At 34.4% G+C, this 70,055-nt stretch overlaps 6 protein-coding genes, 1 long non-coding RNA gene and 1 pseudogene across 17 annotated transcripts; 2 read left to right on the top strand and 6 right to left on the bottom strand.

Annotated features, from left to right (window-relative positions):
* The first annotated feature begins 1,062 nt into the window (after positions 1 to 1,062).
* LOC110659908 (riboflavin biosynthesis protein PYRR, chloroplastic) lies at positions 1,063 to 5,170 on the top strand. Of its 2 annotated transcripts, none has more exons than XM_021817991.2 (9): positions 1,063 to 1,579; positions 1,674 to 1,808; positions 2,101 to 2,200; positions 2,356 to 2,481; positions 2,592 to 2,905; positions 3,204 to 3,323; positions 3,583 to 3,828; positions 3,904 to 4,029; positions 4,699 to 5,170. In XM_021817991.2, the coding sequence occupies exons 1-9, from the start codon at positions 1,235 to 1,237 to the stop codon at positions 5,059 to 5,061; spliced, it is 1,875 nt and encodes a 624-aa protein (XP_021673683.2). In that variant the 5' UTR covers positions 1,063 to 1,234; the 3' UTR covers positions 5,062 to 5,170. The 2 variants fall into 2 exon arrangements, with proteins under 2 accessions (XP_021673683.2, XP_021673682.2); XM_021817990.2 differs by having other exon boundaries at positions 1,065 to 1,579; positions 4,798 to 5,170.
* A 12,726-nt stretch (positions 5,171 to 17,896) lies between these two features.
* On the top strand, positions 17,897 to 24,921 carry LOC110659909 (probable protein phosphatase 2C 33). Of its 8 annotated transcripts, none has more exons than XR_002495817.2 (8): positions 17,897 to 18,402; positions 18,939 to 19,373; positions 20,338 to 20,727; positions 20,818 to 20,935; positions 22,172 to 22,395; positions 22,500 to 23,007; positions 23,431 to 23,525; positions 24,702 to 24,921. XR_002495817.2 is itself a non-coding variant. In XM_021817996.2 (7 exons), exons 2-6 carry the CDS (start codon positions 19,119 to 19,121, stop codon positions 22,995 to 22,997), a joined length of 1,485 nt encoding a protein of 494 aa, XP_021673688.2. In that variant the 5' UTR covers positions 17,897 to 18,402; positions 18,939 to 19,118; the 3' UTR covers positions 22,998 to 23,007; positions 23,431 to 23,646. The 8 variants fall into 8 exon arrangements, 6 of the variants coding, with proteins under 6 accessions (XP_021673688.2, XP_021673689.2, XP_021673684.2 ...); XR_002495816.2 differs by having other exon boundaries at positions 24,683 to 24,921; XM_021817996.2 differs by lacking the exon at positions 24,702 to 24,921 and having other exon boundaries at positions 23,431 to 23,646.
* On the bottom strand, positions 24,909 to 30,195 carry LOC110659910 (serine carboxypeptidase 1). Of its 2 annotated transcripts, XM_058149560.1 has the most exons (16): positions 30,096 to 30,195; positions 29,874 to 30,016; positions 29,470 to 29,643; positions 29,231 to 29,367; positions 27,534 to 27,610; positions 27,326 to 27,448; positions 27,087 to 27,189; positions 26,946 to 26,983; positions 26,746 to 26,850; positions 26,586 to 26,663; positions 26,187 to 26,429; positions 26,031 to 26,096; positions 25,822 to 25,943; positions 25,621 to 25,734; positions 25,370 to 25,415; positions 24,909 to 25,118 (listed from the first exon to the last, which is right to left on the bottom strand). In XM_058149560.1, the coding sequence occupies exons 3-16, from the start codon at positions 29,604 to 29,606 to the stop codon at positions 25,035 to 25,037; spliced, it is 1,473 nt and encodes a 490-aa protein (XP_058005543.1). In that variant the 5' UTR covers positions 29,607 to 29,643; positions 29,874 to 30,016; positions 30,096 to 30,195; the 3' UTR covers positions 24,909 to 25,034. The 2 variants fall into 2 exon arrangements, with proteins under 2 accessions (XP_058005543.1, XP_058005544.1); XM_058149561.1 differs by having other exon boundaries at positions 29,874 to 30,111.
* Positions 30,196 to 32,268: 2,073 nt separating this feature from the next.
* Positions 32,269 to 36,545, bottom strand: LOC110659912 (serine carboxypeptidase-like 20). The gene is made up of 14 exons (XM_058149559.1): positions 35,346 to 36,545; positions 35,119 to 35,255; positions 34,944 to 35,020; positions 34,602 to 34,724; positions 34,402 to 34,504; positions 34,229 to 34,266; positions 34,030 to 34,137; positions 33,877 to 33,948; positions 33,541 to 33,777; positions 33,373 to 33,438; positions 33,165 to 33,289; positions 32,950 to 33,063; positions 32,647 to 32,692; positions 32,269 to 32,541 (listed from the first exon to the last, which is right to left on the bottom strand). The coding sequence occupies exons 1-14, from the start codon at positions 35,498 to 35,500 to the stop codon at positions 32,458 to 32,460; spliced, it is 1,485 nt and encodes a 494-aa protein (XP_058005542.1). The 5' UTR covers positions 35,501 to 36,545; the 3' UTR covers positions 32,269 to 32,457.
* A 1,102-nt stretch (positions 36,546 to 37,647) lies between these two features.
* LOC110659913 (pentatricopeptide repeat-containing protein At3g22470, mitochondrial-like) lies at positions 37,648 to 42,610 on the bottom strand (annotated as a pseudogene).
* On the bottom strand, positions 37,648 to 42,938 carry LOC110659914 (uncharacterized). Its single transcript, XR_009149950.1, has 2 exons — positions 42,607 to 42,938; positions 37,648 to 38,424 (listed from the first exon to the last, which is right to left on the bottom strand). It is a non-coding gene; the product is annotated as an uncharacterized LOC110659914 (long non-coding RNA).
* Positions 42,939 to 43,359: 421 nt separating this feature from the next.
* Positions 43,360 to 46,832, bottom strand: LOC110659915 (serine carboxypeptidase 1). Its single transcript, XM_021818001.2, has 14 exons — positions 46,602 to 46,832; positions 46,264 to 46,400; positions 45,852 to 45,928; positions 45,633 to 45,755; positions 45,445 to 45,547; positions 45,044 to 45,081; positions 44,850 to 44,954; positions 44,654 to 44,731; positions 44,318 to 44,551; positions 44,169 to 44,234; positions 43,967 to 44,088; positions 43,753 to 43,866; positions 43,604 to 43,649; positions 43,360 to 43,516 (listed from the first exon to the last, which is right to left on the bottom strand). The coding sequence occupies exons 1-14, from the start codon at positions 46,760 to 46,762 to the stop codon at positions 43,433 to 43,435; spliced, it is 1,488 nt and encodes a 495-aa protein (XP_021673693.2). The 5' UTR covers positions 46,763 to 46,832; the 3' UTR covers positions 43,360 to 43,432.
* Positions 46,833 to 48,071: 1,239 nt separating this feature from the next.
* On the bottom strand, positions 48,072 to 51,347 carry LOC110659872 (serine carboxypeptidase-like 20). 2 transcript variants are annotated; one of them, XM_021817943.2, is made up of 14 exons: positions 51,205 to 51,347; positions 50,924 to 51,075; positions 50,751 to 50,827; positions 50,530 to 50,652; positions 50,265 to 50,367; positions 49,776 to 49,813; positions 49,576 to 49,677; positions 49,424 to 49,504; positions 49,075 to 49,332; positions 48,899 to 48,964; positions 48,686 to 48,807; positions 48,484 to 48,600; positions 48,348 to 48,393; positions 48,072 to 48,242 (listed from the first exon to the last, which is right to left on the bottom strand). In XM_021817943.2, exons 1-14 carry the CDS (start codon positions 51,339 to 51,341, stop codon positions 48,159 to 48,161), a joined length of 1,506 nt encoding a protein of 501 aa, XP_021673635.2. In that variant the 5' UTR covers positions 51,342 to 51,347; the 3' UTR covers positions 48,072 to 48,158. The 2 variants fall into 2 exon arrangements, with proteins under 2 accessions (XP_021673635.2, XP_058005545.1); XM_058149562.1 differs by having other exon boundaries at positions 49,424 to 49,494; positions 49,542 to 49,677; positions 51,205 to 51,341.
* Between the last annotated feature and the right edge of the window lie 18,708 nt (positions 51,348 to 70,055).

Here is a 70,055-nt window from a genome sequence, read left to right as displayed (position 1 = left end):
ATAAAAAATATTTTTTATTATTTAATATTAATATTAAATTAATAATATGTTTTTATATTGTGTATATAAAAAAAGTTATTTTTTTAAATAATTCAATTTTTCTTTGATGAGTAAATATTTTTTTATTAATTCCTTACTTTTAGAGTTTGTTTGGATGGGGTGAGGGAAGGATAATTAATAGGAGAGCAAGGGAGGGTAAGGAGGGAGAAGGGTAAGGAGTGTTACAATAAAAAAATTCTCATGTTTGGAAAGAGGTGAATTAATGAAAAAGTAAGTAGAGGTAATACTTATTCTTTATGTTTGGAAAGAAGTGAAAGAAGGGTAAATAATTATTAAAATTATAAAAATATCATTTTCTATTAGATAAAATTTATTGTTTATTTTTTTAATATGCAAATTAAGGCATTTTATTTTTAGTTTAATGACTTATAATTTATATTTTTTATTGTCTTTTTATATTAGATCATGATATATACTATTTCAACATTCAACTTAGATATATATATAAAGTAATACAAATGTCATTTTGCATCTTTTAAAATATTTTATTTTTTTAAAAGGTAGGTAAAATATTATTGTTATAAAATAAACTTTTGTAATTTTTTATTTATTAAATAAAAAAATAAAATTAACATTTTTTCTATAAGAGTTCAAAATCCACGAGAAAGAGCGAAGAGATTAGATACGGCCACAAAGAGAAGACATTTATTTATAGTGCTAAATTAGGTTTATTTTTAATAGGTATAATTGGATTTTTAATAAAAAAAATTAAAGATATAATAGAAAAATAAAAAATAAAATAATTTTTATCTCTCATCTCCCTCTGCTTACACCCTAATTTAAGGTGTAAGAAAAATTGAGATTTGAGGGATAAAGGAGGATAAACCTTACCCTTACCCTTCACCAGCTCATCTCTTTCTAAATAGGGGTATAATAATTACTTATCCCTCGTTACTCTTATTTATCATTTCCTCACTCTACCCAAACAGACCCTTAATGTTCTAACCAGAAAATACAGAAAACTATTTTATAAGCTTGGCCCATTTTATAAGAAAAATTTTTATAGCTCGGCCCATTTCTCTCTGAGGCTCAAGCCTTCGTCTTCTCCCATATTCCGCCTCCAAATGTAACGAAACCGAACAGAAAGAGTAGGGAGGGTGATTCGGTGGATAGATAAGTTGTAGAAAGATCAATTCAGTGGGAAACACATCTTCAATTAATCACACTCACACTAATGGCTTTCTCTTTAGGAATCAACTCCTTCCGCTTCTCACCTATTATTTGTTATGCGAATCCCAATCACTTTCACTCCAATGATGCCGCCTTTATCAAACGCGCTGCCGAGTTAGCCGACAAGTCCGCCGGCTTCACCTCCCCGCACCCGAATTTCGGCTGCGTCATAGCCACTCCATCGGGAAATGTTGCCGGGGAGGGCTATTTATACGCGCAGGGGACAAAGCCTGCTGAGATTCAAGCGGTGGAGGTTGCCGCCGGGTCGAGCAAAGGCGCTACTGCTTATCTGAATATGGAGCCTGGGGATTGCCATGGAGATCACACTGCTGTCTCTGCTCTTGTTGAGGTAAAAGCTTCTCAATTTTCTCTTCCTTTCTTCTGCTAAGTAAAACAAATAATAATTAGCGTGCTTAGGAGATAATTGACATTTTTTAGATTAGGCAGGGATTGCAAGAGTTGTGGTTGGGATTAGGCATCCGTTGAGGCATCTTCAAGGCAATGCTGTGCGTGCGCTAAGAAGTCAAGGTATACAGGTTGATGTTCTTGGAGAAGATCTCCAAAGTAAGATTGTCGAGGTAAAATGCACATTTGCTTGCCTTTGATACTGGGGCTATCGTTCTTGTTCTTTCCCTTGTGTAATATAAGAAAATTTGTTTCCTGCAATTCTTGTTGCCATGAGAAATGAATGGAGAAGATGGCTTAAAGGAAAAACCATTCTGAACATTTTTGTTTCTATCAGCGTTACCTAAATAATTTGTCTTTATGATCACAAGTGTAAATTTTACTCTCTTTCTTTTTCCTCTTTTTTCGCCTTTTTTCATTTATGTACCTGTCAAAGTTGGTGATGCATGTTACATTGCATTGCAGGATGCTCGAAAATCATGCCTCCTTGTCAATGCCCCTTTGATTCATAGAGCCACTTCTCGAGTTCCATTCTCCATCCTCAAGTATGCTATGACTCTTGATGGTGAGAATTATGTTTCAAATAATTTCTTTTTAAAATTAATCTTTAGCCTTTTTAAATTCGCTTAATAGTGAAGTAAATTAATTATCCAGTTACTCAAAAACAGATGTCGAGTCTTTGAAAAAAGTCTAGTAATACTTTTCCTCGTATGCTAACAGGAAAAATAGCTGCCAGTACTGGACACGCAGCATGGATAAGTAGCAGAAAGTCAAGGAATCGAGTTTTTGAACTGCGAGGCAGAAGTGATGCCATTATTGTTGGAGGAAATACTGTACGCAGGGACAGTAAGTATGATCAGTACTTCTGATTTTGTAATTGGTTTTATGATGTGAAGATGTCTAGTTCTGTTTTGATTTCTGCCACTAATTTTTTTTATCTATTTATTTTGAATCAGATCCTCGATTGACAGCTAGACATGGTGGTGGGCATATGCCTATGAGAATTGTAATGTCACAGACACTTGATCTTCCTGAGGAAGCAATTCTTTGGGATGTTTCTGATGTTTCTACCATAGTTGTAACACAAAGAGGTGCCAGGAGGAGTTTCCAGAAGCTACTTGCATCCAAAGGAGTTGAAGTGGTGGAGTTTGATGTCTTAAATCCTAGAGAAGTTATGGAATATTTTCATGATCGTGGATATCTGTCCATTTTGTGGGAGTGCGGAGGGACACTTGCTGCCTCTGCTATTTCAGCCGGTGTTATACACAAGGTTTATCCTTTTTTTTTTTTTTGATCTTTTAATTTTTAACTTCTTCGGGACTCAATCAGACATTTCTATGGAGGTGGCTTTCCTTTGAGGATATTTCCTTGTTAACTGGAAAAGTTTTATGCAGATGGTGTCTTTTCTCTTATGTAAAGAAAATTTCAAAGTTAGATTTACTTGAAAATATACTTAAATGTTTGAAGTTTGTAGTTCATGTTGGACAATGTTCATCTTATGCTTATAATTCAATGATGGCTTTGATTTCAGCTAATGCTTTTCTTTTATCATGACTTCTCTGTTGCAGGTTTTTGCATTTGTTGCCCCAAAGATTATTGGTGGAAAGAGTGCACCTACTCCTGTGGGTGAACTAGGGATGGTTGAAATGTCACAAGCCTTGGATTTAATTGATGTTTGCTATGAACAGGTTGGGGATATTGATATATATATATATATATATATATATATATATATATATATATATATATATATATATATCAATTTTCTCTCCATGAATAAATTGTTTTCATCAACTATCTCTCTGAGTTGGAATTAAATATTGCACTCGAACAAGTTGGAATTGAATTTAATTCAAACTATGGTTGTTGGAAATAATTTAATCCATATTCATTTTGCGTAATTTGTTTCTGCCTCTTCATTGTGTTTCTGTTGCGGCACTTGAATAGGTTGGACCAGATATGCTAATTAGCGGATTTCTTCAGCCTATCCCGGAACTGACTCCAGTTATCCCATCAGAGGATGAGACTTTTGCAATTGATCCTACTGTCACTCCTTATGAATCAAGCATCATATTCTTCTATAAGACTTGGGATCCTTATGGGGCTTTTTCAAATTTTTCTCCTCATCCAATTCAAATGTTTGATAGCAATGGTGATTATGCCACATGGTCAAGTGTAGAGCATTATTACCAGGTATTTGCCTTTTAAGCATAATATTTGTTTTCTCACGCATATTGTAGAATTCTATCACAATTTTCTGAATTTTAGGCACACAAGTTTTTGGGGGTGAATGATCCTGTAGCAAAAGATTGCATTGAGAAGATTAAGTCAGCAAAAAGTCCAGAGGAAGCAGCACGAATGGGAAGGTCAATGCAGAGGCAGTGCCCCAATCTGGTGTGTTCTTCTACTTTTTGATAGAGATTCAGATTGGACTCTTTACTTATCCAAGAATAAGGGCATAATGTTCATTCTATGATGTTAGCATTCTATGCTTCAGTTTCCATTAATATAATAGCTTTCCTAATTTAAAACCCAAAAAGGCTTGAAAGTAGCACAACTCAAGCACTTTCCCTGTACATGAAGAAATGGCCTACTTATCAGCAATGAAGCACAACATAGGTAAAAATGGAGTTGTACTGGCAGATGGTAGCCTAGCTTAGGATACAGAAGTCCATGGTAAATGATTGGTATGGTAGGGAGTATTGGCACTCGCCAACTTACGAATTTTAGGCATCAATTCATTGTTGTTAGGATGGTCAAAGTGCAATGCATCAGTGCATGGCATTAATTTTTTCATATGAATAGAATCTGTCATTTTTATAATGATTGGCTACTTTTGTGAAAATTTCAAATACCTTGGCTCATAGTATGTTAATGAAATCTAGGGTTATAATGTTAATAATACAGAAAAGTAAGGGCCTTAAGTTCTTACATAATCGATATTGTGTTTTCATTTTCATGTGATTTTGCACGTCTCTCTTCCTTAATAGTAATTATGTACTGAGTAGAATTTAGATTGACTATATTGGTCCTTGCTAACGATCAACTGGTATCTTATTGGAGGATATGGATCTTGGCCTCTTGGGAACGTCAATTGCTCACTTTGAATCCCTTATACTCCTGGCAATTTGTTGGAAGCTTATCAGTCCATGTGATGTGCAGGTGAGATCTGACTGGGATAATGTCAAGATTGATGTCATGTACAAGGCATTAAAACGCAAGTTCTCTATTTATCCTCATTTGAATTCTATGCTGCTCTCAACTGCTGGCTCTGTTCTTGTTGAAGCTTCCCCACATGATCTTTTTTGGGGTGGAGGCCGGGAAGGTGAAGGCCTAAATTATCTGGGCAGGCTGCTTATGCAGTTGAGATCAGAGTTTCTTGGTGAGTCCTCTTCATCAAGTGGAACCACTTGCTTAGCTCTATAATTTATGGATGAAAGATTCAATGTCAATGCTGAATATATGCTATTTGTTGTAACATTACTGTGGGGAACAAGTGATTCGTTCAGAATAAAATCTTCATAATATTACAGCAGTTTGATCTTAATTTACCTTGATAGGACTGATTTAACAAATGACGGATTTTGTTGGTATTGATGTGGTGGTGAATACTAGGTCTGGCCATTGGTTAGATCTGGGCTGGTTCCGGTTCAATGGTTGAAGGAGCCTGGGACTGGAGTCAGGCCTTCCAGTCCTGGTTCAGGTTTGGTCTGGTTTGATCAATTCTAATAGTTGTTTTTTTTTTCTAACAAAAGGAAAAAAAAATCTGGTTTTTGAGTTTTGGTTTGCTTCAAGATCAATTTTAATCAAATCGATTTCAGTTCAATTTCAATTTGAAATTAGATCAATCTGATTTCAAGCCTGAATCAGACCATGACTAGGCTTAGTGTATACTTCATTAATGTCATCAATAGAATCTCTTTGGAAGAAAAGCTGAAAAAGTGGGGTCCACGTCCAAACGTGCAGAAACATAAAATTAGTAAGGAATACATATGAACCGAACCAAAGGAGAAAATTACATAGTAAATGTGTACCAAAATTTTCATAATCTGGAGGCTACTAGTTCCTAAACGTGGCAAAATATCTACCAATTGAATTAAATCTTGATAATCGCCAAAAAGAAAAACAACTGTTTGGTGACATGGACCACAACACTAGGAATATGGGCTAATGACCTTTTCTGTTCAAAATAGGTGAAACCAAAGAAGTTGTCAATGGGATTTATAGATTCCATTCATTATGTATGTCATTGATGATGTTTGTTAGTGTTGATTTTTCATTGTTAGGCCATTTACTTTTTTGGGTTTAGCTACATGACAAAGCAAATTATGAATACTTTTAGAAAGTGTAAAATGACAAGAACTCTAAACCTGTTCCAACATGAAACTTATAATGATATTAACAGAGGTTGAAGAGAAATGAAAATTTTATGTAATTTAATTTTAAATATCTGCTTTATTTAATATTTTAAATAATTACCATAGATTTCTTTTTAACTTCGCCACTTCGTCTAAGTAGCTTATGTTTAGTCGGTCCCAAGCCCGAATAAAGAAAGAGGGTTGCGGTAGGTGATAATCAGCATAAAAATTTCATCACACCTTATGATATGGATTTAAATGATATAAACGTTGGGCCGTCCTCTACTTACGATGCGCTATATCGGAGCCCAGGTATAGTGAGAAATATGCAAGGGTGTAGGGCTTTCACCGAAAGCACGCGCCATGCTGGCGCTCAGGTGTGGTGTTAAGTGAGCAAGTGTTCCCACATCATGGACGAGTGTGGGTAAAGAAGTTAGTCCATAGGACAGATAGTAAAACAGATAGTGGAAGAGAACACAAGATAGACATAGAAAATAATAGAAGATATCATAGAAGGAGACCAATTAGAAAGAAATAGGATAGGAGAAGGATCATGGTTGGTACTTGGAATGTTGGATCACTTACATAAAAATTAATGGAGCTTGTGGATACCTTGGAAAGGAGAAGGGTGAATATTGCTTGCATTCAGGAGACTAAATGGGTAGGAGAGAAAAGTAAGGAAGTGGGTAATTCATGGTACAAACTGTGGTTTACCGAAAAGGAGAGAAATAAGAACGGAGTGGGCATAATCATAGACAGGACATTGAAAGACGCAGTAATAGCTGTGAAAAGAGTAGGAGATAGAATTATACTAGTAAAGCTAGTACTAGAAGGAGAAACAATAAATGTAGTTAGTACTTATGCCCCACAAATAGGACTAACAGTGAGAGTAAACAAAAGTTTTGGGAAGATATGGATAATTTAATGCAAAGCATACCGAATGAAGAAAATGTTTTCATTGGTGGAGATTTGAATGGACATGTAGAAAGTGATAGACAAGGTTATGAGAATATTCATGGAGGTTTTGGTTTTGGCAGTCGAAATGAGGAAGGAAAAAGCATCCTGGATTTTGCTATGGCATACGACCTAATACTAGCAAATACCTACTTTATAAAAAGAGAATCACATTTAGTGACTTTCAAAAGTGGGCAATATAGAAGCCAAATCGATTTTCTCTTAATCGGGAAGACAAATAGAGCTCTATGCAAGGATTGCAAGGTCATTCCAGGAGAGACTTTAACAAGTCAACATTGGTTGGTGGTCTTGGATGTCAAATTTATGAACAATTCAAGTAAGGTCAGAAGAAACAGTGTAGCTCGAATAAAGTGGTGGGAATTCAAAGGAGTAAAGCAAATGAAGTTCAAAAATGAGCTTCTTGAGTCTGAAGTATGGAAGCTGGATATGAAGGCCAATGATATGTGGATACAGATGACATCAAACATTAGAAAAGTAGTTAGAAAAGTACTTGGAGAATCTAAAGGACATGGACCACCCTCAAAAGAGAGATGGTGGTGGAATGAGGAAGTACAAAAGGCAGTGAAGAGAAAAAGAGAATGGTATAAGAAATTATCTAAATGTGATAATAATGAGGCATATGAATAGTATAAGATAGCAAAGAAATAGGTAAAAAAAGGCAGTTAGTCAAGCAAGAGTACAGGCTTTTGAAAAGTTATATGAGAAATTTTGAACTAAAGCAGGGGAGAAAGATATTTATAGATTAGCAAGGAGGAGAGAAAGGAAATGTCAAGATCTCAATCAAGTTAGGTGCATTAAGGATAAAGAAGGAAAAATATTGATGAAAGATGAGGACATTAAAGAAAGATAGAGAATTTATTTTAATGATCTCTTTAATAATAGTCAAAATGGTAATAGCGTGAATATAGACTATAAAACAATAGAAAAGAATGTGAATTATACTAGAAGGATTAAATCTTTAGAAGTAAAGGAAGCACTTAAGAGAATGAAAAATGGGTAAAGCCTGTAGACCCGATGAAATACCAATTGAAGTGTGGAAGTGTTTGGAAGATATGGGAGTGGCATGGTTAACTAAATTATTTAATAAGATTCTAAATTCAAAGAAAATGTCTGATGAATGGAGGAAGAGTATTTTAGTACCTATTTTTTAAAATAAGGGAGACATACAGAGTTGCTCAAACTATAGGAGAATTAAACTCATGAGCCATACTATGAAATTATGGGAGAGAGTTGTGGAGTATCGACTACGTCATGATTCTTCTATCTCTCTCAATCAATTTGGTTTCATGCCCAGTCGTTCAACTATGAAAGCGATCTTTATCATTAGAAGCTTGATAGAGAAATATAGAGATGTGAAAAAAGATCTACACATGGTTTTTATTGATTTGGAGAAGGCTTATGATAGTGTTCCAAGAGATGTCTTATGGAATGTGTTAGAATAAAAAAAGATATCTATTAGGTGCATACAAGTGTTGAAAGATATGTATGAAGGAGCAACTACTATTGTGCACATAGTGGGAGGGGACACAAGAGATTTTTCGATCTCAATTGGATTGCACCAAGGAACAGCCATAAGCCTTTACCTTTTTACATTAGTTTTAGATGAATTGATGAAACACATACAAGAGAGTATTCCTTGGTGCATGATGTTTGCGGAAGATATTATTCTAATAGATGAAATACGAGAAGGAGTCAATAGAAAGCTAGAGCTTTGGAGAAGTACTCTAGAGTCAAAGGGTTTTAAGTTAAGTAAAACGAAGACAGAATACATACATTGCAAGTTCAGTGAAGGCCAAACTGATGATAGGGAAAGAGTTAATTTGAATGGAGTGGTACTGTCTCAAAGTAATCACTGGAGTGGTACTGTCTCAAAGTAATCACTTTAAATATCTAGGCTCTGTCCTTCAAGTAGATGGGGGATGTGAGGAGGATGTTAGTTATAGGATTAAAGCCGAATGGTTGAAGTGGAGACGTGCTACGGGAGTTTTATGTGATCGCAAGATTCCCAACAAGTTGAAAAGAAAATTTTATCTTACAGTCATACGACCGGCTATGTTATATGGTAGTGAGTATTGGGCATTGAAAGAGTCGTATGCGTTTAAGATAAGAGTTGCAGAGATGAGAATGTTAAGGTGAACGAGTGGCCATACTAGACTAGATAAAGTCCGTAATGAGAGTATTAGAGAAAAGGTAAGAGTAGTGCCAATTGATGATAAGTTGAGAGAAGGGAGATTGAGGTAGTTTGGTCCTGTGAAACGTAGACATACAGAGGCTCCAGTTAGACAAGTAGAGCACATTAGGTTAGATGATAGAAAAAAAAAATGGGTAGACCTAAATTGACTTGGAGGGGAGTAGTACAACATGACCTAGAAGCATTACACATTTATGAGGATTTAACCCAAAATCGTTTAGAGTGGAGAAAGCGAATCCATATAGTCGATCTCAAATTTTTTTGATAAAGGATTAATTAAGTTGAGTTGAGTTAATTTGCCATAGATTTCTTTTCATCCACATGTTAAATGTTGTTCTAGTCATTATCAGACATTGATATTATGTACAGTTTATAACTTTGAAATTATTATATGCTATGGGCCAATTGTCTAGCTATTATCATTATTAATTTAATTATTTAATATTTGTCTAATAGTGCCACTCTAATTACTTGTTGATTGAAGATTTAAACTTCTACTTTGCATGTTGTAATGGCACAAAATTAATTATGTTAATGGCTTTGGGAGTGACCGCACAGTGCATACTATTTAAAACAAAGGGAAAGATAAGGTTCACACCAGCTTGTGAAGGTGCTTTACTTTCCCTGGTTTCACACCTCACCTCAGGTAAGTTATCTTTTGATAGCAAAAAAAGGTGGCAACATTTATAAAGTTTGGTAGCCAAAAACAACATTGGTCCACTTGCTTTAATGTTTATGGCAAACCGTTCCTTCTTCTTTAATAGATATTCATGAACACAGATTAGCTGTTTACGGTTGAAATTTTAGCTGCTAGGGTATGGCTCAGTTCAAAGTTCAAAAAGCATATTTCTGAGATAATTTGTTTAGTTATTTTAGAATTAAGTTTAATTTTAAATTAATTATTAATATCTTCTAATTAAGTGCTAGTGAGAGTGCAATGATTTCCTATCTTTTTCTGAAGAAGAATAATTATTGTGAAGAAACGGTACAAATTTTGTCATAAATAGTGTATTTAGGTGTTGCCGAGATAGCTATTTAACAAATACAAACTAGAAAACAGAGCAGAGCCGACCACTATGAATAATATCAATTTGACATCTGAAATTGGAAGAATGTGCATGGATACATCTGTGGGACCAATCTACCTTCCACCAGGATGACTATGACCCACATAGGACTGACCTGGACCTTCCATTTCTAGGGAACAAGATGATCTGTTACCATGTGGGAAATGCAAGACTGGTATATGATTATATATGGTTAAAAGCCTTAGACCTAACTATTATTATTATCATTATTATTATTATTATTATTATTATTATTATTATTATTATTATTATTATGAGGTTAGCAAGAAGAATGGTAAAATTTTTTTGTCTAATTTAAATAATTTAATTTTTGAAATTTTACATTATAATTATAATAGTTTAAATCAAAAAATTATTTTATTTAAAATATAAAACCTTACGATTTAAATTATTTCGATTAAAAAATAAAATTAAGGATATTTTGATTTTTTTTATAACTAACTGTCAGTTAAATAAAAAATTAGATAAAATGATTAAATTATAAATTTTTTATAAAATTTTAGAGAATAAATTATAATTTATTTTTTATAATTTTATTTACATTTTTACATACGTGGGCATAATTAAAAAAGAATAAAAAATAATTATTGTTTGAGACATCCACATTAAATTCAATTGATGGTAATGCATATTATGGATTATGATGATGGAATGGTTTTGTTAGATCTGAGCTGTGATGATTGAATAAAAAATTAGGGACATTAATTGCTCTAGTAAAGCTAAAGTTGTCTTTGAAAGTATTGTTTTAAAAAATAAATAAATAAAAAATCTCCATTATTCACTGCTGAAATAAAGTTAAAAAATAAAAAATAAAAAATCTCCATTATAATAAAATTATTTTATTACATCACTAATAATTATAACTTCACTTTGATAATAAAAACTACAAAATTTAAAAAAAAAGAGAAAATAGTTTATGATAATTAAATTTTTATTTAAAAAAAAAAAAAAAAAAAAAAAAGGAGAAAGGAGGTCGGCTATAGCAATTCAAACCTGATGATGACAAAAACGACAATGGTCGTCAAATGAATTCTCGTGTTCTTTATGAATGATCCAATAAACATTTCCTTTGGTTTTCAACTTCAACTTTGATATGCTGGTCAATGGAATTTATATATATATATATATATATATATATATATATATATATATATATATATATATATATATAAAGGGTTTAATTTTTGTTTTTTTTTTAATTTTATTAGCACAACAGACCGATCAGTAGACTAAAATCTCCACCAAACCTTTCATTCACTCAACTAAGGTTGATAGTGAAGGTCAGACAACCCCAATCACTCAAGCTGAAGAAGTTTTATTCGAAGAAAAAAAAAATCAGATAGATATTTTATTTATAGAAAAAAAGAACACTCTTCAAAAGAATACCCTCAAAATTTATGAAAAAAAAATCATCTGAAATTTTATATTATATAAATATTAAATATAATTAATTATTTTATTAATTATCTTTATGAATTTATTTTTAATTAATTTTTTTTTACATTTTAATAAATATAAAAATAAAATTAAAGTACTTTTTATCAAAAAAATTTTGATAGAAATATAAGCTACAATTTATGTATTTAGCCTTTACATCATTGCATGAGAAATGGGGAAATTGATAGATTGGTTATAGCGTTGTAGATATTTTTCTTATGTTGTGTCACACCATACCAATGGAGCCATTCAAATTTACATAATTAATATTCTCATTTATCATCACAAGGATTAATGGAAGGTCTAATGCCAAGAGCTTAATCAACACTTTCTTGGAGGATTGAGACTACTTGATTTTGACTTTGAGCAGGTTTTCATTGCTTACATTGATCTGCAAATAAAAGCAATGAAAACCTGCTCTAAGTGAAAATCAAGTAGTCTCAAACCTCCAAGAAAGTGTTGATTAAGCTCTTGGTAAATAAAGCTCAGTTCCTTCTAGTATTAATGGTGATTTACTTACTCTTATATATATAATAGAGTAAGAAATGGCTAACAATACAGTAGGAGACAAAAGTATTGCCATCCTTCTTATGCTTTCACAATTTTAATTTATAGAGGGATAGTCCAACCAATTGGCTGCCTACCCATTTAAATAATTGTTTTCAAGTATCCTGAAATGTTGAGATGTGACTTTGAAAATAAGTGGGGAAAAAAAATTAAAGAGTTTTTAAATTACATTTGATAATGGTATTGGAATTCTTTCTAAAATTATAAAATTTTAAATTTATAATTATTTTAAAATATTATAAAATATTAATATGAAAAATTTGAAAATGATAAGAACAATAATTAAAAGAGCTTTAATGATGAGTATAGTCTGATTTAAAATATATATATATATACTATAAAATTAATGTATGAATAATAGAGTTTTATTTTAACTATTAATTGTGATGAGTTTTGTATGAGTATGACCATGATTAATTATTATGATAAAATTATTGTATGTATATTAATTTTATTAAATAAAAATTCCCATTTTACTTTTAAGGATTGGAATTCAATGTTTGGTTTTCATTTGAATTCAATTTCATTGATCAAATTTAATGATTAATTTTTTTAAAAAAATAAAAAATATATTTTATTTAAAATCAAATTAAATTTACTAAAATTAATTTATTTTAATTAAACTTAAATCTAATTAATAATTCAATTTCAAAGTAATTTTGAGTAAATTGAAATTGAGTCGTATGTAATTAAATTTAATCTATTTATTTTAATAAAACTAATCACTTAATTATTTTATTTCGAAAATATAATAGTTAGTATTTTATATTTTTATTTTATTTATTCTTTACTCTCACTTGTCATTTTGGACATTACTTTAAATTTTATTAAGTTTATATGATTTGAAAAACACAATAATCTCTCTATTGTTTAAATTTTTAAACTGTTTAGTCCCATAACAATAATTTCTTTCCTTTAAGTAAATTGATTGATTAAAAAAAAATTTTGATTTAAATTAGATAAAAGACTAAATAATAAGTAGAATAAAAATACAAAAATTAATTAATAAATTTTTAAAATAAGAGAAAAAACTAATTAATTTTATTAAAAAATTAAATAATATTGTCACGACCCAACCTATAGGCCTGACCGGCACTAGGACCTGGGCCAGCATAAAGCCCCCGAGACCCATAGTAAGCCTTACTGTTCTCAAACCCATGAATAGGCCCACAATTTAGGCCCAATATACATATAAAATAATTTAAATTAAACTGTTATAATTATATTTTGAACCAACTTAACCCAGTAATTATCATAAACTAAAATTAGGGGAGCCCAGCTCAACCCTGTTACCTCATTTACAACCATTTAAAACTCATAAAAAAAAATTCATTTATTAATACGAAAATTTAAATTCATGCAGTTCCTGACAGGCTTGATGCTACTACTAACACATGCATAGTCCTAAATTACAAATTTGGAGAATAATAATACAATTAAGTAATCTTTTCATAACCTAAGAGGAAAGCGACAGGTTATTCTGAAAAAGGTTTCCTCTTGTAGCCTGAAAAAATATGGGGAACAGGAGTGAGCGTTCGACTCAGAGAGTAAAATATCAAATTTAACCATAATCTCTATAGCTATCTAAAACTAATGCATCTTGTAGAGTGAAATACAACATGCATCTTGTAGAGTGAAATACAACATCGTCATCAATTTCATACAAATCACATCAAAAAGGCAATTTGGAGTACTCACACACCCGATAATGTCAAACAAAATATGTATGGGAGCTGATCCCCTATACAACCCTTTTAATCCAACCTATGCCAGCGAAGAACTAAAGCCGGACTTTCGCTTAATAAACCAAATCGGGATCTCAACGAAGAACTCAAGCCGTGTCTACCCCGAAGGACCGGATCCCAGCGAAGATCTCAAGCCGTGTCTACCCGTCCTGTCCATAGCCAACACCATACCACACGCACGTCAACTCACGCACACTGCTCCAAATTACAATAACAACATTTATGGCACTTTAACAGTTGTGAATGCAACATAATAAGTGTTTAAAGTTTAACTACATAGATACATATTTATAAGTGATGCATGGGCATGCTTGAACATATAATAATATCGAAATTATAATTAAAATTAATATTTTATTCACAGTACATCGATGACTATTGTGGCTGCTGGATGCAGAAAAATAGCTGATCTCGATCACCGAATAATTAAATTATAAATTTATTAGTACTAAGTTAAGATAAAACTCTAAAGAGGCAACAGACAGCCTAATTCATGCCGGAAATCCGGTAGAGTTTCCCTATACCTGGAACCTACCCAACCTGCAAAAAGGCTCAAATAACACTTCTAAATTCAACTCATATCTCATCATCATTATATGGCTCCTCCTGGGCCTTCCAAACCAAGCAATACTCAAAATCTTTAAAATTACGTTTTAGTCCCTATAATTGACATTTTGTAAAAATCCATTCAAACAAGCTCTAAAATTCTAAAATTTTACCCCGCGGTCCTTAATAATATTATAAAGCTATTACAAAATGAATTGTAATTTTCTAATCACCCATGAATATTTTATTCAAAAATATTACTCAATTTCATAAGTTTTTAACAGCTAACATATTCTTAATTCAACCCAATTCAATATTCACATATTTAAACCTCCATCTTCAACCTTCGACCAATCATATAAAATTTAAATATCTTAATTTCAAATAATCTTATATGCCCATATGCTAAAAATCTAACTAAAATCCATATGTATTTTTCAAAAATATTCTACAATCACTCAAAAATTCAACAACCACCATAGAATATCTCCAAATAATTTTACTTTCATTATATATTTTTCTTAGAATTTTTCTCCAATTTTTCCTGTTTAAGAAACACTGTATTTATGCTCCACAGACAGATAAATAATGAAAATAGTCTTACCCGAAGTTTATCTGTGTCTCAAAAATTCCAAAAATTTATGAGGAAGCCTCTGGAAGTTGAATCATCTCCAAAGCCCACCGGAGCCACCGCCGAAACCACCGCGCACGGTGGCCGGCCGCGGGTCTCCGGTGACATTTGCCGGATCTGATCATACAATCATGTTCCTCTCCTCTTTCTCAGTCAATAGGTGGTCTCGGATCGTCGATCCAACGGTCGGATCGTCCTAGATCTGACGAAAAAGTTTGAAAAAATCGAAACTTCTCTCCTCTATATCTCACTCATCCGACCTCCATTTGCTACAAAATTGGTATCAAAAGAAAGCTCTCAGAACAAGCTTTCCAACGCCACCTGAATCGCCTCGATCGGACGTCAGAAGAAGCCGGAATCGGCCCGAAAAGCAGCTGCCCACTGTGCGCGTGTTTTCTCTCTCTTCTCCCTCTCTTGCCACCGTTTCTGTTGGTTCTGGCCGCCGCTGGAGGGTCGCCAGAGTTGTGCCGTGTTGGTGAGTGTCGCCGGCAGTAGTGGTTCACCAGAAAAGAAAGGAAGGTGGGAAGGAGGCTATGCTGCGAAAATTTTTGATTTTTTTTTTAATGTTTAATTTAATTTTTAATTAATTAATTAATTAATATTATTATTTTAATTTTTTTTAGTTATTACAAATATTTTAAATAAATTATATTAAATCTATAACTTAATTTTATATTTTTAAAATCAAACAATTTAACTCATAATAATTTAATTTAATAATTTAATTTAATAAGTCTATGAGTTAGTTTTATTGCCGTTATTTTAGTTAAATTATTATTAATTTTAGTAAAAATAATAAATAATTTTTAATTTTATTTTTAATATAAAATAATTTAATTCTTAAATTTTATTTTATTAACAAGTTTTATAGACCTGTACCGATCGGACCCACATATCACAATGTGTGAGAATAGGGACTATAAGACCTACGAGTAGGACGTTGTCCCACTTAAGGATGAGGTGGACATGCCCTTTCTAGAGGGAACAAGACTGTGTCATCATGTGCCATAAGCTTTGCCCCTTTTATTTTTTTTTTCATAAAATCTTTAATTATCTTCATTTTTTTTCATTAATTTTTTTATTTAATGATTATTTCAATGATTAATTATTATTATTTAACCTAAAAAATTAATTTTGAGATTTTTAACATTTGAAAGGAAGAAATTTCCTTCATGGTACAATTTATATAAATTAAAAATCTTCCCTTGATTTATCATATATTGTTGATGATCAAATGTGATGTACTTTGAGTGAAAATAATAATAATTTTTTTTAATTTATGTTAAGGGGTTGATTAATTAGAAAATAAAATTTTAATAAATTATATTATTAATTAAACTAAATTAAAATTCATACATAACTGAGTGCATGTTCAATTTCATCAATGGGACAAAATGTTAATTAGAGTTAGATTGTGATTAATTTTTTTTTAATCAAAATGATAATGTATATTTTACAAGGACTCTAAATATTTAAAAAACATAAATTAACCAAAACAAAAATTATATTTTACAAAAACAAAAATCAATGATTAATTAATTAATTTTTTTTAAAAATAAAAAATTTAAATAATTAATTTTATTAGAGTAAAAAGACTAAATGATAATTTTTAGTTAAATAATAAACATATGTGGATCTTGTAAATCATGGAAATAGAAAATGGAGTTTCGGTCAAAGTCAACCATCAACAACCCTTCAACATTGATTTCTTTTAAATATTTAATTTATATATAAATATAATTTTTTTAAAATGGCCAAATGAAAATAGAATATCACTACAAAATTTCTATTTCCACCCCATTCGATATACATTAGCCTAAGCTAGGGATCAATTTTGAGTCAAAATTAGTGGCTATATTCTTAATTTAGTTCTCATTCTGATTTTATTTGTATTTATTTATTAGGCCGATTTTAATTTTAATTTTTTTAAAAAGTGAGAAATTTAATTTTATATAAAATTAGACTAAATTGATTAAGACTATATAACACACTCTATAATTAATGTAAGATTTTAAAATATCAATCTCCAATGGGTCAAACATATTTAAGAATTGATTTTTTAAAATTTCACATCAAATGTGAAATATGTATTCCTGTAAATTATATAAAAATAAAAATTTTATTAAAATTATTATAATTTTAATAATAATTAATTTTTATTAAATAAAATGATTATAATTAAATGGATTATAATCTAATTATGAATTAGAGTATTAGACTCAAATATAAAATATAATATATATATATATATATATTATATAAAAATAAAAATTTTATTAAAATTATTATAATTTTAACAATAATTAATTTTTATTAAATAAAATGATTATAATTAAATAGATTATAATCTAATTATGAATTAGAGTATTAGACTCAAATATAAAATATAATATATATATATATATATATATATATATATATTATATAAAAATAAAAATTTTATTAAAATTATTATAATTTTAATGTTGATTTATTTTTATTAAATAAAATGATTTTGATTAAATGAATTATAATCGGATCAGAGGATCAGACCCATATCTAAAGCAACTCACATGTTCTTATTTTTTTTTTATTAAATTAAAGAAAATTGAATGGTAGATAATCCATAGTTAATTAGTAAATAATAACTCTATTTATCGAAATATCGAAATTCGGATAGCAGGAACATCTCTCCTCTCTCGGAAGCTCTTTGCCGTATCTGAAGCTTGTGAAAGTGACAGAGAAGGGAGAGACCACACTTTCTCTCTCTAGAATTCTCTCTCTCTCTCTCTCTCTCTCTCTCTCTCTCTCTCTCTCTCTAAGTCATTATTAAGAACGGTTTTTATGCAAGTTTCTTCTTCTTCTCTTTGCTCTTGGTGGTTCCTATTATTTCTCCTAATTGATTTCTGCTACCCTTCCTCATTTCTGGTTGCCTTACCCACATACACTCTTGCTCTCTTTCTCTCTCTCTAAAACAGATTCACTCCCTCCGCAATATTCAATCTCTCTCTATCTCCAAATTTTACTATCTAATCATTCTTGTCTTTTGTCTTGGCGTCCCCGAGCATGTTCTTTTAATGCCCAGCTTTGAATTCTTCTCCTTTGTCTTGAATTATTTTTTTTTTATTGCATCATTGACTTGTTTTTTCCTATTTCAATTGGTTTTTGCTTCATTCTCCATCCATAAGGCTTGATCTGAACAAGAATTGTTGTGTTGGGCGCACCAGTGAAGATTGGAATTAGGATCGAGGTTGGTGGGCATCAATTGTCAAATAAATGCCTTTTGATTAAGGGGATTTTCTCGCATTTTAAGATTGTAAAAGTGTGATAGATCTGATCTTTTTAATATATAATATATATGCTTTTTTTTTTTACCTTTTATTATGAATTTATAAATAAAAAATGGAAAAGAGGGAGTGAATATTCTTATCCATTATCGCTGGTTGAATAAAAAAAAGTGTCATTAAAAGGTGTATTTTTACTTCTGTAGGAATTAAAAAGCTTTGGCAAATTCATTTCCTTTTTTTATTTCTTCTCGGTGAATTGCCTAATTCTAGCATTTAGTTGTGGCTTTAAGGCAAATCTAAGCTAGAGTTTGATTATCGGTCTGTGAATTCAATAGGGTATGTTGCAATTTGCTCATAGATTCTTTGTTTTTTAAGAGTTTGATACCTAATTAAGGAACAAGTTCAATAACTAGGCTTTCAATTCCGAAAGATTTTGTCTAGATTCTCTCTCTGATTCTTATTCCAGTGCTTAAAAGTTTTTGTATTGATCTTCTTACAGATTGTTGTTTGATCAATATAAGGGTGAATTTGGTTGATTGATTGCATCACTGGGCTCTGACTTCCAAAGGATTTATCGGTTCTTCACCAATCAGTTCTTACGGATCCATCTTCTGAGAATAGTGGTTGCTATTGTCTGGCTGGTCTGGAGTGCATATTAAATATTATCAGGGCCCTCAGGATGGGGTCCTGCTTGTCTGCAGAAAGCAGGAGCCCTCGCCCTGGTACGCCTTCCTCTCCTGCTTTTGGGATAAGGAAGAGGAAGAACTCGAAGAAGCGACCAGGGTCACGGAATTCTTCTTTTGACTATAGGAGGGAAGAGCCACTTCATCGGATTCCGGGGAGGTTGTTCTTGAATGGGTCGAGCGATACTGCTTCACTGTTTACCCAACAGGGCAAGAAAGGGACCAATCAAGATGCCATGATTGTTTGGGAGGTTAGCTTTTCCTTTACATAGTTTGGTTCATTTTCATGGGATTTTATTATCATTCAGATGGTCTGATTGGAAATCAAATGGATTTTTCATTTAGTTTCTCTGTGTTTAATGGTTAACTTTGCAAACATGAAGTTATAAAAATATTATGTTTATTAAATAACCGTTTGCTCTTGATTCAGCCGCTTGTGTAGTCAATCTATCAGTAGAATTTTCTTTATTGCTCCCATTCTTTTGGGATATTACCAAAAGATTTTGTTGCTTCACCCAATCTTAAATATATGGTGACTGTTTGAACCCTGTTTTTTCTTTCTGGTTTGGGTTCCTTTTGCAAATTTGCTAAGGAAAAATTGTGTTCATCATGCAATGAAAGATTTAGTTCACCTCTTTGTGCATCAAGTTCCTGCCATACATATCAAAACCCAAATGATTTATTATTTATTTATTTATTGCACAGGATTTCATTCTTTTCTTTATTCATTTTATCCTGTTATATCAATGTATCTTTGTGGTTTCTTCCTGCAAGCTAATCAATGAATTGATTTTTTTTTTCTTTTTGTGATTGATTTTTTTTTCTTTTTGTAATTGCATTTATTGGTTTCATTACACATGGTGCATGGAAGAATATCCTCCTGCCAGATAGTGATAAGTGTGTTGAAGACACTGATTGCTGACGATAATTTTGAAATGCTGGCTCTGTCAGAATTATGTTTATACAATAAAAGATGTGATTTTAACTTTTGTTTGGTAAATTGAAAGCAAATGATGAGATTGAACTGAAAGTTTCTTCATGCTTTATGCTTTATGCATTTACGCTTTTCATGCTTGTAAAATTAGATGATTATATAAGCTATTAATATATATCTCTCTTCACTGTATTAAAATATAATGTATAACAATCGCAATGCGCTTGTATTTGAAAAGTAGAAAATTTTTTTCTTACCATGCTGAAAGTGTGTATTTCCAGAACTTTGGATCAAGGACAGATACAGTATTTTGTGGAGTTTTTGATGGCCATGGTCCTTATGGTCATATGGTTGCTAAAAGAGTGAGGGATCACCTTCCCTTAAGACTGAGTGCTCATTGGGAAGTCAATATAACTAGTGAGGATGTTCTCAAAGAGATTAGCCTTAATACTACTGGAAGCATGAATTCTGAAGACACTGCTTTCATATCTGCTGATGAAGAATCTAGGGCTTCTGTTGATCTTGAGGACACTGAAAAGCATCCAGATTTTTTTCAGACACTGAAAGAGTCATTTCTCAAGGCTTTCAAAGTCATGGACAGGGAACTGAAAGTGCACACAAATATTGATTGCTTTTGCAGTGGGACTACAGCAGTTACATTGATCAAGCAGGTTCATATTGCATCATCAAACATGTATTTTGTATGTTTTTAAAATTGTGATATATCCTTCTCGATAATGATTGCTTGGCTGTTTGTATAGGGCCAGTATCTTGTCGTCGGTAATGTTGGGGACTCCAGGGCTGTACTGGGTACAAGGGACAAGGATGACTCTCTTGTTGCAGTTCAGTTGACCGTTGATCTCAAACCAAATCTTCCAGGTAGCTTTCCACCCTTGCTTTCTTGTATAATAACATGTTCTGACCAACTGTTCTTCTTCTACTGAAAATGATCATTGGTGTCCTGTACAAAATACTGTATTTGCTAGGCAAGGGAAAACACATTAATCCATTATGTAGAAGGGACAAGAATTCATAGTTGCTTCTTTTGTGCACTAATGCACATGCCTCATGCTAATATTAACTCTTTTCATGACTAAAAGCCTAGTTTTTCTTTTGTAAGATTTTACTTTGCAGATATGAAATATGCAGTTTCCCCTTGTAAGCTTCTAAATCTGTATCGCATATTTTGCTGAACAATCATAGTGGAATAGCAGGTTAAAATCCTAACTTTTTGAGGGTTGAAAGAAACTTGATATTATGACCAACTCAGTCATTTCTGATCAAATCACCTTCTTTGTCAAGACATTAGATGAGTAGTCAGAAACCAGTCCAGGAATTTCTTGATTCCACTTTCTCATATCTGTATGTCTTTCTGTCTGTATTGTCTATTGTCCATTGATTGACTGCGTGATAGATTTTGTTCTCTCTTTTATTTAGTTTCTTCTTCCACCTCTTTTCTTTGTGGTGTCTATTATTATTGGGAATTGCAGTGCAATAGAACTAGAATGTCTAGGCAGGTGGTAATGAACAAAATGTTTAAAGTATCCTAATTTTTAACATGCAGGATACACTTCCATATTCCTATATTCTGAGTGCAACTGATATTTCTTGATGTCTGAGATTCCATAAATTATTGTTTTGTGTATTTGATTCACTGGATGAGAACTTCAATGTACTTCAACATTTTATGATTTATCTGAGAGAAAAAGCAAACAAAGTGATATTGGAGGATGCTAAGTCACATGTGGTTTAAATTGATTATATGCGAAGAGAAAACCAAGTGAGCATAATGGTCTATGACCTGGGATACACATGCACTGAGAACCGTGATAGCACAGAAAAGGTCAATTATAATAGTGATTCTAAGTGTAGGCTGGAGGATGAGTGGGAACTTGAGGATTGCATGAGTTCATGGCACATCCATGCAAGGGAGTTAACTTTGACAATGTTTGGCAAGAGGCTTAAATGAGATCTGCGGTGTTGAAATGGAAAATATGTTTCTGTGATTAAAAACTGTAATATGATTTCTTGCTAGATCTTGTGGTCCTCCTTTTTAGCTTTTATTAATGTGCTTTTTTCCCCTTTCCTTCTCTCACTCACTATTGGTTCTTAAAGCGGAAGCGGAAAGAATTAGGAAGTGTAAAGGGCGCGTTTTTGCTCTTCAGGATGAACCTGAGGTAGCTAGGGTCTGGCTACCAAACAATGACTCTCCTGGCCTTGCCATGGCACGAGCTTTTGGAGATTTTTGCCTGAAGGATTTTGGCCTTATCTCTGTGCCTGATATATCCTTCCGGCGCCTGACCGATAAGGATGAGTTTATAGTTTTGGCCACTGATGGGGTAAGAATTGGTTCTACCATGGCATGTCTCTCTCATTGTTGAATGAATTTAACTTTCTGCATTTTTCATTTTATTGGGATGTAATTGTGTTTTGTGTTATGTAGATTTGGGATGTTCTCTCAAATAAAGAAGTGGTAGACATTGTAGCATCAGCCCCAGCACGTTCTTCTGCAGCGAGAGCCTTGGTTGAGTCAGCAGTTCGAGCTTGGAGATGCAAGTATCCAACTTCCAAAGTGGATGATTGTGCTGTAGTTTGCCTCTTCCTTGGCACTAGCAATTTATCCACTGCATCCAACGCTAATACAAAAGAGCAGCAGCCTACTTCAGTGGATCAAACTGACATTGACAATCAGAAAGAGGGTGATCTCTCTGGTCCGACAGGATTGGCCCGCTCAGGTACTGTGCGGACTGGGAAAGAGGCACTCTTAGATGGAAGTGCAGAAGAGGATTCCTCGAAGCAAGATGAAATGCAATTGGAATCGGGGATAGAGTGGTCTGCGCTAGAAGGAGTTTCTCGTGTCAACACCCTGTTAAATTTGCCAAGGTTTGTGCCTGGAAAGGAAGACAAGAAGGCTGCTGGAGAGACAATGACTCGGAAATGACAAAAGAAAGGTTTTGTTAGTCCTGGATTTTCTTAATTAATTTCTATTCTTTCTTTTCCTTATTTCTGTTTGGTTTATTTGTCGACAGAAGCAGGGAAAAAAAGTTGTAGGGCCATTAAATGATAAATTTGGACAGGAGAGGTTGGCCCAGCTATATTAGTGTGTCTGGGAAATCATCCTTTCTCTCTCTAGTGTGGGTAGAATTGGAATTTTGTAAATCCAACTCTCCGTCTATTTTCTTTTTGGGTGTGATCTGTTGGTTTTGTTCGTGTTGATTATAATTTTGTGACAATGACGCATCCTTCAAGTTTCAACTTGATTTTTCTTTGATAATGTGATGTTCAGATGTGAACTCTTTATGCATCTCGCACAGCATATTTTTTTCCTAGCTCATAAGAGTTTTTTTTTTTTTTTTTTTTTCACTATTTAACAGGAGAAAGCAACTGCCTCATTGTTGTTCTATCAAACCCCAAGTGGCCAACTTGTGGTAGAAATTGGCTGATAGAATGCATCATATCTATATTTGAGGTTAGAAAGCAAAACCAATTTGCCCTACATTACAAATCTTTTTAGCTTTCGAGTTTTTGACTGCAAAAATACTGGAAACCATATTGTCATCAGGTCCCATCCTTTGCTGGGCTTTTCACTCTCTTGATGTTCCCTGGATTTTTCATAGTTTTATGTGGATCTCCAAATTGCTAAAATGAGATCCGAATCATAGCTGAATGGGTCGAATTTGAAGTTGAAATTGATTAAAATTGGTTTAATCAAAATCAGTCTTGAATTACATCAGAATCAATAGGTTTTACTTTGGACATAATCTGAATATTTTTCTTTCTGTTAATTTCAACCGTTGAATTTGATCGAACATTAAACTGAAACTGATCTAGTGACCATCTCTGGTGTCAAAAATAAAAATGCTATATTTTAGAATAAATTACTATTAAATTCTTGTATTTAATTAAAATTAATTATTTAGTTTTTATTTTTTAAAAAATTAATTAAAAAAGTCTTTTATTTTATAAAATTAAACTATTTAGTCTTCAAGTTAAAGAAAACGTTAATTAACTTATTTTAATTTTAATAAAAAGAATTGTATGTATAGATAAAAATATAGAGATTAAAAAAATATAAATATTCAAATTGATTAATTTTTTTTATAGAAAAATAAAAGAATTTAATTTTAAAAAACACAATAAGTTTTAGTTAAAAATTAAAAAAAAAAAATAATTTACCCATAATTTTGTGTTTCTGAAATTTTGTTATTCTGCCATTCACTTTTGGCTTGACGAGTGTTCATCGTCCAGTTGGGAAGCACTAATGATTTTATTTCATTATTTCTCTCACTCCAAAAGAAACTTTCGGCCACAAAATGACCAAACAATTAATTGATATGACTAATCACAAACTCGGAATTTCTTGGTGGAATGAACTCGGACCTTCTAATTTCATAAAAAAAAAAGTACAATGTTTGCATTCTCAGCTTCATCCTATTTTCCACATCTAATCTGATTTGATTTCAAGTGAAATGATAGATGAACAACTGAAGATTAATTGATTCCCCTGTTTGAATGGCCATTCAAAAAATATATCAAGTTTTGTCAACTTTTGTGCCATATAAATTGATATGACTAATCATTTATTTATTTTATTTTCCTACAAATGCTTAGAATAATTTTTTGCAGTCATCAATGTCTCTTGCAGTCGGTACCCAAGCAATTCCATGCCTTCTTTTCTCAGCAATTGCATGGAAGGGGAATTTTTTATTTTACTGTATTATTTTCTTTTGTGTTTATGTGTTGAACTCAGCTACTAGTCTATGATGGTGGGTGTTGGCTTATCAAACTTTTCAATTGGGTATATATATATATAGGGCCAAAATGTAAATGCTTATTTTAATTTATAGAACAGTTCCTTTTAATTTTTTTGCTTGTGTAAATAAATGGAACTTGATTTCTTTAATTGTACAACAGAAGAAGATGAAAAATCAAAATGCTATTGATTAAAAAATTACGTAGGCAGTTTTTTCCCAGTAGATTATATTGGCTTCCCATCTAACCAACGGCTATAGAAATCCAATGACTCCCGAGGCTTGTACTCAGGAACTGTATGCCCTGCGCCCTGAACCATGAGAGTTTCCCATATATCCTTATAAGCACAGGCTATAACAAATAACAAAATAGGAAATTCTTGTCTAAATCTAGTTTATTATAAATTGAAAATATAAATATGAGAAATCTATATATTTAATTAATGAATTTCATTATATATCTTAGGTCTTGAGTTTATGATAGGTCAAGTCTAAACAAGAAAAATCCTAAGGAGATAGTCAACATAATTAAGCAAAAAATACCATATAATAATTCTCTTACCTTGATGGTCAGAAAGGTGAGGTTGTTGTCATATCCTTGCAAGTACCTGAAACAAAGGTGATTAATCCACAATTTAGAACGATCTAAAGAAAGCAATGAGCTTTACTGATCTTAATAGTATTTGACATATTTTTAAAGCTGTGAAATCTAAAATTTGAATCACCATCACATTCAAAATTAAAAAGGAAAAAAATCCCAAAAGAAAGGAAAAATAAATCTTGATGAGCATTATTTCATTTAGTGAAACTTACCCAGCAACTTGGTCATTGGAAATCCAAGGTCTCCATTCATCAATAATCTTATATCCAAGTGATCTAGTCCATGCTTGAGTCCCAGTGAATGGCACGCACATATCATGGTCTCCACTGCGGAAAATTATTATTATTATTATTTTTTAAATTCTTTACTAACAAGTAATAATCTAAAAAAATAAAAAAAATAAAAAATAATACCTGTATATGAGTGCTCTATATTCTTGGGTGGTTAAGTTCTTGTGGTAAGGGATCATACTTCCAACATAGGATTCATAATCTATTCTATCAGTGCAAAGCTCCCAAGTACCAGCAATTGATTTCTATTATTGATGAGCACATGTTAATCGTAAAATATAACCAAGTAAAGAAAATTTTGAAACAATACAAGCAAAATTGAAGTCATTTACTGGCTGAGCATGAATTGCTTTTCTAACTGATTCATCGTTAAGCCATGCAGTTGCAACTTCATCACTCTGAAGCAAACCAAACTCGTAAATATAATCACTTCAAAAGTATCAAAAGGCGAAAATGCATTACGTAACATTGCATGGATAATTACTTACAAAACATGGAACACTGCCTTGTTCTGCTAGTTTAGGCCACAGTGGAAGGTGACCTTCTCTTTCTAGCGCCCAAAGAGGCCAAGCTCGGCCGAACATTCTCTTTCTTACCTTGAGAGGCCTGTCTGTAGCCCCTAATTGCTGGAAGCTAACAGGCAAAGTTGAGTTTCCTTGAGCTTTTTGTTGCGATTCAGGGTCATGGTAGCATGGCTCAAGGATATCATAAATGTTCAAGCCCGAAAGAGACTAATTACCATTGAAAAATAATCATAATATATATTTAGTAGTTAGATGTTGTTGTGAATAAACACCAATTTCAATTCCTGATTGTTTGCATTACAATATTAGATGTTGAGTTCGAGTCTTAATATATTTTAGCTAAATAATCATTAACTATCTTACTCTATCTAGTTTGCCAAGGCTTGTGTCGCAATTAGCAGTAGGCTTGTAATAATTTCCCTTGCAAGTACTTTGAATTTCCTGAAAGAGTTAAAATTGCATCAATAGTGAGCAAAATCTATGAGACTAGAAGTTAAAGGAGGAAAGAAAGTTTCTCTCCCACCTCAAAAATATCATCCGAGATAAGACCCATCCCATGTGTAAAAGAAAGAAGAGCATTGATCCCATCAAATTTGCTGCGTGATGCTCCATTTCCCACCAAGTAACCCTGCATGTCAATTATTAACAAATTAGATAGCTTTTGAATTTTTTTACCTTTCCCCCCAAAAAAAAAGTAAAATTTTTCTTGCAAAAGTTATATACCTTGAAATTGATGATGGGTTTTTTACCAGCTTTTATTCCTGCAAGAAATAGGTAATTACTATATATTTAACACAAATTTTGCATATATTATATTAATTTCATTATAGTTTTAATTAAACAGAAATCTATAATTAAGTATACCTTTCACCACTTCGGATGCAAGAGTAGGCACGTAAATTCCAGCATAAGATTCTCCAGCAATATAAAATGGATTGGTGACAAATTCTGGATATAGTTCGAGCCACTGTATTGAAAAAAAAATAATAATATGTGTGTTATTGTTACTTATTTAAAGCAATATTTTATATATTTTAATGCGGTTTTTGGTTCATTTTATTTTATTTTTTTTTAGGGATTGCTGAACTTAATTTATAGGTTACCTTCAGGAGGAAAGTATGGGTATCAACTGCAGTTTGCTGGTCACCTGTTATGTATTTGGTAGTATTTATAGAGTAAGAGAGGCCAACCCCACATGGAGAGTCCAAATAAATAATATTTGAAACCTACCAAAATCATCAAAATTAATTTTAATAAACTCATAAGACATGAGATAATATAATATAATTAAATAATATAAATTGAAATGACCTTGGACCAGCTGTATGGATTGAGATGCAATTTAGGTGGGCTTCCTTTAGGCTTCCCTTCCTCAAAGTTGAATGGTCCTGCATTGTTTCAATTGAAATGAACAGCAAAAACCATTAATAAAACATCATGAGTTGTGCATTTATTTATTTTTTTAAATTTATTTATAAACATGAGCTGCTTCAGTCCTATTAAATGATGAAAATTAGATTGAATTGAACTTAATTTTATTAATCTAAGCTATTTATATGAGAAATTATAAAATAAAACGATGATTCTATATAAATAACCTACATAGAATGATAAATAAATAAAAATAATTATGCATATAAATAAATTCCATAAAATTAAAATTTTCAAAGTATTTTTTTTAATTTCAATAATTATAATTATTTATGTATTAATTTTTTTAAAACCTAGCTATAATTCTACATAAGATATTTACATGAAATTAATAATTCAATATAAAATTTCTCCATTTGTATACCCTTTTACTAGCTCTATTACAAAGACATAAGATAAGAAATATTTATTGTAGAGAAATGGTTTGAAGGATATGTGATTGAATGTTGGCCACATGTCTAATATATATATAGTTGATGTGGAGAAATGAGAACCATAATAATAATAATAGAGTTAGTAGATGGTCTTTGTCGATGCAATTATATTAATTAATTAAGCTAGCAATGAATAATACTTGATTTATGCATAAATAAATAGAATTTTAAAGAGGCCAAAAATATCATGTGCATGCGAGTGATGATCGTTGATCCATCAATATAAAGAAAATGAACTTGTTGACAAAAGCCAAATGTCTATGTCTCTAATAGCTATGGCTGTGGTGCTTCCCATATCCTCAACTTGCTAAATCAATAGACATTTAGACGACTAATTACACCACCTTCATACACACGTTCTCAACTAAAATATGTGGACAACTACCCGAACAACTGGAGATAAGAAATACTCCCTCCGTTATTTTTAATCTGTTGTATTTTTTTTTTATCTACAATTTTCTGTCATATTTAAAAAAAATAGAAGTATTAGCTATTTTTTTTCTAATTTTATTTTTTATTTCTACTAAATATAATAAATATTAATTTATAGAATGAACAATTAGGTGAGATATTTAGTAATTTAATTAATTATTAATATATTTTTATAAAAATAAAATTATTCTATCATTTTCTTGATTATCATACAAAACTCAAATATGAGAGATAAAAATAAACTGAAATAGTAAATAATAATAAAGCACAAAAGAGAAAAAGTAAATCACTGATGAAATTTTTAAAAATTAAATCTTTAATTAATTTAATTTATATATATATATATATATATAATGAGATAAAATCTTAAATATGTGTTTTTCTTTATTATAAATTAGAAGTTAATTTTATTTAAACTAATTTAAAATCATTTATCTTAAATGCAGGATGTTATATAATGAAAGAGTGAATTCTTAAAATCATTTAAAGAAAACTTAATTTTAATGTGTAAAAATTAATGAAAAATATCTGACTATAAAAATAAAATAACCTTTTTTGAAAGGAAATTTGAATATGTACCTTAAATGGATCGATTTTGCTAGTGAAAAATTGCTTTGCTTAATTGCTTGTGGTGTTGAAAAACAGGCATCCAGACCAGAGAATAAAAGAAAAAAAATATATAAAATTAATGCCCAGAGAACACATATATACCATGTTCATAAACGAATCCATCAAAGCTAGAGCAGCCAGGTCCGCCATTAAGCCACAAGACAACGGGATCTTTCAATGGATTTCTTTCAGAAACAATGAAGTAGTAGAAGAGATTCTTCTGGTCGAAGCTCAGATAGCTATAAGAAGAACAAAAAATCACAGATATAGACATTTATGTCCTCATCAAAACTTACAGCAACATATATCAAAGAAGCAAGCTAGGGAACGACATGACTTGCCCTGAGTGGTGTTTTGATGGGAAATTTCCATTGAAACCAGGTAACCTGGTGACGAGGGAACCTTTTGGAGCAGCTTCAGTGAATGCCAATAACAAAATCATACAAAAAGTGGCCAAGTTCAAGTTATCAATGACCATGATCACAGTACTCCTGATGATTTCTCTATAAAGCCTCCTATAGGTATATAACACGTAAAGGGTTTCTATGAGAGAGAAAAAGAGAGGTGATGAGTTTGATTTGGGTGAACACGAGGAGTCTATATAAGATTAAAGCACTGAAAAAAAAAAGCAAAAGAAAGGGTTAAAAATTCTTTCTTTTTGGTCAATGAAAGAGAAAGGAAGAAAAAAGAAGTGGGCAAATAAGGCCAAAAGGAGAAAAAAGAATTGAAAGGGAAAAGGGAAGACCTTGAATTCCATGATTACTTGGAGTTTGGTTAATGGACTTCGTTCAATCATCACCAAATAACTGCAGGAGAATGAGGAGGATGATTTTGGAGCGTATTGGATCAAGAGAGAATTCGGTATCTTCACATACTCCATTGATATACCTACAAAAAAGAAGTCTCTAATGCTAGTTAAATGTGACATGTCGTTTAGCTGATATTTACGATGGAGGTGGGGATCTACCAAAGTATGAACAGACAAAGAGGCACTTTGCCTGAAATGGCTGGTGGCAGGCAACGCAATGAGAAAAGGAAATGATCAGGGCGTACGTCAAGACCCACCTACCACTTTCCATGAAAACCAAGAATACATATCCAGTCTTTTTTTTTTTTTTGGATTTATTTTTATATATATTAGAATTGCATATTAGTTAAACTTATTTTTTTAAAAGAAACTATATATTCTTCTTAGGAAAATTACTAATATTGACAATCTTTTTTCTGAAAAATAAAAATTGAAAAGAACAAAATGACACATAAAATATTAAATACTTTAGCTAGAATATATGAATCTCTTGGTCATGCATGGATGAATTCATTTGAACATATAAATCAATTTAAGTGGAAAATTTATAAAATTGCAATATGCATGTTTAATATATATATAAGAAAGGTGCCTTTTTATTCTACTTTAAGAAAAACTCTTCTTTTTTTATTTTATAAAAAAAAAAAGAAACTTTCAAAAAGAAAGAAGGGTCATATTCATCGATTAATTAAATAATCATCACTTTCAATATTAAATTTTAATTAATACAGCTAACCATTTGAGGTGCTTTTTTATTGGAATATTTTATTCAAGAAATACACAACTAATAGCCATTTCCTATTTCAAATTTTTTAATATTTACGGTTAAAAATATTTTCAGATAATTTTTTTTTATATATATATTGAGATTAAGTTTCTTTTTAATCAAAGGACCCTCCTATTCGATGAGTCGCCCTAAATTGGGCCAAACTCCTTCACAAAATGATCCGTCCCAGTAAAAGACAAATTAAGTTGAATACAATCCCCAAAACAACATTTTAGTAGTCAAAGAAGAAAAGGGTTTGCTTTCCCTGAAAAAAAAAAAAAATCTGTCATGCAAAATCTAGAAGTGGCACAACCAATGCCAGCTTATAAGATTGAGGAGTCGAGGTAAATGCCACTTGGGTTGGACCATTTTCCTCCATTATATATGGCCAACAGGGCCATCCTTGGACCACTGTTCCACCAATCAGTGCGTTATTATTCACCAAATTCTTTTGTAATTTTCGAACACATCTCACAATATAAGCATTTTGTATCCTTTACAAGCTTTTATCATGGAATCTTTTTTGTGTTTGGATTTTGGCTTCCATATTGGACCATTCCTCTCTTGCTAGATTATTTCAAGCCTTCTTTACTCTGTTCTTCTCTCTCTCTCTCTCTCAGTGTGTGTGTGTGTGTGTATATGGCTAGAATATAGTGCTGTTTAGCTTTCATTTGTCGATGTTGTTTGACCAGCAAAATGGTTGAATCAATAATATTTTAGAAATTTAGCTGCCAATGATTGATTTATTGAATTTTTTTTTATTTTTTAATCTGAATCTATTTAAAATTTTAATTTAAAATTTCATTGTCATATCATTAAACATGATTTTAATATAGTTGAAAAAAATTGTTAGTCAAACTATGTTTAGATATATACGTTTGTACTCTGATGGATACCTGTTGTTGTTAGCAATGAATATTTATTTGCTAAGAGATGAGTATCAGTCGGTTTGGTTCCATATAATTTGAAAAATCGAAAAATTGAATAAATCAAAATTTATAACTGATTAAACCAAATCAAATTAGGAAGAAAACTGAATCAAATATGAATCAATCTGGTTTTGTTTGATTTATAAATTTGGATTTTACCTTGACTTATTTTTTGAGTTTATTTTAAATTTATTTTAGATTTAATTTTAGTTATATTTTCTATTTTTAACTCTAATTTTAGATTCTAATGGCAATTAATTAAAAACTACTTGATTCTATCTTATTGATTTTTCTTTAAAAAACTAAATCGAATAAAAAAAATTAATTTCTTAAAATTAAAAATTAAAACAATTTATTAAAAAAATTATATTAAATTTTCAAATTAAATTGATTTAGTCAATTATTTTCTATTTGAATCAAATTCTACTTACCCTTGTACTTACATACTGAATGAAATAAACATAAAGCAAGAATCTCAAAGGGAAGAATATAGCCTCCACAAATATTTCTAAAATTCAAATATTGTGATGAGTTAAAATGAAATGATTTTATGGGAAAAGAGAATACTATTAGGCATTATATAACTAATCAATTAGATAGAAAAAGAAATTGTGAATTTCATATTATTAGATGCTAATGCAATGATTTCATTAATTATTTGACTGGTAGGAAAATAAAATTAAGATCAAAGGAATATATATCCAACTTGATGGCTAGGGAAAGGAAAAAGGTGACAGATGATGAACTGCTTATTCCTTACTTCCTATTTAAGAGAGAACATTAAAAATTGAACAATGTCTATTAAAAGCTAGTTTTTTGCAGTTAATCATATTGGCTTTCCATCCAACCAATGCCTGTAGAAGTCCAATGATTCTCTTGGCTTGTATTCTGGGACTGTATGCCCTGCACCCTGCATTAATAGTGTACTCTAATTGTCAAACCAATTACTTATTTATAATCTTGATTTTCATTAATATTAAAAATATAATAATCAAGTAAAAAGAATTGCATATACCTTAATGGTTAGAAAGGTAAAGTTGTAATCGTATCCTTGCAAGTACCTACAGGAGAAATGATAATATCTTAAAAGAGTGAAAAACACTTGCTTGGATTGTGTCATTGAGGCACAAAAATGAAATAGATAAAGATTTTTTTTTAGCATTGTAGAAGGTGATCAATAAATTTTAGTTCTATAGTCGTTTGTAGGGCTGCGAGTTCTTGAGTAAGAGCCATAATTGAAGCCAAATGAAAAAAGAAGAAGAAGAAGAAGAAGAAGAAGAAGAAGAAGAAAAAGCATTATAGAAGATGGTGGGTGTACCCAGCAACTTGATCATTAGATATCCATGACCTCCATTCATCAACAATCTTATATCCAAGGGATCTGGTCCATGCCTGAGTTCCAGTGAAAGGCACACACATATCATGGTCTCCACTGCAGTGAACCCAGTGTTAGAAGTTTTTTTTTTGTGGCAGAGAATCACAGGTGATTGAAATTAAACATGATATTTGAAGAAATTAATTGTATATGTGTACCTGTATATAAGTGCTCGATATCCTTGGGTGGTTAAGTTCTTGTGGTATGGAAGCATACTTCCAGAGCTAAAACTTGCATAACTTATTCTACCCGAGCATAACTCCCAAGGACCAGCAATGGATTTCTAATACCATAAAATAAAATAAATTAAATATTAATAAAATTTGGAAGAAAGAAAGAAAATATTTGTTTTTTACACATATTTACCGGTTTAGCATGAATTGCTTTCCTAACTGATTCATCATTTAGCCACGCAGTTGCAATTTCATCATTCTGTAATCATGGCATTCAATAATTAACGTATATAAATTACACTAAGTTTGAACTTATGATTGGATTCTTTATCACACTATGCAAATAGAGAGGAGAACTTACAAAGCACATGACACTGCCATGCTGAGCAAGTTCAGGCCACAAGGTGCCAGGTTTGAGTTGCCCACGAAGAGGCCAAGCACGGCCAAACATTCTCTTTCTCACTTTAAGAGGTCTCTCTGTTACCCCTAATTGCCGGAAACTCACTGGCAAGCTTGTGTTTCCTTTTCCATCTTTGTATGCATTTGGGTCATGGTAGCAAGGCTCTAGGATGTCATAAATGTTTAGCCCATCAAGAGTCTAAAACATCCAATCAATATCACAATAATTAAAGACTTTGTCCAAGTTGAGAGATGCATTTATCATCAGGCTAAGTTATAAAGTGGAGTGAAGTCTCACCTCATAAACTTTGTCAATGCTCGGAGGGCAATTAGGATCAGTGTAGTTTCCATAGCAGGAAGATTGAACATCCTGCAAGAATTTCAAAAGCAAATGTAAAATTTTACAGGGATTAAAGTTAATAGGAAGTGTTTACATGTTTTGCCTAGCTACCTCATAAATATCGTCTGAGATGAGTCCCATTCCATGTGCAAAAGGCACAAGGGAAATCAGAGTGCCATCATAATCAGTATCTGTAACCCCATTACCAACTAGATAACCCTGCAATAAATAATATTTCAAAGTAATTAAACCATAATAGTTAACCAAATTGTTTTTTTTAGTTTTTATAACAAGTGGTAGGCAAACATACCTTCAAATTGAGAATGGGTTGTACACCGGCCTTTATTCCTTACAAAAAATAGAAGGGTAAAATAAGTATAGCTATATGTCATGGTTTGAATTCCACTGTTTCCATTATTTCCTTTAATGAACCAAAAAAATGTGAATAAAAATTAGATTTGATGAATTGATCACATAATGTACCTTGCACTACTTCAAAAGCAAGAGTAGGCACATAAATTCCAGCATAGGACTCCCCAGAAATATAGAATGGATTGTTTATGAACTCTGGATATAATTCAAACCACTACAAATTGCAAAACATAAACTGGCTGAGCTCTGGACAATGTCATAAGTAATTAACTGAAAATTTTCTTGAATTTACAGAATTAGTCTGAAATTACCTTAAGAAGGAAAGTATGCGTATCAGCAGCAGTATGCCAGTCATCTGTTGTGTATTTACTTGTATTAGTGGAGTAAGAAAGGCCAACCCCACAAGGAGAGTCTAAATAAATAATGTTTGAAACCTGCAGAGAAAATGACCAAAAATAAATAAACAATATAAAGACCTTCTACCAATGAGGCTTACCTCAATGGTACTAGAGTCATTTTCAGGATTGCGAAGTCCGAGTTCGAGTCCGTCATGACCAAATGAACCCAAAAACAAAAAAAAAAAAACCTACTTTAACATTCAAGTTCTACATATAATAGGTCATATATAAGAACTGAGAAGGTGAATTAATGACCTTGGACCAAGCGTATGGATTGAGATGCAGTATTGGCAGGCTTCCTTTTGGCTGCCCTTCTTCATAATTGAATGGTCCTGAATGGACACAAAAAAGGGAAATAAGAGTAAACGTGCATAAGCATGGAGGCTAGGCCTGACAAGAAAAAAATATATATATCATGAGAAATTAATACCATGTTCGTATACAAATCCATCAAAGCTAGAGCACCCAGGTCCTCCATTGAGCCACAAAACGACAGGATCTTCAGATGGGTTTCTTTCCGAAACAATGAAATAGTAGAAAAGATTCTTCTCATCGAAGGTTACATAGCTACAAGAGTTCAAAATTGCAGATTCTTATATATCAAACACATAGTTAATGATCACACAAAACTCAACAAATGGGAATTTTCTTTTTTACCCTCCATAGTGTTTTGAAGGCAAAGTTCCATTGAAACCAGGTAGATAAGTAATGAGAGCTTCTTCTGGAGCTGCTTCAATAATGAGCTCTGCAAAGCTCAAAAGCAGGCAAACTGATACAACCCAAAAGAAGTAAAGTTTATAGCCTTTTCCCATGACCAAAAGCTAAATAGAATTGGATTTGGTTGCTTTACAAATTGATTCATTGCTGTTATAAATAGTTTGTGAGAATACAGAGGCGACACAATTGAGTGTGGATATAGCCAGAGGAGCTTTTAAAAAATTTAAGCAAATAATGGTGAGAAGGTGAGGACAAATAAAGAAGAAAGGCTGAAACTTCTTTATACATTGGTATGATCAAACAAGAGAAACATTTTCCTTTGGGATTTTCAAGAGGGGCCTTGGAATCGATAGACCCAAGACAATTCCACATTTACACCTTTTTTTTTTCATCAATTCGAATTCATAACTAAAATTCATTGATTACTTACACCATTTTTTTAGATCTATACATGCGTAAATGTTGACTTCTATATGTAGAAAAACTAATAAATCAAAAAAGTAGAAACAAAGAAAATGATGGCCAATAAAATTTTTTTCAGTGATATTGAATTTATCAATAGATTCATGTATTCTACAAAAAATTAAAACAAGAAATTAAATGAAAAAAAAAATGAAATTAAGTTCTTATAGAGCAATATTATAGTAAAAATAATATGAAAATTAATGCAGGATTGCTCATTAAAGTTATAAACTTGCTTATTGATATGAAAATTAATGCAGGCAGCTTCCTTGATTAGGGGACTATAGTCAATAAATGAGTCACAGCTTGCTCAACTCATGATCTTTGCAATATCTTTTTTTTTTCTTTTTTCCATTTCCTAATATACAAATGTATGTCTTACAGAACTTTGATCCAAACAATCTTACTTATTCGAAGCAAAAAGCATATAAAGTTAACAAAGATGATAAAACTTTAAAAGAATTCAATCACAGGAAAATTAATAACATTAATTATCTAATTCTGCATATAATTTTTATATGGAACTACATTAATGTGCAAGTAAAAACCATATAATGAAGAGACTGGCAGTCTCAAAAAGGGAAACCATATCCTCTTCACCTCGATAACCTTCAGCAAATAAAATTATATTTTCAGAAACGTATCATTACCAGACAATAGCTCTACTAACAGTGGCATAAGCCAAAAAAAAAAAAAAAAAAAACCTCGAGAGGGATGAGACGAGTGTGTCTCGGTGTGGTCCTAGTTGAGGTCCACAAGTATGGGCGTGCCCAATGACAGTTCCTTTGGAATCCCATATCAGTTGTGGAGAGTGCGTGCATAGCGCTTATATAGGATGAGGAGTCTTGATAAAATTATAATGGTTTGATCAAGATGCCGAATCCTGTCCTTAGGCGCTATGTGTGTGTTATCTTCCTACAAAATAATAATAATAATAATAACAGTGGCATAACTAGAGAATCCCCCACCTACCATTTCATTAATCGGTTGTCTTGCCCTTGATAAATCCTTGTGCTCCAAAAACCCTTGAATTATCTCATTATAACAACAAAAATTTGGTAAACAGCCATTCTCTTCAATTTTTCTAAACAATTTGTACTCATTGTAAGCCTTACTCAGGCAGAATGGCTGATACAAATTGATTTTGATATTGCATATGAAGGGCCTCATGGATATCTGATCAAACTCAGAAGAGAAGTGATGAATGTCTCTGATAATCCCCTTGACTTGAGCCACAGCTGTAGCACCTTGGATAGCTCTGATGATTAACAAAGAATCCCCTTCCACTATGAGATGCCGAAAGCCTTTTAATTTAGCTAACAGGATAGCCTCTCCACAGGCAAGAACTTCAAGGGTAAGGGGATCTGAAATTGCAGAAAATTTCCTACAGGACCAACCCAAGGGATTCACTCTGAAGTCACCAGCTATTGATGCTACTGATCCCTCTTTCCTCTTTTTCATCAAAATTTATGTTAACCCATGCCAGAGGGGGTGGAGACCAGTGATCATGCCATTGATGGGCAGAAACACTCAGGCTGAGAAGAAGAGGTTCTAGTAGCTTGAATATCTTCAAAGTGTTTAATTGCATAAGCAATAATCTCTTAGGACAGATAGCTGTTAGTATTGAGAAAATTGTTGCTCTTGCCCTTTCTAATTTTTGCAGACATGACAATAAATGATCTAATACTTAACAAACCTTGGTGTCAGTTCCAAATTGTTATACCAGAAAACTGAATCTCAAAATGAGTGAAATGAGGCAAGCACAAAACAACACACAAAATTTTCTCAAACTAGAGTTACTTTACGCTTTCAGAACAATGTAGTATTAAAACAGATTCCCTGATGTTAATGTGCACAAGCAACCTAAAAGCACGAGTGCAAGTCCTAAACCGTATCTTGCATAAATCAAAACCTACCAACAAGGTGCATTGTAATTGCACTAGTATTGAAATAGATTGAATTCTCAATAACTACAACATAACACTGGGGCTCGTAAAACAGCCTCTATTCTAACTTTAGTGGCAGTTTAAACCGTCTCTACTCCACCGCCTCGATGGCATGGCCCATCTTACAGTTGCCAAAAGTGCCACTGTGTCGTACAGATGGTGACTATGGAGTCAGTTGTGAGGCAATTCCAAGAACCACCACCAGGAAATGTAGAGGCAGTTTAAACCGTCCCTAGCCTTGGAAAAAAAAACTGCCGAGAAAGACCACCTTCTTGTAGTGTACTCAAGGACTGGATGCCCAGCACCCTGAAGCACAAGGCGTGATGAGTATGATCATTATCAATAAACAACAATAAGTCGTATTGATTAGAAGCAAAAATATCAATAAGTGGAAACCTTTTCACTGTTTACAAAACTATACTCGTCCAACCAGCAGTCTAAAAATCAACCAAAATAGTTAATGAACTTGTACAGCGATCCTAAAGAATAGCATTAAATTGATGGAAATTACCATAATATTTTTCAAATTCATGGAAAAGAAGACACAACAGAGATAGAAGAACTTCCTTTATGTCCCAGTTTTTCTCAAGGCTATGTTTCATCAATAATTCCTACATTAATAAATTTAAAAAATAGGTCATCTTTAATTTTTGCATACATGACAATAATTTATTTGATAACTCACAAAACTAGGTATAATACCAAATTGTTATACCAGATAACTGGATCTCAAAATGAGTGAAATGAGACATGAATAAGAGAAAGTTAGATGCGTGGAAAATATGGAACATGTAAAAGAGAGAGATTCACAAAAAGTAATTACTTCAGCAACTACAAATAAATATATTCCAAGTAACAGAAGTTGAAGTAAATCAAGAAGGAAGTGACCAAATCACAGGATTACAGAATGCATTTTCTGCAAAAGCTGGGTTGAGAGGTATTTCCCCTAGGGTTGCAGATTGTACATTAACCACCGTCTGTGCCAAGAATTGGCACTTCACATTAGCTTGATCTCATGCAAATCATATTCATAAATTTTAATAATCTGACATTTAGCATGCGCTCAGCCTGAAAAAGGAAAAAAGAAGCATGTCAGTTCAGTAGACCAGAATTCATACCAACAAAATAAAGATTTTGTTCTGAGAAATAAAACTAATTAATGTAATATGTGGTGCACAGCATTCTAGTTCCTTAATACACCATAATTTCTCAAACAGCAAATATATTGAATCTAAGCAATGACCAACATCAAACTGGTCTAAATACTCCTTCCACTTCAAAGTACACTAAGAAGCTACTGCTTCCTTGACCAGATTTCACTCGTATTACATATCAATTTCAAAGGTCAAGAATCTAAAGATAAAGTGGAAAGCAATTTAAGTAAGATTTATGATTTGTCTTGTCTCCTAGTTCTTTTAAAGTCAAGACAAGTAAACTGTCTCTTGCTGTTTGAAAGCAAATCATGAAGATGTCAGAGATCAACCTAAAAACAGTTAAAATTTTAAAATACAATGGTGTGGTATGTTTCTTGCTGTTTGAAATCAAATCATGTAAGCTGTTTCTCTGAAGGCTGTGGTATATTTGGTCATAACAGAGCCTACAATAGCAAACAGATGGTCCAGAAACACTTTCATTGAGAAGCTGTCTAGCCGACCATTGGTCAATCCTAGCGCTCCAGATACCCTTGAATGGTCATGTTATAACAACAACCATTTGGAAAATACACCTCTTCCATTTTGTTGCACACTTTGTACACTTCACATGGTATACTAATAAGGAAAAGCAAAAATTTCGAGTTAAGCATGACACTGAAATAAGAAAAGAAATTGCTGCTCTTGCCCTTTCTGATTTTTTATACTTGACAATAAATGATTTGACACCTAAAAAAGCTAGGTAAAAGTCCCGATTGTTATACCAGAGAACTGAATTTCAAATTGAGTGAAAATAGGCATTCATAACAGAACACACACAATTTTGTCATTGTATATGGGAAACTGGAGTTTTTTTGTTTTTAATTATTATTTCAGACCAATGTAGTATTGAAACAGATTCATTAAAGTTAATCTGCTTATACAGCCTAAAAACATGAGTTGAGTGCTAATCCTAAACAGTTTGTTGTAAAAAGCAAAAGAATAAATAGAGGGATTGTAATTGTAATATGAAATAGATTAAAGTACCAATAACTCACAACATGACAAGACCTCTTGCATCTGTTGATCAGGTGTTGATTTTTAAAATCTCACTTAAAATTTACACCTTTTGGAGCTTCAAAATGATTTTGTAGTATTCTCAGAATGGGATCATCATTGCGCAATAAATGTACTACCAATTCGGTAGTATTGTCATCTGCACAAAATCCCTTCTCAACCATTTCATCAATAAGTTCAGATGCTTTTGGTAAATACCCATGCCGGAGAAACCCTTGAATAATCACATTATAACAGTAGCCATCCGGTAAACATCCACCCTCTTCCATGTCTCTAAAAACTTTGTTGCATTATCTAGTAATCCTTCTTTGCAGAGTCCTTTTAAAATTGCACCATATGTCTAAACATCAGGTTGTAAACCATTTTCAAAAAGCCTAGAAAACAGTTCTTTAGCATCGTTAAGCTTTCTCACTTTGCACATATCACCGATTAGAATGTTATAAATCACACGATTAGGCTTCAACTAACTCTTCTCCATCGCTTTAAATAGTGTGAGCACCTCATCAAGATCCCCCTCTTTGCACAAGCCATAAAGCAAAGTTGCGAAGGTTATTATATTACAAGTGACAGTGTCAGGAACTAAAACTTTTTGAGGCATTTCATCAAAAAGTTCCTTTGCTTCATCTATCCTTTTGCACTTGCAGTATCCATTAATCAAGAAGTTGTAACTAAAAACATCAAATATGTCATTGGTTACCATCAGCTCAAATACCTTTCTTGCTTTATCAATTTGGTTGTGTAGACAATATCCATCCATCACTGAATTGTAAATGACAACATCAGGTTCAACTCCTCCTTGAATCATTATCTTGATTATCCTTTGAGCATATGAAACTTTTCCATTCTTACAAAGAGTGTCTATCAATATATTGAAGGTAAAAACATTGGGGGATATGTTCTTCCCCACCATTTCTTTCAACAAGGCCATAGCTTCCTTCCATAGGTCTGAAATGCATAGACCACCAATTAAGGAGGTGTAGGTGACCACCTATGTAGCACGGAAACGGAAACGCGGACACGAGGAAATGCGGAAACTGACACCAGGAAACGGCATTTTCCAAAATATAGGAAACGGAAACGTGGTGGAAATGTGTAAATATAAAAAATATAGGGATATATATATATATATATATATATATATATATATATATATATATATATATATGAATTTAAAAGTCCTAATTATAACAAATTTAAATATTAAAAAAAGAAAAAAATAATGAAATTAATTACTTAATTAATTAATTAGATTATTTATATATTTATAATTATAAATAATTGAAATAATAAATATATAGAATAATAAAATTAATATTAAAATACTGAAAATAAAGGTTTAAAGTTTTGATAAAGTGAAAATTGAATAAAAAAAATAATAATGATTAAAAAAAAATTCAAATAGGAAATAACGTGGGTATTAGGATTCGGGGAAAATGAGAGCCATCGAAGAAGGAGCAGCGCCATCGGGGACCAGTCACCTACTATCGCCGGCACGTTGCCCCACCAGGTACTCCTCCTCCTTCTCCTCTTCTTCTTCTTCTTCTTCTTTTTTTCTTTGCCTTCTCCTTTCTTCCTGGAGGTGCGACTTTTTTTTTTTTTTTTTTAAGAAACGTGTGTCCGGCGAAGGAAACGTGTTTCCGATTTCAAGGAATTACGGAAACGGCCCGGAGACATTTCCTCGCCGTGTCCTAGCGTTTCCGGCAAGGAAACATTTCCAGAAGGGGGAAACGCTCCCGCCTCCCGTTTCCGTGCATCCTAGGTGACCACATCAGGCTCCACACCTCTTTGAATCATTATTTTGAATGTATTTTGAGCCTCTGAAACCATTCCTTCCTTACAAAGACTGTCAATCAACACACTAAAAGTATAAACATTTGGTGATATGTTGTGCCCCACCATTTCATTCAACAAGGCCAAAACTTGATTTCTTTTGCCTAATTTGCAAAGACCATGAATTAAGCTGTTATAAGTGATGACATCAGGTGAAATGCCTTTAATCCTCATTTGAGAGAAGAGGTGTAAAGCCTCAACAACTAGCTTATCCTTGCAAAGGGCATCCATGATTATATTGTATGTCACGGCATTTGGCTCACAACCTCTCTGAACCATTCCCTTTAGCAACCCAATTGCCACATTTATTTTTCCAAAGTTACTCAGACCGTTCACTAACACATTGTAAGCATAGACATCAGGTTGATAACCTGCCAGGACCATATGATCGAAAAAGTCTATTGCATGATCGATTTTACCTCGACGCAGAGCCCATTAATTAAGGTAGTAAGTGTCACAATGGTGGGCTCCAATCTATATTTGATGATTTTCCCAAAAATAGAGAAGCCAAAATCCACAAGGTGTAAGTGGCAGGAGCAATTAATCAAGATGCTAAGAGAACAAATATCGTGTGAGATCCCTAGCAATTCAAATGTTTTGGATAAGGAAACGACAGTGCGATATTGTTTCATTCTCATAAGGGCAGATAAAATCGATTAAATTGAGCCCTAGAAGGCAGAGGATGCATACGAATAACGTGATTAAAAGAAGCTAAGGCATCATCAAGGTGGGTAAAAGAAGCAGATTTGAACTTACATATGAAGAAACGTCCATCTTGAGGTGTGGCAGTGAAAGTAGGAGTAGAAGACCGGAAAGAATAGGGAAAGAATAGGGTTGGAGATTGAATGGTGAAAAATCTTAATGGCCTCAGCAGTTGAAGGTGGAAGCAGAAGCTCCTCAAAGTACAAGGCGTCATTATCATGGATCTCTGCTCTCTGTAATTTTTTTTATGTTTGCTGGGATGAGAGACAGGGGATGGGATAGAAAGGCTAATGTCTGGTCTGGTGTAGCGGCGATGGCAGCCGATGTAGAAAATTTAGTCATTTATTTATTTTTAATTTTTTAAAAACTATAAGTAAATTTTTATAGTTAATTTTTTTAAAAAAAAAATTTAAAAATATTTTTTATTATTGAAATGATTAAATATTTACTGACTTTATTGATTTTGATTTTTAATTTTAAGGTTGGTTTAAAATAAAATTAATTAAAATAATTTTATTTTTAATAATTAATATTTTAATTATATTTCTAAAAATAAAAAAAGGAGCAATATCTTTATTTAATTTATAAAATTTATACAATATTTTCAATAATTAATATTTTAAATATATTTCTATTTTTTTATAAATAATATAAATTTATAAATATACTCTTATTAATTCATAATTCGCACTCATTATAAATAACGTTATAAATATTAAAAAAAATAAATAATTAAATTTATAATATTTAATTTTTTTTTTTTTATGACTCTCTAATCAAGGTAGCTTAGATTTCTTTCATTACATATAACTAAATGGAATTTTCATTAATAAGAATGAATTATTCTGAGAAGAAAAAATCAAGCAGTAGGTCACTCAGGTCATATTGGTTTTCCATTTAACCAACGAGAAAAGAAATCCAAAGCTTCTTGAGGCTTGTATTCAGGGACCGTATGCCCAGCACCCTGTAATTAACCAGAAATTAAAAATAAAATTAATTATAATTATTTGTGAGAGAGAGAATTAATAACATTAAGCACAAAATTACCAACCTTAATGGTGAGGAAGGTAAGATTATTCTCATACCCTTGTAAGTACCTGCAACCATTTAATTAATCAATACATATATATATATATATATAAATTTGCTTATAAAATTGATTTTAATTATTTATTAAGAAATTAAAATTCTAAAATTTACCCAGCAATTTGATCATTAGACATCCAAGATCTCCATTCATCTATGATCTTATATCCAAGTGATTTTGTCCATGCTTGGCTTCCGGTGAATGGCACACACATATCATGATCTCCACTGCAGCAATGATATTAAAATCAATAGTCTCTAAAATTATGATATTTCGAATTTAAATTTTAATTAAATTAAAATATATATATATATAAAGAATAATTACCTGAAAATAAGAGCCCGATAGCCCTGTCTTGTTAGGGTTTTGTGGTAAGGGATCATACTTCCGGCATCATGACGATATAATAACCTGTGAGTGCATAGCACCCAAGCTCCCACTATGGATTCCTATATATTATGATGTAAATTTGTAAACAGGACAATATATTATGTACAGGCGTCTTCAACTTCATAATAATGATAATTACCGGTTGTGCATGAATTGCTGTCCTAACCGATTTATCATTTAGCCATGTCGATGCAATCTCATCATTCTGCAGAAATTAATATGAATATATTGGCATCAGATGTAGCTAATAATTTTGGAGAAGAAATTATAGCGAGTTAGAAAAAATACCATGCATCCAACACTGCCTTGCACTGCTAGTTCAGGCCAGGATGGTACAATGCCGTCTTTTACTGGTGCCCATAATGGCCAAGCACGTCCGAAAATTCTCTTTCTCACCGGAATATTCTTGTTATTGGTCTTCCCTAATTGCTGGAAGCTGCTTGGTAAGCTTGTGTTTAGTTTTGATTCTGGGTCATGGTAGCATGGCTCCAGGATGTCATAAACGTTTAGCCCTTCCAGTGCCTAATTAAGCAGTATTATGTAATTTAATTGCAATTAGGCATTTTTTTTATTAATGCATTCAATCATGAAGGAGGGGAAAGAAAATCTCTTATCTCAAATCACCTTGTCAACTTTATCAAGGATTTTAGAGCAAATAATGCCTGGTTCATCATAATTTCCTTTACAAGCAGCTCGAGCTTCCTGCGAGAATTAATAAACTTTAATTTAATAGTATTGAGTTCATCGTCTCTAGATATGTAAAATCAATTAAAATTAAATAAAAAAATAATTGCAAAAAAACAAAATAATGTTTACCCACTTGATAAATATCATCTGAGATGAGGCCCATTCCATGTGCAAAAGGGAGAAGAGCATTGCCCCCATCAAAATTTCCATCTGTGACCCCATTCCCCACGACGTAACCCTACATATCAACTCAAAATAATTACATCAATTATGAATTATTTTCCCAATTCTTACCTATACTAACTATTTCTTGCCAAATTCACTCACCTTCAAATTGATAGTTGGCTTTGCACCAGCTTTGATTCCTACAAGAGAACATTTTCCTTAATACAATATCTAGCTAGTAATTTTTCCATTGCTTGAGAGATTGAATTGGTTTAATTTGAAATTAAAATCAGAATAAAATTAATTAAATTTAAATTGATCAAAATCATAATTGAAGCAGATAAAATTAATTAATGTGGAAAAGAAAAAAGAAATTAATAATTAGATTTGATCAAAATCATATTGAACATAAACTAAAATCAGAATTAAAAATAGAGATTTTTTAGTATGGTACTTGTTTCTCTGGCACGAGAATTAGAACAGTATTTAAATCTAGAACAGACTATGGCCATATATATATATATATATATATATAGAGAGAGAGAGAGAGAGAGAGAGAGTACCTTTCAGTATTTCAGAAGTAAGAGTAGGGACGTAAACGCCAGCATAAGACTCTCCAGCAACGTAAAATGGATTGCTGAGGAACTCCGGATATAACCCAAACCACTGATTCCAGAACATTATTAATGTATTGATTAATCAAGTTAATTATCAATAATCACCATGCATATAAACAAATTTTAAATCTCACCTTAAGAAGAAAAGAATGTGTATCTGCGGCAGTTTTTAGGTCACCAGTTACATATTCAGTTTCATTTTTGGAGTATGAAAAGCCAACACCAGCAGGAGAATCCAAATAAATAATGGTTGAAACCTGAAATTAAGGAAATTTTAATTAATTAATTAATTTTTGTTGGAATATATGTGAATATATAATTACTGAGAATTTATCAATTTAATTAAGCTTAACCTTGGACCAGCTATATGGATTGAGATGCAATATGGGCAGACTTCCTTTCGGCTTCCTTGCTTCAAAATTGAATGGCCCTGCACACCCACTAAAATTAAAAACAAAAGCAATATTTGTTGTGTGTCTGTGCACAAATAAAATTTAATTAATTGATCTAAATAAATAATTAATGGAATTAAAGATTCTTTATATGTATATGAAAATGAAAAATAATAAATACCCTTTACCTAAAAAAATAAAATTAATCCACAAAATGTGAAATAAATCCCTTATCAATGAAAGATTATATAAAAGAATATTGATGTTAGCATCTGAATAAGTTAAAGTAAAAAATTGAAGTATAAGAATTTAGAAAACAAAGTACTCATAATAATTAATGGGTAGTAGCACCATTTCTTGGAAACCGACTAACCATGTTCATAAACGAAGCCATCAAAGCTTGAGCAGCCTGGTCCACCATTTAGCCACAAGACGACAGGATCTTTGGATGGATTTCTCTCAGAAACAACCAAGTAATAGAAAAGATTTTTCTCACCTACACTCACATACCTACAATTTCAACCCCAACAATTCACAACCAAACTCATGTTAATTAATTAGCAGTTTTTTTTTTAATTTAAAATAAAAATAAGTGAAAACTAATTGAGATAGTTGAACTAACATACCCACCGCCCAAGAAGGAAGAAGAAGAAGAAGAGGAGAAAGTACAGAAACAAAAAAGAATTTAGAAAAGGATTGGATTGAACTTGCCCTGAGTAGTGTTTTGATGGGAAATTGCCAATGAAACCAGGTAGATAGGTGATGAGAGCCCCTTCTTGAGCTGCTTTGATAGAGCCAAGACTCAAAAGCATGAACAGTAACATCCCCCAAAAGAAGTAAAGCGTATCCATGGTCTTGTCCATGTTGATCATAAGCCTAGAGGTCTTATGTAAACAAAATTTATAAGCTAGAATGAGAGAGAGAGAGAGAGAGAGAGAGAGAGGGGGGGGGGGGGGGGGTGTTGGTGGGGTGGGGGAGGAGCAACAAAAGAAGCTTTCAAGAAATGAAACCACGTAGGATGGAAAAAGTGAGGACAAACAAATAATTAAGAAACGGAAAGAAAAAAAAAAATCCATTACATTGGTCAAAAGAAAAGAGAACTGCTTTCAAAAAAGACAAAATGGATTGATATAATAATCATCCTCTTCGTTAAAAATAAATATATTTAAAGACCTAATTAAAAAAATATATTTGAATTAGATAAGATAGGAGCAAAGGATGCAACTTTTGGTTAATGGATTGTCCAATCATTTGGAATGCAAACGTGAGTAGTAAGTGAGTGACTGACGATAGGAAATATTCTTTGGAGTACACATGAAAGGAGGTGCAGTAAATATTGAAATGATGCGGGCGTGAATTCCCATGAGTGCGCATTTGGCCCTACCCTTTTTTTTTTTTTTTTAATTTTCCTTTCCAATTTTCAAACAAGCTGTGGAATTTGGTGTCAATCAATAGCTTGTGATACTCCAACTACAAGCAGGGGTGGCCACTCATTCATTCTAGAGCGGTGAATATTATTTTATTTAAATTAAATTAAATTATTTTAATTTAATAATTTAATTTAATTTAATTTTTAAAATAATTTAATTTTATTTGATTTGATTTTATATTATAAAAATTTTAATTATTTTAATTCAGTTTGATTTTAAATAGAAAAAAATCGATTAAATTAAATTAAACTAAATAGTTTTATTAATTTTTGAATTAATTTATTTTTATGAGAAATTTATGAATTATATGTAATTTTATATATATAAATTATTTAATTTTATTAATTAATGGTTATTAGGTTCAAATCAAGATCAAAATCAGATCAAATAACTTGAAAATCAAGTCTAAATTAAAAAATCAATTAAAAATCAAAACCGATCGATTTAAACCAAACTAAACCGAAATAGAGCGATTCGGTTTGATTTAGTTTTTATCCATTTTAGCTCGGTTCTATTTCTAAAATATGTAATTAGATTTTTATGATTTGATTTAGTTCGATTCGGTTCGATTTAAACCAAATGCTCATCCCTCTTTTTTGTATAAAATTAATTTGAAGTTTAAAGTGATTTTCATTGCTGTACTTTTCTTTCTTCTGCTTGTTCTCTTTTAAATTTCTTGATTAGGACTAAAGTCATCTTCTAATAATCAAACACATAAAGCATACTTTTTTTATTATAGGATACTGAAGAAGTGAGTACTTCTAATCAACTAAGTGATATACTTTTAACCCATGAATCAAGCCAGTCTAAACAAAAATGAACATAAGTTGCTTTATTTTCAAATGGCCAATCCATCCAACCATCGCCTATAGAATTCCAATGCCTCTGCTGGCTTGTACTCAGGGACAGTGTGCCCAGCTCCCTATTCAAACAAAAGAAATCCAAATTCATTTAGTTATTTACTAATTATAACATTTTTATATATAAAATAATATGGATATATTTCCTTTGAGATGAATATCCAGACCTTAACAGTAAGAAAGGTGAGGTTTTTGTCATATGCTTGTACATATCTGCAACGCAGACAATACATGTGAGTGAACATGATATTGGTTTTTATGTCTAATTCAATGGAAAATAGTATTGAGATCTTAGATGAATACCCAGCCACTTGTTCATCGGAAGTTATCCAAGGCCTCCACTTATCTACAATCTCATATCCAAGTGATCGAGTCCATGCTTGAGATCCAGTGTATGGCACACACATATCATGATCACCACTTCAGAAAACAAAAATCAATTCTTTTTGATAAGGGATTTGATTAAAAAATTAAAAGAAAAATTAGATTTTGTTTTAGAGAGTACCTGTAAACAAGTACTCGATAACCCTGAGAAGTTAAATTTCTGTGGAATTTAATCATGCTTCCAGCATCATGCCAGTAGGACAATTTATCAGAGCATAACTCCCAATTGCCTATCTCAGCCCCCTAAATATGATTAATTGAGAAAATAAGTAACAAAAACCTTAATATTTTTTTTTAAATGTCAAACGATGAAGTTTTAACAAATAATTTATACCGAGGCTGCATGGATTGCTTTCCTCACATCTTCATTGTTCAACCATTCATTTGCAACTCCATCATTCTGCATATTCATTAATTCCAAGCAAAATGGCATTGCTAATTTTATCAAACATTGGAAAAAAAAATAGCTTTAACACAGTGATATTACAGTCATCTAAAACGAAAACTTACCACGCATGGTACGAGGGATGTCATGCTATCGATAGAGGTTGTCATGCTGCCGATAATTTGAGGCCATGAAAGAACAAGTCCATCGATTACAGGTGCCCTGAAAGGCCAGGCGCGACCAAAGATCCTTTTCCTGACAGGGAGAGACCTTGTACTCCTCCCTAGCTGCTTGAAACTTTTTGGAATGCTTATGTTTCCATGTTCAGTTGGTGTGTGGTAGCAGGGCTCAAGAATATTATAAATATTTAGCCCATCAATTTCCTGGTATTGCATATATATGGTAAAATTTTAACACATATTGTGTGTATGCATAAAAATACCTGGAATTAATAAACAAGAATAAGAATCTTACATTGTTAACCAGGTCAATTAAATTAGAGCATTCATCAGTTTCAGGGTCATAGTAATTTCCTTTACAACCGGCTACAACTTCCTGCCAATTTTTTCAGGAAATTAAGTAAATTATTGACAATAAAAGTTTGGGTATAAGAAATGTTCAATTACCTTGTAGATATCATCTGAGATAAGCCCCATTCCATGTGCGAACGGAACAAGAGCATTGCCATCAAATACTTTGTCTGTGACTGCATTTCCTATCAGGTAACCCTGAATATATTTGCAAAGTGAATATAATAATCCAAATTATTTTAAGTAAATGACACATTCATTGTGCTCAGAATAGAAAATTTTCCAAATTAATGTACCTTTAAATTGATGACAGGCTTTATACGAGCTTCAATTCCTGGAAGAGCAGTTAAGATTAATATCCCACAAATTCAATTTCAATCATGTAAGTGTCAGGACATGGGCATAAAAGCATACATCATTATAATATAGAGAAAAAAAAAACGAAATACAAGATTTACATGATTCAATAATAAATTTTATGTTTACAGGTAAAACATGAGCTAAAAAACTACAATATGTTAAAAAAGAACAAATTATAAATCCGGATAAGTTTACCCTAGAATTCACCCCTACTACAATGGACAATTTATAATATTTATATTGGTTTATAGAGCAGCGCGTTGCCTCCCACCTTTCAATGAATTTAGTGAAGAATTTCAATTCAAAATTTATCAGTCTAGTTACTTGTTATCACCACAAATCTCACAAAATATCTAAGTCTAATAACATTAAAATCATATCCAAAAATATAAAAGCCGCATCATAAAAGAAATAATGTGTCTTACCTTTCACGATTTCATCAGCAAGAGTTGGCACATAAACTCCAGCAAATGACTCTCCAGAAATATAAAATGGATTTGAAAGAAACTCTGGAAATAGCTTGAACCACTGTTTGCGCAAAAATATGAGTTCTTGTTATAAAAGATTGCTGCTGAATCTATTCAGCAAGAAAATTCCTACAAGAATTCAGTACAGTACACAAAAATGGAGCCGATATTCTTGTACTATGTCTCAATTGCAAAAGTGTAATATATATTATATTCAAATTACCTTGATAAGAAAATGGTGTGTATCAGAAGCAGTTCGTTTGTCTCCTGTTTGATAAAAACTGGTGTTGTCTGAGTAAGAAAAACCAACACCAGCAGGAGAATCCAGATAAATTACACTAGAAACCTGAAGAGGGAAAAAGAATCCATTAAAGGGTACTTTAATTTACATAGAAAAGTAATGAATAATGTAGATTTTCTTGTCTTGGCTATAACATTAATTACCTTGGACCAGCTATATGGATTGAGATTCAATGTGGGCAATTTCCCTGGTTCCTTTGCTGCTTTGAAGTCAAATGGTCCTGTGGGAATTCAATAAGAAAGTCAAGTTTAGAATAAAGATTATTCATGAAAAGAGAAAATTTTGAAAATTAAAAAAAAAAAAAAAAAAAAAAAACCATGTTCGTAGATGAACCCATCAAAGCTAGAGCACCCAGGTCCACCATTAAGCCATAAGACAACAGGATCTCTTTTTGCATCTCTCTCTGATTCAACGAAGTAGTAGAAAAGGTTCTTTGAAGTATTAGAAGTTACTGGCAAATTCACATACCTGAAACAGACAGAGACAGATATCAATCAATATCTAGAGATATAAGATTTCGAATTTCTAGTACTGCAAGATCGCTCGCGGATGGACTCGGTCTCGGTGTATATATATACATATTTGTGTAGGACTTACCCTGAGTAGTGATTGGAGGGGAAAATGCCACTGAATCCAGGAAGAGATGTAACTCGAGCATTTTCAGGAGCTCCTTGAATTGATACAAAATTCAGAAGCATGCAAATTAATATCCTGAGAAAGAAGATTTTATCCATGGCCACAAGCACACAAACCAAAATCAAGCACACAAACCAAAATCGTTTCAATTTTCTATATCAAAAAGAGAAAACATAGATGAGAAGGAGCTCTTGCAAATTTCTTGTGTATAAAATCAAAGATATATAAAGAAAACTAGAAGTTGACAAAACAGGAAGAAGCATTGATTTTTTTCTTGGTTTAGTCAATAGGCTCTGTAATGATTCATTATACGATAAGAATGAGAAGATCATGAGGGACTATAGTTGGAGCATCACAGTATTTAGTTGTCAATTTCTTATTTTAGGAGGTGAAATTCATTGCAAAGAGTTTATTTGTTAAGCATTTTACATGATACTAGTGCTATCTCTTATGTTCATTGTTGTTGGGCAATTTGTTTTAAGCTCTTCCTTTTTTGTCAAAAGAAAAACCTATCTAAAAAAAGTTTTCCTTATTCTTCTGTCTCCACACAGTACATATATTTTCATACAGGTAATAAACTTGACCATATGTAACAGTTGCCTAGCCCAAGGGTTTAAGGTCAACTATTTTATTTCTCAATTGACAAAATAAATTCCAACGTCCATGTGTATTGCTTATTTTATCCAAAATTTCTAAATTTATATAATTTAATAATTACTTTCAAAATCAAAGAAATTTTATCCAAAACACATAATCTAATATAGAAATTTTGATTTTACATATTAAGTGGCTTGACAAATCACAATTTTTAATTTTTTTTATTTGATAAAAATTAACATTCTCTAATTAGATTATAGATTTTGAATTACAATTGAATTGTCTAAAATTAGAAGTTTTAAATAAAATGAGAAATACACAAACCTTTTATTTTTAAAATCTTTCAAAATTTTTATATATGTTAATTAATGCGTTATTTATTTCCTTCAAATAAGTATCAATTAGTTTTTCCTTCTTTTATTATTACTGAAAATTTTCTCTTCCCAATTTTTAAAAATTAATTGAATATGTTGCACATGAAATTTCATTTGAATTTTATATTATATTTATTATTAGTCATATTAGCACAATCCAATTTATTGAATTTAAAATGAATGGTTCAAATTTTATAATCTACTATGTGATTATTTATTTTTTGAAATTAATCGAATCTCCCCAATATAATTTTCCTCGCTAATATTAAAAAATAAAAAAAATTAGTGATCTTCTAGAACAATTGAGATTATTCAAATACAAAAACTTCCAAATCTATTAATAGTTAATAAATAATTTATCACAATATTATATATTAGTTATATTGACAAGAAACTCCGTCTAAGTACTTTGCGCTTAGCCGGTCCCAAGCCCGGATAAAGGAGTAGGGTTGCGGTAGGTGACAACCAGCGTAAAAATTTTCATCACACCTTATGATATGGATTCAAATGATATAAACGTTGGGGCGTCCTCTACTTACGACGCGCTACATCGGAGCACGGGTGTAGTGAGAAATATGCAAGGGTATAGGGCGTTCACCGAAAACGACGCACCATACCAGCGCCCGAGTGTGGTGTTAAGTAAGCAAGGGTTCCCACATCATAGACGGGTGTGGGTAAAGAAGTTAGTCCATAGGATAAATAGTAGAACAGATAGTGGAACAGAACACAAGATAGACATAGAAAACAATAGAAGATATCATAAAAGGAGACCAATTAGGAAGGAACAGGATAGGAGGAGGATCAGGGTTGGTACTTGGAATGTTTGATCACTTACAGGAAAATTAATGGAGCTTGTAGATACCTTGGAAAGGAGAAGGGTGAATATTGCTTGCATTTAGGAGACTAAATGGGTAGGAGAGAAAAGCAAGGAAGTGGGTAATTCAGGGTACAAACTATGGTTTACCGGAAAGGAGAGAAATAAGAACAGAGTGGGCATAATCATAGATAGGACATTGAAAGACGCTGTAATAGCTGTGAAAAGAGTAGGAGATAGAATTATACTAGTAAAGCTTGTCACGACCCAACCTATGGGCCGGACCGGCACTAGGACCTGGGCCAGCCTAAAGCCCCCGAGGCCCGTAGTAAGCCTAATTATTCCTCAACCCAACTCTAAGGTCCATTTGGACCCAATTTCAAGAATTCAACAGGACAGAGTCCGGCCATAACATGGACCATTTAACGGAGGGTTTTTTACTCGCCCGACCTGTAAACACAATATATAATAAACTGAGGAGCTCAGCTCACCCTCCACATAATCAAATGTCATAAAAATAAATGGGAGCTCGGCTCCCTCATCCAATCCAACCATACATATATTTAATAAGTTTACAGGTTCAACATGACAATTATATTACAGACTCAATCAAATAAATATTTCTAACACATGCAGAACTCTAGGAGTTAACAGAATTATACAAACATTAATAGATGACCTGCGAAGAAGAAAAGCAGGTTAACCACAATAATAATCCTCCTGTAGCCTGGAAAAATAAATGAACAGGAGTGAGCGTTCGACTCAGAGAGTAAAATATCAATTTTAACCATAATCTCTATAGCTATCTAAAACTAATGCACCCTGTGGAGTGAAATGTAACATTGTCATAAATTTCATACAAGTCACATCAAAAAGGCAATTTGGAGCACTCACACGCCTGATAATGTCAAACAATAGATATACGAGAGCAGATCCCCTATACAGCCCTCTTAATCCAACCTCTGCCAGCGAAGATCTTAAGCCGGACTTTCGCTTAATAAATCAAATACGGGGTCCCAGCGAAGATCTCAAGCCGTGTCTACCCGAAGGACCGTGTCCCAATGAAGATCTCAAGCCGTGTCTATTCGTCCTGCCCATATCCAATACCATACCACACACACGCCACGCACACACACTGCTCCAAATTACCACAAACAACATCCATGGCACTCAACAATTATGAATGCAATATAAAATGTGCCTAGTGTTTAACTACATAGATATATATTTATAAGTGATGTATGGGAATGCTTGAACATATAATAATATTGAAATTACAATTAAAATTAATATTTTACTCACAGACTTAACATGATCCTTTGTGATGGTAGGCGAGAGGAGGAAAGGTCGCCTGTGCTCACCTGACAATTTTATTATAATTATTTAGTATATTTGACTCAATACAAACTAAAAAAAAGACCAAAGATGTCCTGAGTCGTGCCGAAAATCCGGCAGAGTCTCCCCTATACCTAGGACCTACCCAACCTACAAAAGGGCTTAAAACGCACTTCTATATTCACAAACCATACACCCACAACTCAATCACATCACACAGCCCCTCCTGGGCCCATCCAAACAGTCATCAATCGTAATATATAAAATTACAGTTTAGTCCTTATAATTGACATTTTTGCAAAAACTACCCAAATAAGCTCTAAAAATTCTAAAACTTTGTCTCGCTGTCCTTAGCAATATTACTAAGCTAATACAAAAAGAATCATAATTTTCTGAGTTACCACAAATATTTTATGAATTTTTAATCCCATTCAAGCACTAGAAAATTAAGAAAAAGTAAGGTTCGGGTTTACCTATGTCAATTCCGATCTCGGGAACGCGCTCGAGACGTCTGATAATGATGGGGTAGCCAAAATCTCGATTCAATTCCAAGGCTTTTTTGTTAGCCTATCTGCCCGGCCTCGAAATTGCAGATCCGAGCAACTATGGAATTTCGCAAATTGAAGGTACCTACACGAAGCCCACAACACGGGGGTTACTATATAATTTTTACAAAATTTTTTAAGTTTATTTAGTGCTCGAAAAAATACTACTAAGTTTCGTGGGACCCACCAAAAAACGATATCAAAAAATTTTGAAATTTATATTGCCGCGAAGCTCTCGACGAGTGGAGCACTTTAGTATTCTCGATTTTCTCGTGGGGTTCACGGTTTATGAGAAATCTAACCCAAAATTCAAAATGGGCTAAGACTTTCCGGACAAAAATTGGGCAAACTGCTCGATGGATTTTGGTGTTCTTAGTGTCTATGGAAAGCTCTCGAGGTGTAGATAAGGATTGACACAAGACCTGGCCCAAACGGTGATCGAATTGGTCGAATTTTGGTCGGGAAGCCGAAAAGGCGCGCGCGCATAAGTAGGTCTTCGCGCGACGTTTTTGGCCGCCTGGAGCGTTGATCGGCGGTGGGGAAGAGGCCTAGAGGTGTGCCTGCAAGCTGGGGAGGGCTGGGTGGCTGCTGGCCAGCGAGGGGAGGAGGGAGGAGAGAGAAAACGGGAGAGAGAGGAAGAGCGACGGGGCGCGCGGAAGAGGAAAGAAAAAGAAAATGGGCCGGTCCGATTTGACCGGTCCGATCCTGTTCGGTTCAATTCAGCCAGTCCGATTCAGGATACAAAATTTTGAATTTTTACTCTACCTTGAGACCAAAAACAGGCCCCCAAAAATTCCAAATTAATTTTTAAAAATCATCAAAGTTTTATATTTTCGAAAAATCGAACACGATTTCTAAAATTTGAAAAATTTCAAATAATTTCCTAAAATTTAAATAAAATAAAATATTAATATTTACCTACCAAATAATAAATCTAAAAATTAGGGGTATTACATTCTTCCCCCCTTACAAAAAATTCGTCCTCGAATTTTTACACAAGGCAAAATAAAGTACAGAATTACACATTGAATAGATAAGGGTACTTGCTATGCATGTCTCGCTCTAACTCCCAGGTGCACTCTTTCACTGACTGGCTCCTCCACAGAACCTTAACCATAGGGATCTATTTTGATCTTAGCTGCCTCACTTGGTAGTCCACTATGGCTACAGGTTGCTCCTCAAATGTCAGGTCTTCTTTCAGCTCTACTACATCCGGCTGTAGCACATGAGAAGGATCAGGTATGTATTTCCTGAGCATGGAGATCTGAAATATAGGATGAACATGAGAAAGGTTGGGTGATAACTCTAACCGATAGGCAACTGCTCCAACTCTATCAATAACCTCAAAAGGTCCAATATACCGAGGTGCCAACTTGCCCTTCTTCCCAAATCTCATGACCCCCTTGATCGGAGAAACCTTCAGGAATACGTAATCGCCTACTGCAAACTTTACATCTCTCCTTCTGGGGAATTCTTCTGCCTACTGAAAGCTGTTTTCAGTCATTCCCTGATTAAAGAAACTATCTCTGAAGTGTACTACACTAGGTCTATATCATGCACCTTCGCTTCTCCCATTTCTGTTCAACACAGAGGAGACCTACACTTTCTGCTATATAGTGCTTCATAGGGTGCCATCCCTATGCTGGAATGATAACTATTGTTGTAGGCAAACTCCACCAAGGATAGCTGATCATCCCATTGACCTCCAAAATCCAAAATACACATGCAAAGCATGTCTTCCAGTGTTTGGATTGTCCTTTAGGACTGCCCGTCTGTCTGAGGGTGAAAAATGATACTAAAGTTCAACTGTGTGCTAAGTGCCTCCTGCAACTTCCTCCAAAACTGAGAAGTGAACTGGGGCCCTCTGTTAGATATTATGGAAGTAGGAACTCCATGCAATCTGACTATTTTTCGAATATAGAGCCGCCATACTGCGCAACAGAATATGTGGTCTTCACAGGCAAGAAATGAGCTGATTTAGTCAGACGGTCTATAATTACCCATATCGAATCATATCCCTGCGTGGTACAAGGCAACCCAGTCACAAAATCCATAGTAATCATTTCTCACCTCCATTCTGGGATAGGGAGCTCGTACAGCTTCCCTGACGGCATCTGGTGTTCAAATTTCACCTTCTGACAAGTCAAGCACTTGGACATAAAGTCTGCTATGTCTCTCTTCATGCCATTCCACCAGTAGCTATCTTTCACATCATGGTACATCTTGGTGGAGCCTGGGTGGACATTGTACAGTGTATAGTGTGCCTCTCGCATGATATCATTTCTGAGATTGTCCATATCGGGCACACATATCCTGGAACCTTGCATAAGAGCGCCATCATTGGCAAATCCAAACTCACCACCTTTACCCTATTGTACTCTTTCTATGATCTTCATTAATTATTGGTCTCTGTGCTGGAAAACTCTGACTCTATCTCGCAAGTCTGGCCTCACTGAAAAATGGGCCAATAATACCCCTTCATCTGAAATATCTAAGATCAGACCTTGATCCATCAACTCATGTACTTCCTGAATTAATGGTCTCTTCTCCGTTGATATGTGCGCCAAGCTGCTAGAAGATTTTCTGCTTAAAGCATCTGCTACTACATTGGCCTTCCTAGGGTGGTACTGGATGATACAATCATAGTCCTTCAGAAGCTCCATCCATCTCCTCTGTCTCAAATTTAAATCCCTCTGTTGGAAGATGTACTTCAAACTCTTGTAGTCGGTGTATATCTCGCACACTTCACCATACAGGTAGTGTTTCCAGATCTTTAGTACAAAGACTACAGCCGCCATTTTCAAATCATGGGTGGGGTAGTTCTGCTCATGCCTCTTTAGCTGCCTTGAAGCATAAGCCACTACTTTTCCATTCTGCATCAAAACACACCCTAAGCCAATTCTGGAGGCATCACAGTATACGGTATATCCTTCACCACTCATCGGTAATGTCAACACAGGGGCGGTGGTCAGACACTCCTTAAGCTTCTGGAAACTCTCGTCACAATCATCTGTCCAGATGAATGGAACATTCTTCTGAGTTAACTTAGTTAGGGGAGCTGCTATCCTGGAAAAATCCTGTATAAAATGCCTATAGTAGCCAGCTAGGCCCAGAAAACTTTGCATCTCAGTGACTGTTGTAGGCCTAAGCCAATCAGTTACAGCCTCAATTTTCTTGGGATCCACTTGAATGCCTTCACTAGAATCCACGTGTCCCTAGAATGAGATGCTTTCTAGCCAAAATTCACATTTTAAAAATTTGGCATATAGCTGGTGCTCCCTGCAACACCATCCTCAAATGCCACACGTGTTCTTCCTCGGTCCGAGAGTACACCAAAATGTCATCTATGAATATGATGACAAAACGGTCAAGGAATGGCCTGAACACCCTATTCATCAAATCCACGAAGGCTGCTGGTGCATTAGTGAGTCCAAAAGACATCACCAAGAACTCATAATGACCATATCTTGTCCTGAATGCTGTTTTGGACACATCCTCATTCTTGATTCTCAACTGATGGTAGCCTGATCGTAGGTCTATTTTAGAAAAGAATCTAGCCCCTTGGAGCTGATCAAACAGATCATCGATCCGAGGAAGAGGATACTTGTTCTTCACAGTCACCTTGTTCAGTTGTCTATAATCAATACACAACCTCAAGGATCCATCTTTCTTTCTCATGAATAGAACAGGAGCGCCCCAGGGTGAAGTGCTCAGACGTATGAAACCCTTGTCCAAAAGCTCCTATAGTTGCTCCTTTAACTCTTTCAATTCCGCTGGTGCCATCCTGTATGGCGGAATTGATATGGGATTTGTACCCGGTACAACATCATTGCAGAACTCTATTTCCCTTCCTGGTGGCAACCCTGGAAGCTCCTCAAGGAAGACATCCATGAATTCTCTGACAATAGGAACATTTTCTATGTTGACACCTTCTACAGATGTATCTCTCACCAATGACAATTACCCTTGACATCCACGCCTCATATTTTTCTAGCACTAATTACTGACACCAAATTATATGGAGCCACGCTCCTGTCACCATCAAAGCTAAACTCTTCTATACCAGGTATGTGGAAATACACCTTTTTGTTCCTGCAGTCTAAGGTGGCATAATGAGTTGCCAACCAATCCATTCTCAAAATTACATTGAAGTCCATTACTGGTAGAGGAACCAAGTCTACTAGGAGGATCTTTCCATCCACTACTACTGGGCTACCCGGAAAAACCATATCTACATCTATGTTGTCACTAAGCGGGGTAGCTACAGACAAAGAGCATTCTAAAGTTGTAGGGTTCCTACCCAATCTCATGGAAAACACTGGTGAGACAAATGAGTGTGTAGCACCTGCATCTATCAAAATATGAGCCTCATAGGAACAGACTAGAAGAATACATGCCACAACTGCATTAGAAGCCTGAGCATCCTAGTGGTCAGGGTGAAAACCCGAGCTTGAACCCTACCCTGCGTTGCAGAACCCTAATACTGACTTCAACCTCCTGATCTACTTACAAATCCATGTCCTCCTTGTCCTCAGCCCTGTTGGCCACTGAACTGACTGCCTGCCATACTGGAAGCACCAGGATAAAACTGACGAGGAACATTTGCAACAGAACCCTGTGACCCCATCTGTGGCTCGCTGAACACGGGGCATTCCCTAGCAAAGTGACCTTGTTGGCCACACCTGAAACATACTCCTGAACCCATCATACAAGGTCCTGAATGTCCTCTTCCACACTGTGTGTAGGGTGTCAAGGAGGATCTTGAACCAGACCCAGAACTGCTATATCCCGAACTGTGATCACTGCTGGATCCGTACCCTGGTCTGAATCCTCAAGATTTGTGTCTAAAACCACTCTTCTTATTCCTACTTCTTCCTCTATAATTACTTTTGCCTCCACTATCTATAGTACCCATATGGGGAACACCTAAAGAATCCTTTTCTCTATTTTTCTTTGCTCTTCCACTGTCATCTCCTATGTAGCTAATCTCAATTTGTCGGGCTCGATCAACTACCATATCAAAAGACTGATCCAACATCATGGCTAGGTTTGCATACCTCCTGTCCAGCCCCTTTAGGAACCTTTTCACCTTCATACATTCTGTAACCACTACTGTAGGGGCATATCTGCTCAGTTCCAAAAATTCTATAGCATATTCATCTATAAACCTGCCATTCTGCCTTAAGGCCTCAAAGGCCCACTGCTTTTGATCTCTGAAACTTTCTGGTACAAACCTGTTGATAAACAGTTCCACAAACTAGGTCCATGACAAACCTTCCATCCGAGGTAATATATAGTCATTTATCCATTGTCTAGGCATAGGCCCCATGACATGCTGCACACACTCTATAAGTCTCTATCAATCAACTGCAACTCCGTCCCTGCCTGTATGTAGGAATCCAAAAACCGATAAGCATCATCAGATACATCATAAGTACCCGGCACCAACTTCTTAAAATTAATTATTTGTTTATAAAGTTCCCCTCTTGGTGTGGTGAACTGCTGCTGTTGGGGAGGGTGGACCATATACTGTGCCATCATATCGATGGTTCTCTGCAAACCAGCTAGAGTAACTACCATTGAGTCCATGGGACCTGAGGCCACAAAGACTATTCCTGAACTGGTGGTGGCAGCTCCTCTACTTGAGCAGCTCTAGGCCTCCTCCCCCACCTCCTCGGGGCAGGCGCTTCATCCTGTGCCGACACCTTGTCAGGCACATCTGGTTCTAGTGCAGTGGCAGCTCTCCTGCTTCTACGAATTTTCCTGAAATTCAGCAGCATTAGCCCACAAAATTTCAAAACAGCATGTTACACAACTCTATAGACTCATATTTGCACACAATTTTATAAAGCAGAAACTAGAAGCAAAGATGACAATGCAAGATGAATGTGGACCCTATATTCCGCACGTGACTCCTATTAGACTCTTCCCAACACTTTAGATAAATATTCCCTATGAATTTGGAGCCTAAGCTCTGATACCACATTTGTCATAACCCAACCTATGGGTCGGACTGGCACTAGGACCTGGGCTAGCCTAAAGCCCCCGAGGCCCGTAATAAGCCTAACTATTCCTCAACTTAACTCTAAGATCCATTTAGGTCCAATTTCAAGAATTCAACTGGACAGAGTCTGGCAATAACATGGATAATTTAACGGGGAGTTTTTGACTCGCTCGACCTGTAAACACAATATATAATAAACTGAGGAGCTCAGCTCACCCTCCACATAATCAAATGTCATAAAAATAAATGGGAGCTCGGCTCCCTCATCCAATCCAACCATACATGTATTTAATAAGTTTACAGGTCCAACTTGATAATTATATTACAGACCCAATCAAATAAATATTTCTAACACATGCGAAACTCTAGGAGTTAACAGAATTATACAAACATTAATAGATGACCTGCAAAGAAGAAAAGTAGGTTAACCACAATAATAATCCTCCTGTAGCCTGGAAAAATAAATGAACAGGAGTGAGCTTTCGACTCAGAGAGTAAAATATCAATTTTAACCATAATCTCTATAACTATCTAAAGCTAATGCACCTTGTGGAGTGAAATGCAATATCGTCATAAATTTCATACAAGTCACATCAAAAAGGCAATTTGGGGCACTCATACACTCGATAATGTCAAACAATACATATACGGGAGCTGATTCCCTATACAGCCCTCTTAATCCAACCTCTGCCAGCGAAGATCTCAAGCCGGACTTTCGCTTAATAAACCAAATACGGCGTCCCAGCGAAGATCTCAAGCCGTGTCTACCCCGAAGGACCGGGTCCCAGTGAAGACTCAAGCCGTGTCTACCCGTCCTGTCCATATCCAATACTATACCACACGCACGCCACGCACACACACTGCTCTAAATTATCACAAACAACATCCATGGCACTTCAACAATTATGAATGCAATATAAAACGTGCCTAGTATTTAACTACATAGAAACATATTTATAAGTGATGCATGGGTATGCTTGAACATATAATAATATCGAAATTAAAATTAAAATTAATATTTTATTCACAGACTTAACTGCAGTCACTGTGGCAGATGGGCAGAGGAGGAAGGCTGTCCCGGCTCACCTGATAATTTTATTACAATTATTTAGTATATTTGACTCAATATAAACTAAGAAAAAGACCAAAGATGTCCTAAGTTATACCGAAAATCCGGTAGAGTCTCCCCTATACCTAGGACCTACCCAACCTGCAAAAGTGCTTAAAACTCACTTCTATATTTATAAACCATACACCCACAACTCAATCACATCACACAACCCCTCCTGGGCCTATCCAAACAGTCATCAATCACAATATATAAAATTACAGTTTAGTGCTTATAATTGACCATTTTTGCAAAAACTACCCAATAAGCTCTAAAAATTCTAAAACTTTGCCTCGCAGTACTTAGCAATATTACTAAGCCAATGCAAAAAGAATCATAATTTTCTGAGTTACCACAAATATTTTATGAATTTTTAATCCCATTCAAGCATTAAAAAATTAAGAAAAAGTAATGTTCGGGTTTACCTATGCCGATTCTGATCTCGGGATGTCTGACAATAGTGGGGTAGCCAAAATCTCGATCCAATTCCAAGGCTTTTTCGGTAGCCTATCTGCTCGGTCCCAAAATTGCAGAACCGAGCAACTGTGTAATTTTCGCAAATTAAAGGTACCTACACGAAGCCCACAACACGGGGGTTACTATATAATTTTATGAAATTTTTTAAACTCATTTAGTGCTCAGAAAAATACTACGAAGTTTCATGGGACCCACCGAAAAATGGTGTTGAAAAATTTTGAAATTTATATTGTCGCGAAGCTCTGTACGAGTGGAGCGCTCTGGTACTCTCGATTTTCTCGTGGAGTTCACGGTTTGCGAGAAATCTAGCCCAAAAATAGAAATGGGCTAAGATTTTTTGGACAAAAATTGGGCAAACTGCTCAATGAATTTTAGTGTTCTTAGTGTTTATGGAAAGCTCTCGAGTTGTAGATAAGAATTGACATAAGACCCTGCCCAAACGGTGGCCGGATCAACCGAATTTCAGCCAGAAAGCCGAAACGGCGCGCGCGGGCAGGTGGGTCTTTGTGAGACGTTTCCCGCCGCCTAGAGCGTCGACCGGCAGCAGGGAAGAGGCCTGGAGGTGCGCCGGCTAGCTGGGGAGGGTTGGGTAGCTATTAGCCGACGAGGGGAGGAGGGGGGAGAGAGAGGAAGAGCGACGGGACGCGCGGAAGAGAAAAGAAAAAAAAATGGGCCGATCCGATTCGACCGATCTGATTCGGTTCTGTTCGATACAAAATTTTAAATTTTTACTCTGCCTTGAGATCGAAAATGAGGCCCAAAAATTTTGAAAAAATTCTAAAAAACTTAGAAAAATTCGTAGAGTCCAAATATATTTTTAATTTTGCCACGTGGTCTTTAAATTAATTTTTAAAAATCATCAAAGTTTTATATTTTCGAGAAATCGAGTAAACTGTAAACAATGATGATAGTTAGAAAGAACATAGAAAGGTAAGATTACCTGTCAGCACAAATGGATGGTGAGGAAGGATGTGTTAAGAGTGGTTTGAGCTTTAGCTTTTTTTCTTTTTTTTTTTGATAGATAAAACACATGCTCACTTGGCTTAAGGTTTAGCTTGTATACACTGCTTAAGGCTTAACTTGTTAAGTTATGACATAAGCAATTATCTTTTTATTTTTTAAAGGATATTCTTGACTCTTGAGACATCTTATACATCAATTAAGATTAGATTTTTTTTTTTCAACAAGTCCAAAAACATAAATACCCTAATAATAAGTAACAATAATTTCTTGTCAATATAACTCAACTCAACTCAACTAAGCCTTTATCCCAAAAATTTGGGGTCGGCTATATGGATTCACTTTTTCCACTCTAAACGATTTTGGGTTAAATCCTCAGAAATTTATAATACTTCTAGGTCATGTTGTACTACTCTCCTCCAAGTTAATTTTGGTCTATCCCTTTTTGTCTTTCTATCCTCTAACCTAATGTGCTCTACTTGTCCAACTGGAGCCTCCGTATGTCTACGCTTCACATGACCAAACCACCTCAATCTCCCTTCTCTCAACGTATCCTCAATTGGCACCACTCCTACCTTTTCTCTAATACTCTCATTATGGACTTTATTTAGTCTAGTAGGGCCACTCATCCACATTAACATTCTCATCTCTGCAATTCTTATCTTAGACGCATACGACTCTTTCAATGCCCAACACTCACTACTATATAACATAGCCAGTCGTATGGCTGTACGGTAAAATTTTCCTTTTAACTTATTGGGAATCTTGCGATCACATAAAACTCTCGTGATACGTCTCCACTTCAACCATCCGGCTTTAATCCTATGACTAACATCCTCCTCACATCCCCCATCTACTTGAAGGACTGAGCCGAGATATTCAAAGTGATTACTTTGGGACAGTACCACTCCATCCAAACTAACTCCTTTCCTATCACCAATTTGGCCTTCACTGAACTTGCAACGCATACAGGAAATTTAAATTGCAGGAAATTAAAATCAACTTAGATCAAGGAACCAGAGGTTGATGACAGGAAATTAAAATCAACTTAGATCAAGGAACCAGAGGTTGATAACAGGAAATGTAAATTGCAGGAAATTAAAATCAACTTAGATCAAGGAACCAGAGGTTGATAACAGGAAATTTAAATTGCAGGAAATTAAAATCAACTTAGATCAAGGAACCAGAGGTTGATGACAGGAAATTTAAATTGCAGGAAATTAAAATCAACTTAGATCAAGGAACCAGAGGTTGATAACAGGAAATTTAAATTGCAGGAAATTAAAATCAACTTAGATCAAGGAACCAGAGGTTGATGACAGGAAATGTAAATTGCAGGAAATTAAAATCAACTTAGATCAAGGAACCAGAGGTTGACAACAGGAAATGTAAATTGCAGGAAATTAAAATCAACTTACAAAGCAAGTCTATCCCTGACACATGAAGTTCTTCCCTGATGAAGTGTACTTAACAAGATACCGAAGGCCGATGATTAATGGAAGAGGAGTTGCAAGACTTGACCTATGACCCCATTCCTTCGGATGCCCCTTTTCCGTTCCCGACCTCTTTCTTACTTTACGAAAAGTTCCCTTGCGGGCTTTCACTTTCCTTTTCATCCATTTGACTAGATGCGCCCTTCTGGGTTTTCACCTCTAGTTTTTTTTTTTTTTTGCTCGCTCTTTTAAGGATGCCCTTTCGGGTTTTCATCCTTCACTCATTTTACAGAAAGCGCTCCTTCAGGGTTTTCACCTTCTTTCACACATTTTGCTAGGAGCGCCCTTTCGGGTTTTCACTCCTACCCTTCTTTTTCGGTCATTCCCTGCAAATCTCATAGTAAAGTACGTAAGGTTATCAATTGTCAAATCTTAATCTTATGGCAAAATTTTAACTAATCAATAGCGCATTAAACAAAGAGAAAGGATAGTATTAAAAGGTGAGTAAACAGGAAAATAAAAGCAGAGGGAATAACGTATAACTTTATTATGGTTTTAGGAAAAGCAAGGATAGACTTCCAAAGAAAAAAGGGTACAAGGATAGATCTCACATATCCCTTATGGTTGGTTTTGAATTCTTTTAACTGCCATTATTTCAAGTTCTCTGAAGCCTCATGCCGTGACAGTTTCCTCTCCATCCTCGGTTTCATGCCCCCCTTCCTTATTTCTCCATTTTGGTTCTTGGGACGCCCTTTCGGGTTTTCACCCCAAGCCTTTCCCCCTTTTTTTTTTTTTTTTTTTAGGACGCCCTTTCGGGTTTTCATCCCTCACTCTTTTATGCATAGTATCTTTTAACAGTGTCGGCGTTCACAGGTCTTGGAAATTCTTCACCGTCCATGTGGGTCAAGATCAAGGCTCCTCCAGAGAATGCCTTTTTAACCACATAGGGTCCCTCATAGGTCGGTGACCATTTGCCCCGGGGATCGTTTTGATTTGGAAGCACTTTCTTCAGAACTAGGTCCCCAGGTTGGAATTCGCGTGGGCGTACGTTCTTATCAAATGCCCTAGCCATTCTCTTTTGGTATAATTGCCCATGACATGCTGCTGTTAATCTTTTCTCATCCAAAGAGTTTAACTGATCCAACCTTGACTGGATCCATTCTGATTCATCAATCCCTGATTCCTTTAGAATCCTTAGGGAAGGAATTTCAACTTCAATAGGTAATACTGCTTCCATCCCGTAGACCAGTGAGTATGGAGTTGCCCCAGTTGAGGTTCTTACGGAAGTCCGGTATGCGTGAAGAGCGTAGGGAAGCATATCGTGCCAATCCCTATATGTGACTGTCATTTTTCGGATTATCCTCTTGAGATTTTTGTTTGCAACTTCCACCGCTCCATTCATCTGGGGACGGTATGGGGAGGAATTGAGATGTCGGATTTTGTATTGATCACACAATTTTTGAATCCTTGGACCATTCAGATTTTTAGCATTATCAATGACAATTTCATTTGGGAGACCATGCCGGCAGATGATGTTGTTCTTAAGGAATTTAAGAAACGTGTTCTGCATAATATGGGCGTATGACGCTGCTTCGACCCATTTGGAGAAATAGTCGATGGCTACTAGGATAAATCTGTGCCCATTAGATGCTTTGGGGTTGATGGGACCAATCACATCGATGCCCCACATTGCGAAAGGCCACGGTGAGACGAGGTTGAACAGCTTATGAGGTGGCACATTTATCGGATCGGCATAGATCTGACACTTATGGCACTTCCGGAAATACTCGATGCTATCCTTTTCCATTGTGGTCCAAAAATACCCACGTCGCATGATTTGCTTAGCCATCATGTGTCCATTGGCATGGGTTGCGCAATTTCCCTCATGAGTCTCAAAAAAGACTCTCTTTGCCTCTTTTGTATCTACACATCTCAATAATTCGCCGTTGGAGCTCCTCTTGTATAGGGTTTCTCCACTGGGGAAGTATCCCAATGCTAATCTCCGAATCATCTTCTTTTCATTTTTACTTGCCCCCAAAGGGAATTCTGCAGTTCTCTGATGACCGTGATGTCATGATACCAAGGCTTTCTATCGGGCTCTTCTTCAATCATGAAGCAATAAGCTGGCTCACTTCTTGCCCTAATCTTCAACATCTGAATCTTCTGCCCTTCTTCGATTTGGGCCATAACGGCTAGAGTAGCTAAAGCATCAGCAAATTGATTCTTGTCTCTGCTAAGATGGGTGAAAGAGATTTCTTCGAATTTCTTAATCAGCTCCAGTAAGTACTTCTGATATGGGATTAGCTTCGGATCCTTAGTTTGCCATTCTCCCTTGACTTGATAAATTATCAGAGCCGAGTCTCCCTATACCTCCAACTTCCTGATTTTCATTTCGATGGCAGCCTGTAGACCCATCACACAAGCTTCGTATTCCGCGACGTTGTTGGTGCAGTCAAATCTCAACTTGACAGCTATCGGAAAGTGTTTCCCCTCCGGGGATATCAACACAGCTCCAATCCCATTACCGGACAAATTGACAGCTCCGTCGAAATACATTTCCCATACATCGGCTCGCCCCTCTTCTTCGCAGTCTACTTCATTAATATGCTCATCAGGGAACTCAAAATCCAGAGCTTCATAATCTTGGATAGGATTTTCTGCTAGGAGGTCAGCGATCACGCTGCCTTTCACCGCTTTCCGGGTCATATAGACTATGTCATATTGGGAGAGTATAACCTGCCACTTGGCTATCCTACCCGGCACGAATGGGCTTTCGAATACGTACTTGATAGGATCCATCCTGGAGATGAGCCATGTCTTGTGATTCAACATGTAGTGCTTGAGGCGATTTGCTGTCCAGGCTAACGCGCAACAAGTCTTTTCTAAGAAAGAGTACCTTGACTCACATTCGTTGAATTTCTTGCTCAGGTAATAAATGGCCCTCTCTTTTCGGCCGGTATCATCATGTTGTCCCAAAACACATCCCTTCGAATTCTGCTGGACTGCCATATACAGGATCGAGGCACTCGCCCGCCATGTGGAACCAATCGTGGGTTTGACAGATACTGCTTGATTTTCTCAAAAGCCTCTTGACAAACTGAATCCCATTGGGTAGAGTTGTTCTTCCGGAGTAGTCTGAAAATAGGCTCAGCTTTGGCAGTGAGATTAGAAATAAATCTCGAAATGTAGTTCAACTTTCCCAGAAAACTGCGCACCTCCCTTTCTGTTCTTGGGGATGGCATTTCTTGAATAGCTCGAACTTTGTCTGGATCTACTTCTATCCCTTTCTCGCTTACTATGAATCCCAACAACTTTCCCGATCTCGCTCCGAATATGCATTTGGCAGGGTTCAGTTTCAGCTGGTATTTCCTGAGCCTTTCGAATACTTTTCTCATTACCTGTACGTGGCTTTCTTCTCCCCTGGATTTAATGATCATATCATCCACATACACCTCCACTTCTTTATGCATCATATCGTGGAATAATGTGACCATTGCGCGCTGGTAAGTAGCACCAGCATTCTTCAACCCGAAAGGCATGACCCGATAGCAAAATACTCCCCATTGAGTGATGAAAGCAGTTTTCTCTTTGTCTTCTTCGTCCATTGGGATCTGATTGTACCCTGATGCCCCGTCAATACATGAACACCTGCCCAATCCCGCAGCATTGTCAACTAACACATCAATGTGAGGGAGAGGGAAATCGTCTTTCAGGCTTGCTTTATTAAGGTCCCTGTAGTCAACACACACCCTGACTCTCCCGTCCTTCTTCGTTACCGGGACGACGTTAGCCACCCATTGGGGGTACTTGACCACTTCCAGGAACCCAGCGTCATACTGTTTCTTGACTTCATCCCGAACCTTGAGCAGTGTGTCGGGATTCATTCTCCTTAATTTCTGCTTTACCGGGATTGTCCCCGGGATTAGGGGAATTTTGTGCGTCACTATCTGGGGGTCCAAACCAACCATATCATCATAGCTCCAGGAAAACACGTCGAGGAATTCTTTAAGCAGACTGATCATATCTCCCAATTCTTCACTCTCCACTACCTTAAGTTCCCTTTTTACTTCTTCTGTGCCTAAGTTTATGGTGTGCGTTTCGTCTCCACAAGGCACTAGGGAGGGCTCATCCTTTTCATTGCTTTCTTCTGTAAGATCTTCCTCAGAATCACTTGAAGTAATGGCAGTTATGGGGATTTCAAAATTAACTAGAGGAATTTCTGAGTCTATTGGATTATTAGATGTTATTTGATGAATGGTCCTGAATAAATAAAAATAGAACGTATTATTATAAGGATGGAATTTAAAAAGAAAGAGAGAATTGGATTTAAAATGCGCTATCAATCCATTAATATTTACGCCATAAGAAAAGGTCCATTTACAGTATTACACTTGTCACCATGGACAAAATGATCAAGTGTAGATAACCAAAGGTACTTTACTCGAAATTGAGTACAGGGATGTCCTCTGTTGTCCAGTTATTCAGCTCTTGCCCCTCAGTCATTGGCGAGACTAGGGCCTCATACAAGGAATCCAGTTGGATGACATCTATGGATGGATCATCGAGTGATTCTTCTGTATTTGCCGGATGTTGAATGACCGGTTTAGTGAAGATCTCCGTAATTCTCGGGACTACTTTCATCTTTCCCATTTTCCGATCGAACCTTTGATCCCGGAGCATTTTCCTCATCCAGAAATGCCCATCCATAAGGGCATCTTCCTCATAACCCAAACCGCAGCGGCCTACCTTCTGGATAGCTGGTATGGGTTCAACGATTCCCTGTAATATGGCGCCTAGGCCTTTGCCTTCTTCGCACCCACTCCTTGTCATTATTTTGGCTACCATAGCCATAGCCCCTCCATTTCCTGAGATGGTTTCTTGTAACTCGAGGGCTTGGAAGGAGCTTTCCAATGACTCCTCAGCTGCCTCCACATAAGGAAGTGATTGTGGCTTAGCGACTAGCAAGGCCTCCTCTCCTTTCACTGTGATGATTTTGCCGTCCATAATATATTTGATCTTTTGGTGCAAAGTTGAAGGGACCGCATTTGCCGAATGAATCCAAGGTCTTCCCAACAGCATAGTGTAGGCCGATTCAATGTTCATCACCTGAAACGTGACGTTGAAAGTACATGCACCGACTTGGATTGGCAAGTCAATGTCTCCCA

The sequence above is a fragment of the Hevea brasiliensis genome, chromosome 7 (genome assembly GCF_030052815.1).
Source record: "Hevea brasiliensis isolate MT/VB/25A 57/8 chromosome 7, ASM3005281v1, whole genome shotgun sequence".
NCBI lineage: Eukaryota > Viridiplantae > Streptophyta > Magnoliopsida > Malpighiales > Euphorbiaceae > Hevea > Hevea brasiliensis.
Note: the sequence above shows the minus strand (reverse complement) of the source record. Positions and strands in the feature narration are given on the sequence as shown.

Coding starts and splice junctions, on each gene's coding strand:
- LOC110659908 (XM_021817991.2), top strand. CDS start 1,235: ATGGCTTTCTCTTTAGGAATCAACTCCTTCCGCTTCTCACCTATTATT. Junction 2,201..2,355: donor GTATGCTATGACTCTTGATG/GTGAGAATTATG, acceptor GTATGCTAACAG/GAAAAATAGCTGCCAGTACT. Junction 3,324..3,582: donor TTGATGTTTGCTATGAACAG/GTTGGGGATATT, acceptor GCACTTGAATAG/GTTGGACCAGATATGCTAAT.
- LOC110659909 (XM_021817996.2), top strand. CDS start 19,119: ATGGGGTCCTGCTTGTCTGCAGAAAGCAGGAGCCCTCGCCCTGGTACG. Junction 20,936..22,171: donor TCTCAAACCAAATCTTCCAG/GTAGCTTTCCAC, acceptor TGGTTCTTAAAG/CGGAAGCGGAAAGAATTAGG. Junction 22,396..22,499: donor TAGTTTTGGCCACTGATGGG/GTAAGAATTGGT, acceptor TGTGTTATGTAG/ATTTGGGATGTTCTCTCAAA.
- LOC110659910 (XM_058149560.1), bottom strand. CDS start 29,606: ATGGTCATTGATAACTTGAACTTGGCCACTTTTTGTATGATTTTGTTA. Junction 26,097..26,186: donor AAGGCAGTGTTCCATGTTTT/GTAAGTAATTAT, acceptor GGTTTGCTTCAG/AGTGATGAAGTTGCAACTGC. Junction 25,416..25,620: donor TCCAATGACCAAGTTGCTGG/GTAAGTTTCACT, acceptor CCTTTGTTTCAG/GTACTTGCAAGGATATGACA.
- LOC110659912 (XM_058149559.1), bottom strand. CDS start 35,500: ATGGGAAAAGGCTATAAACTTTACTTCTTTTGGGTTGTATCAGTTTGC. Junction 33,949..34,029: donor TCTCAGACGATATTTATGAG/GTAGCTAGGCAA, acceptor AAATTCTTGCAG/GATGTTCAATCTTCCTGCTA. Junction 32,542..32,646: donor TTACCTTTCTAACCATTAAG/GTATATGCAATT, acceptor CTATTAATGCAG/GGTGCAGGGCATACAGTCCC.
- LOC110659915 (XM_021818001.2), bottom strand. CDS start 46,762: ATGATCAACATGGACAAGACCATGGATACGCTTTACTTCTTTTGGGGG. Junction 44,955..45,043: donor AGCCAACTATCAATTTGAAG/GTGAGTGAATTT, acceptor GTTGATATGTAG/GGTTACGTCGTGGGGAATGG. Junction 44,235..44,317: donor AAGGCAGTGTTGGATGCATG/GTATTTTTTCTA, acceptor TAATTTCTGCAG/AATGATGAGATTGCATCGAC.
- LOC110659872 (XM_058149562.1), bottom strand. CDS start 51,341: ATGGATAAAATCTTCTTTCTCAGGATATTAATTTGCATGCTTCTGAAT. Junction 48,808..48,898: donor AAGCAATCCATGCAGCCTCG/GTATAAATTATT, acceptor AATCATATTTAG/GGGGCTGAGATAGGCAATTG. Junction 48,243..48,347: donor TCACCTTTCTTACTGTTAAG/GTCTGGATATTC, acceptor TTGTTTGAATAG/GGAGCTGGGCACACTGTCCC.